General features: G+C 42.8%; 2 protein-coding genes across 2 annotated transcripts; one reads left to right on the top strand and one right to left on the bottom strand.

The window, feature by feature from the left end:
• Nucleotides 1–9,841: 9,841 nt before the first annotated feature.
• LOC123769829 (perlwapin) lies at nucleotides 9,842–16,132 on the top strand. The gene is made up of 5 exons (XM_045761156.2): nucleotides 9,842–10,118; nucleotides 11,975–12,024; nucleotides 13,068–13,220; nucleotides 14,419–14,580; nucleotides 15,316–16,132. The coding sequence occupies exons 1-5, from the start codon at nucleotides 10,083–10,085 to the stop codon at nucleotides 15,455–15,457; spliced, it is 543 nt and encodes a 180-aa protein (XP_045617112.1). The 5' UTR covers nucleotides 9,842–10,082; the 3' UTR covers nucleotides 15,458–16,132.
• Nucleotides 16,133–21,054: 4,922 nt separating this feature from the next.
• On the bottom strand, nucleotides 21,055–43,207 carry LOC123769830 (uncharacterized). The gene is made up of 4 exons (XM_045761157.2): nucleotides 43,073–43,207; nucleotides 30,438–30,642; nucleotides 29,461–29,603; nucleotides 21,055–27,157 (listed from the first exon to the last, which is right to left on the bottom strand). Exons 1-4 carry the CDS (start codon nucleotides 43,143–43,145, stop codon nucleotides 27,045–27,047), a joined length of 534 nt encoding a protein of 177 aa, XP_045617113.1. The 5' UTR covers nucleotides 43,146–43,207; the 3' UTR covers nucleotides 21,055–27,044.
• Between the last annotated feature and the right edge of the window lie 25,859 nt (nucleotides 43,208–69,066).

The raw sequence follows: 69,066 nt of genomic DNA, 5'->3' as shown, positions 1-69,066 counted from the left end.
AAAATGTTCCAGAAATGTTCGGCCGTAACAGCGAGTGAAGCATATGGAAATTATATTATAAAACCTCTTTATATAATTACAAAAAAAAGACGCTAAATTTCGGACGATTGACTACTGTTATAACTTTAGTTTTTTCTTAATCAATAAACTCTATAAGACAAATAAAACAAATAAAGCAGACTATATAATCTTATAATACCCCATATTTTATCCGTTGGGGACCAAAGAGTACAAAATGACACGCATTAGTTCACGGAACTTTGTTGTTGATTCGCTACCTGGAACAAAAAGTTCCAAGTAGCACGGGCTATGGTGAGCCCGTAGTGGACTTCATTTTAACGGGACAGGTTCCTGGAACATAGAAAAAGATGACACAGCAAAAGGCCTATAGGCCTACACTCACAGCCTAATGACACGTTGATGATATTTTCAGTATCAGTCCATGAAATGTAAATTCAGGTGAATTTTGAGTAAAACTTAATAATGATCAAGTTAACTGTTGGTGGGCGCACAAAGACTTCATTACCTACATTAGCGTATACTATTATCTTGCCAGCGGGCAGGTAAGTTGTATTGAGTAATTACATTAACATATCGCGAATACCTTCACTGAATTCCAATTACAAGGCGAAAAATATATTGTATTTAATTATTGGTTTGACTCGTATGCTGGATGACTGTGGTATGTGTATAGTGAAAGATATACACCCGGATATACGCGTGTGTATATAATTGTAAGGAGAGTTACATGGTCAAGAAGATAGCGTTGATATATATATATATATATATATATATATATATATATATATATATATATATATATATATATATATATATATATATATATATATATATATATATATCAACAGAATACAACCCACAACAGTTGACTAATTCTCAGGTACTTACTTATATAGCTATTAACTCAGCGTAATCAAGAATTCAATATCAAAATAGCGGAGCTTCCCATAGACATCATCATGTACATTTTCTAATAAAAATCAGAGTTCGTAGTCGAAAACGTGAAGCGAGCAATTTATAGGGGTGACTCACCGTCTTCAAGTTGCCCTCAGTTTATTTGAGTATATAAGTCACACTGAACGTTTCCTACGTTAGGAAACATGTTGGGAGAATGTAGAAAATATGTAGGACGCCATTACGTAAGTTAGAAGGGTAAAGTAAGCTAATCTAAGTGGTTCCAGTATGAATTTTAAGGCCTAAATTTTAGCATAAAGTACAAATTGCACAAGGGGCTACAGCTTCAAGCTTAACAAGCTCAAACGAGGGGGGCCTTTTACAAGCCGCCGGCTTCCTGCCCCCATCGAGGCCTGTCGAGAGACAGTGGCCGTTAGGTAAATGTGAATATATAATGAATTATCATTGTAAATTAAAAAAATGATGTATTTCTGTTCTTAATTCCAACTCAGAGGGTAGAATTACTACTAAACTTGTCAGCTGACGTAATTACTTCACTGAAGAAGCTTGCTTTATCTGGTCGATTAATCTTATCACTTCTTGATCGCCAGAGAACAATTACAGTTTAGTTTTGGATCGTTAGAATCGCCTGTTATTAGTGTTGCATATGTTGTGCTAATGTTGTTAGAGAGGGAGAGAGGGAGAGAGAGAGAGAGAGAGAGAGAGAGAGAGAGAGAGAGAGAGAGAGAGAGAGAGAGAGAGAGAGAGAGAGAGAGAGAGAGAGACAGACAGACAGAGGCAAAGAGATAGACAGACAGACAGACAGACAGACAGACAGACAGACAGACAGACAGACAGACAGACAGACAGACAGACAGACAGACAGACAGACAAACAGACAATTAATAATCCCTGAATTAACATCAATACCATCAGGCTATCAACAACAGTCATACTGAACACTTCCTGTAACTGGACAGTGGATGATTTGCATACCAATCACACTAGTTCAGTTGAACGGCTGCAATACGTCGCTCCGTTAACAATCTAATTACACACCACTCACTTCTGCTGAAAACAAAAGAATAAAAACAAATTAACATGGAGTTACAGGAACTCATTCCCACACATCACCACCGAGACTGGCTGTCACAGAGGCATAATGGCAAATGACTTTATTCAATACACAATAGACTTTAGATTTTATAGTTTATTTTCCACTACAGACGTGTCAGCTCATTTATACACTAGTGAGGAGCATACGTGTGGTCTAGTCTTGCAGACATGGTCAGGGTTAGAATGTATAGAACACTGTGAGTAATTGAGTACTTGAGTACATAGCACATAGTGGGTAATAGAGTACTAGAGTACACAGAACATAGTGGGTAATAGAGCACTAGAGTACACAGAACACAGTGGGTAATTGAGTACTAGAGTACATAGAACATAGTGGGTAATAGAGCACTAGAGTACACAGAACATAGTGAGTAATTGAGTACTAGAGTACACAGAACATAGTGGGTAATTGAGTACTAGAGTACACAGAACATAGTGGGTAATAGAGCACTAGAGTACACAGAACACAGTGGGTAATAGAGCACTAGAGTACACAGAACACAGTGGGTAATAGAGCACTAGAGTACACAGAACATAGTGGGTAATAGAGTACTAGAGTACACAGAACACAGTGGGTAATTGAGTACTAGAGTACATAGAACATAGTGGGTAATAGAGCACTAGAGTACACAGAACATAGTGAGTAATTGAGTACTAGAGTACACAGAACATAGTGGGTAATTGAGTACTAGAGTACACAGAACATAGTGGGTAATAGAGCACTAGAGTACACAGAACACAGTGGGTAATAGAACACTAGAGTACACAGAACATAGTGAGTAATTGAGTTCTAGAGTACACAGAACATAGTGGGTAATTGAGTACTAGAGTACACAGAACATAGTGGGTAATAGAGCACTAGAGTACACAGAACACAGTGGGTAATAGAACACTAGAGTACACAGAACACAGTGGGTAATAGAGCACTAGAGTACATAGAACATAGTGGGTAATAGAGTACTAGAGTACACAGAACATAGTGGGTAATAGAGTACTAGAGTACACAGAACACAGTGGGTAATAGAACACTAGAGTACACAGAACACAGTGGGTAATAGAGCACTAGAGTACACAGAACACAGTGGGTAATTGAGTACTAGAGTACATAGAACATAGTGGGTAATAGAGCACTAGAGTACACAGAACATAGTGAGTAATTGAGTACTAGAGTACACAGAACATAGTGGGTAATTGAGTACTAGAGTACACAGAACATAGTGGGTAATTGAGTACTAGAGTACACAGAACATAGTGGGTAATAGAGCACTAGAGTACACAGAACATAGTGGGTAATAGAGTACTAGAGTACACAGAACATAGTGGGTAATAGAGCACTAGAGTACACAGAACATAGTGGGTAATAGAGCACTAGAGTACACAGAACATAGTGAGTACTTGAGTACAAATTGAGTACTCAACTACAGATGATAATAACAGTGTTAGCCTGCAGACACACTATATCCTCTGTCCTATAGATAATAATAATAATAATAATAATAATAATAATAATATTTTATTCAGAAGAAGGTACAATGGGTTGGTGATATTACATAAGACTGGTATTTGTACATTCATGCAAAGCCACTAATACGTACAGCGTTTGGGGCAGGTCTAACACAACTGTGTTAGGTCTGGGTCCTACACAGACACCGCAACACAATTGGTACCGGGACTAACAGGGCTGAACTATAAGGACAGGTTAAGAGAAGTAGACCTCACAACCTTGGAAGAGAGAAGGATCAGAGGTGACATGATCACAACATAAAACATACTGAGGGGGAATTGACAAGGTGGACAAGGACAGCCTCTCTAAAGTAAGAGAAAATATAACGAAAGGACATGTGTGGAAGTTGGACACGTAAATGAGTCAAAGAAATGTAAGGGAATAAAGTTGTGGCTGGAGGTGGCTTCCACAACTTCCTCCTTCAGGACGTGTTGACCAGCCGTACAGGGTACAGGGTACAGGGTACATGGTACAGGGTACAGGGTACTGGGTACAGGGTACAGGGTACTGGGTACAGGGTACAGGGTACTGGGTACAGGGTACAGGGTACAGGGTACAGGGTACAAGGTACAGGGTACAGGGTACAGGGTACAGGGTACAGGGTACAAGGTACAGGGTACAGGGTACAGGGTACAGGGTGTTTCCTGACATTCCTTCCGCTCAAGAGAGCTTCCAGCCTCCACCTGTGTCCTCTTGTCCTACTGTCTCTCAGTTTGAAGAGGCTGTCCTTGGCCACCTTGTCTAGTCTCCTCAGTATCTTGTATGTTGCGATCATGTCCCCTCTATTTCTTCTCACCTCGAGAATTGAGAGGTTTAGCTCCCTTATCCTCATAGCTCAGCCCTCAGCACATCTACCTGAGCCCAAACACAAACACATAACCTTTCTCCACACCAGAGACGAGCAACCAGTCGTGTCTGCCAAAGTCCTGGTCGGGGATTGGCTGGGTTTAATATTTTAGACATTTGAGTCAAGTACTTTGACTTTATATTTCATTTGGTAGATAACCAACATGTTTCAAGATTTTGTGTTAACCGTTTAGTTACCTGAACGTTAGTAGTTAATTACGAGAGTGACACTATCGCGTTCCTAGCACGTCACTGAGGTTTTGAAGTCAATTTTTTGTCTGGTATTTGAGTCTCTAAGTATGCTAGAAAATGTCTAGGTATCTAGTAATTTCTGCTACGGTCTGAATTACAACTTTCATGTACGTAGGAACTTCTCCTTGCAGGGGAAAACATTAATAATGTTGTAGTGTGTATAACTGGTCTCTGTATACCTTGTAGAGTGTATAACTAGTCTCTGTATACCATGTAGTATTAACCCCAGATCTTCACTCCAGGTTCAGTATAACTCTTGCTTACTGGGGCTCGTCCATGATAATATAAACCTTTTTTTTTATTTTTTTTAAGTTTTTTTTTTAAATTGGCTTCAACTTTGTGCCGTCGCACGCAAAAACCTTCAGTAAGCATGACAACGTGGAGAGTGTGTCAAGACACGTCTATACCGACCGTCCCCACGCCCCTCAGGTGATGTTCATTCCATCCAGCGGCCGACCCCCTCCAAGACGCATGCCCCAATAATTAACATGTTGTTTATTCACAATACGAATTTTTTCAAGTGTAAATTATAAACATATTGCGAATATTTAGGCACGGGTTCTGTTGGCAAATGTTTATAGTAGCAATTAGCCCTCCGGCCAGGCTCGTTAAAGTTGCGGCCATCCCTTCATGACGCATTCATCCACTTTAGCAACTGTGTATTCAAAATAGGTTTGTTCTCATTTATGTATTAATATTATTATATATTAAAGTTCTATGTCTAGTTATGCATAGGTTAGGTTAGGTGTCTATAGGTTCTGTTGGCGATTATTTGTATTTGAAGTACAGAGGTGAAGCATTTACAGCGTTGCGATTCAAGCAATGGTCATCAGCAAAGCAGTGTTCGACAAATATTCGAACGTCATCAGTTGTGAGTCCTGTGTAAACCGTTTTTCATTCATAAACAGTGAGTTTGGTGGCTGGAGGAATGAGCATTTGGCCTGTGTTGATGAGGACGGTCTGTCTGTGTTGATGAGGACGGTCTGTGTTGATGAGGACGGTCTGTCTGTGTTGATGAGGACGGTCTGTGTTGATGAGGACGGTCTGTGTTGATGAGGACGGTCTGTGTTGATGAGGACGGTCTGCTTTGTGGTTAAGATTCAAGTGAAACTAGTGTTGTAAACACTTATATACTGGTTTGCTGGCAGCTTCTGCATCTGACGTGTAGAAGCATTACAAAACGTTCGCGCGTATATCTATTTATTCCACGAAAAGACGCTGATAGCAGCCTCCAGGTTATAAATATTTAACCTTTAAGTGTGTAAATGTTTAGTTAGCCACGAGCGAACATTATTACCTGTAACATGAGAGTCGGGGGATGACGTGTTGGAAGCCCGGGCTCACCTTACTGTGTATGAGGAACAAGAAGCTGCCTGGGTACAAGTGACAAGAAGCTGTGTCTGGGTACAAGTGACAGGATGAACAACCCAGCGGGTTTTCTTCCTATTGGGGAGTGTTGTACATTCTGCTATGGCGGTATGTTCACTCACAAGATGAGTGGCGCTGCCCAATAAACTCGCCCCTCGGGGCAAAATTTAAAATTTAAGAAGCTGCCTCGTATGGCCAATAGGCCTTCTGCTGTCTTTGTTATTTTTTGCGTTCAATTATTGTTAGGTGCGGGCATCTTGTAACCTTAATAATCTCTAGGCATACCTAGTTAAACTTTCTTGCATTCAGTCCGTCCTCTTGTTTCCCAGCGTCAAGTAAGTAATTATCAAAAGAAGGCGCCACACCGGGAAGCTTAGCTAAATAAATTGTGGGGTTCAGTCCCTGAGCCCATTATTTGCCTCTGTAACCCTTTCCACTACCGCCCACAAGATGGGTATGGGGTGCATAATAAATGAACTACACTAACTAACTAACACCGGGAAGGCTTTGTAGCACTATTCCCAACGTCAAGAAAACGGTCAAATTAAAGTGTCTTCTCCTAGAGGACCCAAAACAGAAAACGGGACAGTAGGTCACTTTCGCGAGCAAGTACGAAAATTTTTGACCTTTTGTAACGCATACGAGCGAAATGCGACGTTCTTTGTAAGAGTTGTTGTTGTTGTTGTATTAAGGACCGAACTAAACGGGTGGAGACCCGCAGAGATGTCCCGGGGAACAATGCTCGTAAACAAATTAGTTTAGCTTGTACTGTTCATGGCAGTAAAGTGCCTGGTGCCACAGGCGCCATGCTAGCTCAGGGGAGCATCTGCCAAGCAGTCGGCTCCAAAGCTATTGGCCCCAGGAGGCGTTACTGGGCAGGGAGTAGGATTGTTTACTTTACCTGACAGCCTCTTTCTCTAACACAAAGCCTCTAACCGGTTGGTGCATTAGGGTCAAGTTTATTGCCAATCCGAGGAGAGGGTCGGCAAAAATACAGTCTTCCTGAAGATGGAACAGTCCTTAACTTATACTGTTAAATATGGTAATATTTTTATGATTTAATTACTGACTTTACACTGCTACTCTAGTGCCAAGATCGAAGCTGTGTAATACTTGACTTTCTTGAGCCTCGCATATAATATTTTGCAGAAAATGGTTTAAAATTCTCTTTCGACCGTTGCCGGGGTGACTACTGTAAATAGAGTGATAACTGTCTCCTTGCTGAACAGGTTCTGGTTAGGTTCTGCTGTACAGGTTCAGTAGCGGTCACTGGGTTCGTCAGATCTATCAAGAGGTAAGTACCTACTTGGAGCAGCACCCTCCCCCCCCCCCTAGGAGGGCGGGGGGGGGGGGGAGCTGTTTGGACGACTCATATACTGACCCTGAGAGGCTATTCACCTTTGTAAATTGCAGCCTCAAGAATATTTGTAACAAAACTTGCAATATAACGCTGATCATTCTCGACGTGGTTAATGCAGAATTTCTCAACTGGTGCTCGAGCGGTGGTTCTCAGAGTGGAGGTCAACTTTGAGAGTTGTGTCACCGTGTCCTACATATCCAGTATGGTCGACCTCCCATATCCAGGCTGGTAGGGTGACGACCTCCCATATCCAGGCTGGTAGGGTGACGACCTCGCTTCTTGCACGGTCACCAGCCATGCAAGAACCTGGACCCTCCCATGGACGGTCCACAAGCGCTAACAACACTACAAACCAGACATGACAGGGCTCATCTCACCTTAACTTTGAAAATACTGAACAATTTGGAGGATGTTGATCCAGACAACGTCTTCAAAAGGTCAGACGTAACACAAACAAGAAGCAACGGTTTCAAGCACAACAAGACAAAATGTAGGACTGAAAACAAATGCTTTTTCACTCACAGGGTTATAAACCCATGGAACCGCCTACCCGCCGAAGCCGTAAATGCCAAAACTGTTAAATTTTAAAATCCATCTGGAAAAACTCATCAGGGCAAATAGGAAGACCTTTAATAAGCCGCCGGCTTCCTGTCCTCGTCGAGGCCACTAGTGTTGGTGGCCCTCAGGTAAATTCAGGTAAAGCAACTACTTGCTTAAGCTGTATATCATTCCTCAATCATGGCGGCTTTGTCTAAACAATTTGAGCTCCGAAGCACTACAGGGTTGTTAATAATAGTAACACAGCCCGTCCTCATCAACACAGCCCGTCCTCATCAACACAGCCCGTCCTCATCAACACAGCCCGTCCTCATCAACACAGCCCGTCCTCATCAACACAGCCCGTCCACGTTAAAGGTCAAATGATTGTTAACCCAGCCGCCAAATCTTCTATGTATGAGCAATGTTTTCCTCACGACTCACAACTGATGACGTTCGAACATTTATCAAACCGTGCTGCCCTGGCGGCCTCTGTTCGAATTACAACTCTTTACTGTAAATGCTTCACAAACGATCTTCAAATGGAAATAATTTCCAACAGACGCTAACTTTCTAACCTAACCTAACCTCCCCCCCCCCTTCCCCACTCTCCAGTCTCTCCCTATCTCCCATCCTCCCCCTGTCTCTCCTCTCTTCCTCTTCCTCTTTTCTCTCACCCATCCCGTCTATCTCAATCTATCTCAGAAAGGTGAAAAAATCCAGGGACTCGGCCAACCACGTTTCATTGATTAGGTTTGGGGAGGGGAGGGGGAAGTGGGTCAGTATTGGCCCTCGCCCTCTTTTAATAGTAGTGACCACCCCCCCCCACCCCCCGACCAACCTATGTTCGTCTCGTACACCAGATCATTCACCCTGCAAAGTTGGGTCACGATAGATGGGACACCTTGCCTCTAATCGTAGATAGACAACAGTCTCCGTGGTGTAGTGGTAAGACACTCGCCTGGCGTTCCGCGAGCGCTATGCCATGGGTTCGTATCCTGGCCGGGGAGGATTTACTGGGCGCAAATCCTTAACAGTTGCCTCTGTTTAACGCAACAGTAAAATGTGTACTTGGATGAAAAAACGATTCTTCGCGGCGGGGATCGTATTCCAGGGACCTGCCGGAAACGCTACGCGTACTAGTGGCTCTACAAGAATGTAACAACTCTTGTATATATCTCAAAAAAAAAAAAAAAAAATTAACGAGGAGAGGTACCCGGCCCCCCCTTGTCTTACTATTACCCCCCCCCCCCCGTCCCACCCTCTTCTTCACCAACCTCCTCCTCTCTCCCCTTTCTCTCATCAGCTGTATTAATAAGAAGCACTGAAACAACTGTATGGGTATCAGATTTTTGCAAATAAAAAGTCTAGGGGAATGGCACCAAATAATTCACACTTCTGACTATGAGAATCGCTTGAGGGTATTTGTAATTGCTAATATTTCTTAAAGTATTTAACTTAGGCTTATCCTGTCCAGCCTACGTGCGTCTCATAACAACCTACTTGTAATACACAATATATTGACATTGATGAATGTGTCTTGAGGGACAACCGCTGATTTAACAGGCCTAGCCTGAGGACAAGTTGCAATAATAACCTCGGGTTTTGAAATTCAAAAGCTCGTAAACCGGTTAATAAATATAAACACACACACACACACACACACACACACACACACACACACACACACACACACACACACACAAACACACACACACACACACCTCCAGGGTCTCAAGCACCCTCATCACTGACCACAAATTAGCTTTCATTAATGACCACTCGCCTTGAATTACCGCAGTTCTACCTTCACTACCTTTCCTCCCCCCATCCCCCCCTCACAACCTCCCCCCCCCTCACAGCTTCCTACACTAACCTACCTCAATAAGCCACCACGCCATAAAATGAGTGCACAGGTGTCTTGAGGACGCATCAGAGTGTTGTGGTTGATGACGGGTCACTGTGGCTGACAGAGTTAACCTCGGGGACCACAGCTGCCTCCGTCTCAGTGTGCTTACAGTCGCCGTGGTGGTCACACCTCGCTTCCTCAGCTCTTACAGAAGGAAGATTCGGCCCCATTGTCTTCCGGTCGTCCGGCGGCTTCCCTGAACCACTCCTCCAGCACCGTTACTTCCCGTCCCGTCCCGTCCCATCCCGTCCCGTCCCGTCCCTGGTGAAATCAAGATGACACCCCTAATATTTTCTGCTGCATTCTGCTGGGTAAGTAACTCTGGCTTTATCACTCCAAGACTCCGAGGACCTGGTCTGCCGAGAGAACTTAGCCCACAGCAGCCGGGTTCGATTCCCGCGGAGGTCGGAGTATGAATAAGGTTCTATAAATATACCGATACAGAAAAAGAAAGACAGAACAATGGGTAAGTTTACGCTCAGGAAAGACCTGGGTAAATACTGGGTTGGAAACAGTGTTGATGATTTGTGGAGCATATTAACGGGTGACATAATAGACGTGTGGGGTCACTGGGTTGTTTCAAGTGTAGGTTAGACGTCAATATGAATGTTTGGTTTGAATGGATATAAATAGGAGCTGTCTCGTGTGGACCAATAGGAGCTGCCTCGTATGGACCAATAGGAGCTGCCTCGTATGGACCAATAGGAGCTGCCTCGTATGGACCAATAGGAGCTGCCTCGTATGGGCCAATAAGAGCTGCCTCGTATGGACCAATAGGTCTTCCCAGGTCTAAAGATCTTGTTGATCACCACAACAGTTCTGTTGGTCAATACTCAGCCAATCCCATAAGCCTATCCGATCTATATTTGATGCCGTTTGATTGTGTCTAAGAAGGTTATCAGGGAGCCAGTCCTCGCAACTTGCCACTCCGTCAACAATCCAACCTCCTAACCTAACCAGAAGTGTATGAACCCAATCCACCCACCTAACCTATCGAGTCCAAGGCATAGAAAACGTAGATATTTCTGAGCCGTTACTTTTCATAGCAGGTTGTATTTGTAACGTTGGTTACCATTACTGCTAGGTGAACAGAGGCATCAGGTGTAAGGTCCCCCTAGGCCAACACCTGACCTTTCCACAGAAGACAACCCACAACAGTTACCTAACTCCCGAATACCTATTTACTGCTAGGTGAACAGTGGCATCAGATGAAATTAAAGGCCTCGTCTTGCCGCAGGAATCAAACCCGGGACCAATAGAGTGCGACCTGACCAATTTTATTTATAGAAATAACATCAACTTTGATAAAAATCCAGTTTTTAAAGTACTCGCCCAATGCGTTAAAAATGCGACGTATTAACACAAAACAAAGCGTCGTAATAATGACGTTTGCTACACCTTGGCCACGAGGTGTGAGGGTGATGTTGAGGAAGGTCACGGTGCCGTGTGACACACATGTCTCACTACTGTCCTTCATGGGTGACTATGTTGCCTCATGGGTTACTATGCTGCCTCATGGGTGACTATGCTGCCTCATGGCCGGGTTACTATGCTGCCTCATGCTTCAGTCCCACCGACTGTTTGGAGGGAAAGATGGGGGCGGGAAAGACATGTTAAGATAACCAATCCAGCTGTCAACGATAGGGTGAATATCCTCAGGGAGGAAATCCCCCTCAAGGGAGTGGAGTGGGAACCACTACATAATGTGTGCTATTATCTACTCTCTATCCAAGGTTAGGTTAGGTTTCACTACGTTTAGGTACGTTAATACGGTGCATTATTGACGATAATGTGAACCGTAGAATTCAAAAACTATTTCAGTGTGCCCGCTAATTCTGTTTACAGAAAACAAAATTCTTCAAAGAAAATGTTTTCAGCATACACATTTTTATATTTTAATGCACCGGTTTCTATTACATGAAAGTTATAACTTGAGAACAATGTTTACGGCAAAGGTTCATTTGGCAGTTTACATACAGACTATTACTGAACCGTGATATGCACTCAGACCTTCACAAATATCTGGATAGGTATCCAGATGGCTGGAGGGGGGGGGGGGAGGTGTGGTGTCTCATGGTAATGGATTAGGTCTGAGGGCAGGCTAGGTTATCCTGGTTATCCACCAGGATAACTATATCATGTCTTATCTTTCTGTTTTGTCTGACAGGTTGTGGCTGTGGCAGGAGCAGTCTCTCCTCCTTTCATCCCCGTCCCTCCGTGAGTACCTGGTTTATCTTGCTCGCACTCACACCACCACTGGTGCTCCACACCTGCACCACACACCTGACTGATCCCACCTTAGACCACTGGTACTCCACACCTGCACCACACGTATCACTCTCGACATATTATTGCCTCTTCCCTTTCCTGGATTATCTACTATTTCGTCAAGTTCATTCTGGAAGACCATCGTGACATTACTAACAATAGGATAATCACCGACCTTACCTAACCTTGTTAGTATGTTAAAAGATAAGCATCTTATTGCTTCGTAATTACAATTATTACTTAACCTATACCTATAATAGGTTAAGTAACAATTATAATTGCGAAGCAATAAGATGCTTATCTTAACATACTAACAAGGTTAGGTAAGGTCGGTGTTTTCTATGAAGCTTTTTAAGGGTATCTATTATGTTTAGTATGTCACCAATGCACTTATTTAATAAGTCAATATTGACTATACGAATTTGCGAGAACGAGTTGGATAATCACGAATATCAAATAATCAATGAGTATCTTGTTAGCAGAAGCACCAGGTCCAGGAGCTGGAGACCAGGTGAGCGAGAGGCAGAGACTGTGTTACACTGCTTGTGAGCTGTGAGGGACTCAACAGTCATGCCCAATGGGCACTCTGCTTCCAAGCGACAGGTTGGAAGCATCAAGCACGCCTCAGTCAGCTTAATTGTTAGTAGCCCCAATGTGAGGTGCTTACAACGCTTACAACTCTATGGTCCTATGTGAAGTTTTCCGGTCATGAACGTGATCCGCAGTCTAAGGGTTAATCACTCAACAGCTTGTATTAAATGTGTGGAAATGTTTACTATTTAGCGGATGTAGAGTTCTCGGGTTGACGCAAAGGGGCCGCATACACCTGTCACTTTGGCCACTTTTCTCCCAACCAGCCTCTGAGATATGCCAATGTCGAAGACTTGTGTTACCTTTGTTATGTATCCACTCTGATACAAGTCTCGGAGGAAGATGGGAATTTGTTGTAGTTCATTTTTGCACTGAATAATGTTTTCACATTTGCTCTCCAGGAACCAGGCCTTGTCACCATGTCCTCCCCAAGACTCTAATGGGTACTTCTGCGACGAGCAGTGTACTGGAGATGTCCAGTGCGGCCCCAACAGGTACTGTTGTCAGGTGGCCTGTGGCAACACCTGTATGGAGAGATACCAACAACAGCAATCGTGAGTTCTCCAGCTTTACTTAGTTACACACCCAACCCACACACCTGGAGAGGCAGGGAGTGGTGACGTGTTGGTCCGTCCTGGGCACTGACCAAGGCGTGAAGACGTTTTGGTCCGTCCTGGGCACTGACCAAGGTGTGAAGACGTTTTGGTCCGTCCTGGAACATTATCACGACTTGACAAGTGTCCAAGACGGACCGAAACGTGGTCACTTCGTATATTTTCAGATGTGTCAAGTGCGTGTCTAATTTTCAGCCCCGTTATTGTAAACTTTTCTTAATACCTTTTTTAGTTAAGAGATCGGTTGTGATTTGTGGAATTTCTTTAAATTTTTCACTCAATACAACTTTAAGCTTCGAAACTTTCCTTTGCAACATGGATCCAATATTGATCTTGCCATGAAAACCTCCGAGTTTGTATTACCAGCCATGATATCTTTCATTTTAAAACGAATGAACATCAATTTGTACCGGACTGGCACTCATGCACACAAGGACCTGGATATATAATGCTCTCACAGGACCCTTTAAGACATCTGTTTACCTCTTACCCCCCCCCCCATCATGGCGACTTAAGTCTGTATTTATAGACATTTTACGAGCTCTGAAATGCTACAAGGTGGTCCTCAATCCGATAGAATTATTGGTAAGAACGATCATGTTTAGTCTTAAGTGGATATATTTAGTTTAAAAAAAATTGTGGATAAATACTTGTTTGTAAACAAGGGTTGTCGATGCACGTGGAAATCACAATAGCATAATATAGCGATGAAGAAATTACTGAAGCAGAGCGGGTGCTTGAACCTCTTTTTCTTAGGGTTGTTGACATATGGAACAGATTACCGGGCAACTTAAGAGACATGGGATTGTTTCAACCGTAGGTTAGACATACGTGTGTTTGGGAGGATATAACTATAACCTGCCTCACAATGACCAATAGGAGCTGCCTCGTATGGGCCAATTAAGAGCTGCCCCGTACGGAAAAAAAACCTTCTGCAGTTGTTAATCCTTATGCTCTTGAGTGAAATTACAATTAATTGTATAAACAAATCTTGCACATAGTGTAAACAATCATCGCCATTCTAAACTATCTAACAGTTAGATTTTCTTGCTGTATTTTAGAACTTGGTAATAAAGGATATAGATATGTATCAAATCGTTCACCGAGGTCTCTAATTCAACACCAACCCTTTCCCCAGGCCCAAGTGCCCTCCCCCTGACCCGAGGATCAATTGCTTCGTTTTCCTGCACCAGTGTAACAACGACGACCAGTGCAGCAGGAACGGTCGTCCAGGCTTGTGCTGTCTGGAGCCCGCCTGTGGCAGACACTGTGTCGACGCTGATACCACCCCCATACAGCCGTAAGTGACTATATGCAACGTTTCGCTCCGTCCTACACGCTTGTCAAGTCGTGACTGACACACACAGTGATTGGTGAAGATTAAGCCACCCAAGAGGTGGCACGGGCATGAATAACCAGTAATCACCATATAGGTTATTGTTGTTTTAGATTCAGCTACTGGTAACCCAATTGCCATGTAGCACGGGCTATAGTGAATCTGTAAACACACTTATTGATGAAGATTAAGCCTCCCAAGAGGTGGTGGATTTTTTAATCCCACCGCTGCCACCAGTATTCGTTACCTTTTAGATGTATGGTGCTTGCTTGGTTGTAGAGAATACACAATAGTTCACTTCAGCAGTTTATTGGGAAAAGGCAACAAGGTATATATATGGCCAGCCGAGGTCCTACGTAACTCTGGTCTCGTGAGATACTGAACCTGCCTCGTGAGCGGCCAGTACCAGCTCTGTAGGGAATGACTTCAGAGGCCTACTCGACTGTGATTGGGTATATCCCAGCAGTCATACAATTTGAGTACTAACACCGACATGAATAGCCCGTAATGACACACAGGAAAAGGAAGTCGGTATATGGCCAGTGAGCAGGTTGGGTGTAGGTGGATAGGTAAAGCATATGATCCCTTGTAAATTCCGGACTAGATGAGGGCCTATAGGACGGACCGAAACGTAGTAAATTACATTTTTTTCATGAATGTTTTCTTATATATGTTTCTTATGGAGACTTCTATCCACAGGTATGGATGCCCGAACCCAAACTCGTTCGGGAGGTTCTGTTTTGTGTTTAGGAACCAGTGTGATTCCCACCGCCAGTGCCAGAAGTCAGGGAGAGGTCGACGTTGCTGTCTAGTGGCGGGCTGCGGCAGGGAATGTATGTAAGCTGGAGAGTTTGGCCGTGACGGGGGGAGGGGGGGACTTGAGTGTGCGCGGTAAAATGACTTTTTAATAAACATGGTCATAAACAATTTGAGTCTTACAGAGCAAGTGGTTAAGGGTTATTATTGCAACAAAAACAAGTATTAATATGACTTTGCTGCTTCTGACGTGAAGAGTAGGCTGTGAGACCGGAGAAATGTGTAACCTGCCTACGTCATCACTGCTTGTTGAGCCATCACCAGCCACCCTAACCTAACCCAGCCTAACCTAACCCAACCCAGCCTAACCTAACCCAACCCAGCCTAACCTAACCTAACTCAACCTACCCAGCCCCCCTAACCTAGCGAAAATGAAGGATATAGTAGTAGGCATCCATCAGTCTCAGGAGACTATGGAGTTGGCGCAGGCATTAAAACATTTGAGTAGCGTCATATCTTGTGCGCACAATATATGAAACAGTTATATCTCATTTAATTTTCAGCTTAATTATGAATCTTTACTACATAATAGCCAGAAAGCTTTCCATTGTTGCTATACTCTGTCACCTGAAGGTGGGAGATATATTTAGAAATAGAGTTAGGGCGATTTTCTTAATATAGTCATCTTATTAGTTCCTTGTAATAGGCAGTATTACTTTCTGACAAATATATTAATAAAAGATTGTATTTTCTGCAATTATTTTTGGAGTTTTAATATTGAGGTTGTGGTGAATGAAGAGTATGGGATTGTTACCACAGATATGATCGTGAGTGGTGTATGTACTCTACGGGCTCCCACACACAATTTCGAGGTGAACATTATGTTCCTCCAAGCTAAACCTCATCCCCCAAGCTAAACCTCACCGCCCCCCCCCCCAGTTATACCTGACTCTCCAAGCTACAACTAATCCTCCATGCTACATCTGACCCCAGTTCTACACCTGCCACTACACAAGCCACATCTGACCCACCAAGCTACACCTGATCCCCCCCTCCTCCAAGACAAATTAATAAATACTAAAGTTATCTGCATTCAAAATTACGGGCTCGCCATAGCCCGTGCTACATGAACATTTCGGTCTGAGTAGCTACATCTAAAACAACAACAACAACATTCATTCAAAAACAGATAAATGCAGTTTTCTGCATTTTAAGTAATACATAATAACACAAATGTATTGTCTTATCATATATAAATTAATATTATACAGGCTGGTTCTAAAAATCTATATACATAAGTACAAGGATCTCCTTGCACCTAAGTATGTAGAAGGAACTTGGACTGTTCCTTCACTCTGTCCTATCCCAGCTCCTTGTCCTTATATCCCAACTCCTTGTCCTTATATCCCAGCTCCTTGTCCTTATATCCTAGCTCCTTGTCCTTATATAGCAGCTTTTTGTCCTTATATCCCAGCTCCTTGTCCTTATATCCCAGCTCCTTGTCCGAATATCCCATCCAGGAGCCACATAGTCTTACTGTCCTACCATTTTCTACTGATAATTACCTTACACACACACACACACACACAGTAGGCTCAGGAATTGTACACCAGTTGATTGACGGTTGAGAGGAGGCACCAAAGAGCCAAAGGTCAACCCCCGCAAGCTCAACTAGGTGAGTACACACACAGAAGTACACACACAGGAGGTAATGTTCGATCCTACAGGCACAAATAGGCGAGTACACACGCACACACAAAACAATGTTAATCAGGTTGCCCTTCGCAACACAAATCAATAGTACGAAGGACAACACCCACTCCTCCAGGTGACCTCAAAGGCCGTCCCACAAAGCCCTGCGCTGTCCTCAAGCACCCGCTAGAAAGGCAAAGTAATTATCAGGAAACGAAAGGAGAGCCAAGCGTTGCCAGTAAGACTAAACGACACTTTAACTTGATATGAAGAGCTGGGAAGGAACGGAGCCAAACCGACTGGACCAACGGGAATCGAACACCGACCCGGCAAGAAACGAGTCAGAAGAAGGACTTGAGGGTAGGTACTCTGCTGGAGTGCTGCTAAGCCTTTTGCACCCTATAGCGGTCTTGGGTCCAGTTGAAGTAAAAAGCTTTAGCTGGCACCACAGCAAGAGTGTCTCTAGTCTTGGTAGAGTTATGAATGCTCGACAGCGCCAAGTTCCCAATAAAATAAGCCTGGAGCAGTATAATAAAGACCAGGCGGTAATATTTATTTCGTATGAGAGTAACATAGTCAATAACGGCGTTGGGACACTGCTTGTCGGAATTGAGAACTTCCGCTATCATACTAATTACCTCGGAGTGGTCCTGAGCATACGTGCCCAGAAGCTGGTATGAGGCCAGGGCATTGATGGGGCAGGGAATGAGCGTGTCGGTGCTGCAGCACGAGTATGGGACGTGTTGCATGTCGTTCAGCTCCTCCTACCAGTCCGCATATCCGTAACTGTGGCCGCAACAGGAAAATTTAAGCTGGATTTCATTTATAATCCGGTTTATATCTCTCCTTTAGAGGTAGAGGCTTTATTGCTTGAGCCACGCTTCTTTGATATATGGAAGCATATCCTCTGTGTTCCAGAACGTAAACATGATCCAGGTTGAGCTGACAGCTACGAGAACACAAAGGTCCACCAACATCATCGCCCGAATAGTTATGATTTACCCAAAACATTCGTGTCGGAAAAAGTAGTTTTTTATATTCCGGAAAAGGAAGAAAAGTACGATGTGGAAAATAGCAACAAAAACCAAGATGATCCGTAGGCCAAAGCGCGAATGGCCGAAGAGGAAAGTAAATATATGGGCCGTGAAGAACAGTTTCGTATCCATGGCAAAGCTGTCACACAGCAGCCACAAGACGTCGTCCTCAAAAGGTTTCTGAATAACGATCACCAAACTGACAACGGCCACCAACATGGTGCTGGCCTGAGCCACAGTACACAGCACAAACCGCCCGTACTCGCTAACCGAAGTAATGTGAAATATCATTATGTTTCCTTAAGCAAAAATAATAATAATACGAAATAGTAGATTTGTGTCTTTTTAGCGGGAAAGTTTGACTTTGTATCGTTGATATTAATATTAGTGAGAATGGAGTTATACTGTAGTATTTAGCTGTGTGTGGTGAGGATTGATGGTGTATGCGTGTGTGGTGAGGATTGATGGTGTATGTGGAGAGGATTGATGGTGTATGTGGAGAGGATTGATGGTGTATGTGGAGAGGATTGATGGTGTATGTGGAGAGGATTGATGGTGTATGTGGAGAGGATTGATGGTGTGTGGTGAGGATTGATGGTGTATGCGTGTGTGTGGAGAGAATTGATGGTGTATGTGTGTGGTAAGGAACCAGCCCGTGGCCCCCAGGGTATAAAATTAGGCTCACATACCATCTGTTCCACCATCACTCCTCATCCCGGCTACTGGAGACGTCACCTCGTCCTCAAAAAACACGGTTAACCTCCCATGGTTTAGATCCAGCAGCACAGACACAGGCGGCGGCGGTGCCACAGTAGTTGAGAGCTGTGCCACGAGGCACAGAAGCCACGAGAGGCTCGGGACACACAGACATCACCTCTGGAAAGGCAGAGCGAGTCAGCGGCCGCTCAGGGACCTAACAGGATAAGGCTCACACTAGCGGGCAACCCGCCCGCAGGCTACGTTCACTCCCTCCAGCGGTCCCAACCACTTAGGGGTGGACGGTAGAGCTTCATGCAGGTCGGCGTTCAATCCCCGACCGTCTAAGTGGTTGGGCACCACTCCACTTTCCCCCGTCTCATCCCGAATCCCGACCTCTTTCCAGTGCTATATAGTCGTAATGGCTTGGCGCTTTCTCCTGATAGTTCCTTCCTTCCTTCCTTCCCTCCAGCGGTCTATCCCCCCCCCCCCCCCAAGACGTGTTCATCAATATTAACGTGCTGTTCATTAACGTGATGTTCATTAACGTGATGTTCATTAACGTACTGTTCATTCAAGATAGCAGCATCAGCAGAACATTAGTCGAATATCAGGTAAGTTTGAATAAACAGGTTTAGAGATTATTTTCCTCTTCCTGATGTCCATAACAAGTGAATTAGGGGTTCAATTGATATAATTATAAAAAATGTAAAAGTATTTAATTGCAAGAAAATAGTGTTGTTGAACTTTCGTGTGACACTTCACAGAGGTCAAGTTTCATTTAGTACAATTTCTTTTAGTTCCATGTGCAACTGAGTCTCCGGAACTGGCATCCAATGTACTGTACTGAGATATATAATGCCATTCCCACTGCATATGTATGTAAACAGATTTTCTCCCAGTTATTTATATATATCAAATCAAAGTAAGAAAAGGGATGAATGTGAAACCTGGTTCTATACTTAAACCTGACAAATTAAACCACAAATTCAGAACAGCAGCAACCATCTCATTAACTATAGCCCCCTCATCAAAACAATGTTCTTGTATATATCTAAAAAAAAAAAAAAGGCTGAGTGCACAGACAAATCACATTAACGTGTTATATCAATGAGAAAATCAGTAGGATTCGAACCTGCATGTTGTAAAGTGGTCTAAGGCTGTGCTTGGGAGTACCCAGTGTGCAGGTTCGAATCTTCCTCATGGCTCCTACTGATTTTTTTCATTGATAACGAAATAACAAATCACGTTAATGTGATTTGTTTGTGCATTTGAGAAGAGGAAGGTAGAACTCGTGTACCCAGCCAGAGTGCACAGGGGAAGGGGGGGGGGGGCAATGTATGAAACCTTGACTTGGCTACACTGGAAGCCTCAAGAACTCTAGAGGATATAGTAGATTCCCAGGTTGCAATGCTTTTGAGCATGTCATGGTTAAGTGGTCTAAGACATGGCCTTACAGCCCACATAGCCATGTTAAAGACTATGACTTGAAATGTGCTTTGTTCACTTTCAACCTGTAGTGTAAACACTCCCAAAATCAGCATAACCTAAATACTGTACTTTACCTAACCTAACCTAGGTCTAATTACTGTATACATAAACCCACAATATATAATATATTGTGGGTTATATAATTTCATTTCAGAAATTAATGTTTGTTATTATACTTTATGAAAGATTCATTTTATTTTATTTTATTAATACATACAAGGGTTTACATTCTTGTAAACCCACTGGCACGCATTGCATTTTGGGCAGGTCCTTGAGATTAATTTTCCCTGGAATATGACCCGTTAAATTATTTAACAACCAGGTACCCATTCACTGTTGGGTGAACAGAGGCTACAGTTAAGAATTGGTGCCTAGTCAATCCTCCCAGGCCAAGATATGAACCCAGGGAAAGTCCCTTGCAAAGCACCAGGCGAGTGTTTTACCACTGTGCCACGGGGACTGCCATTCAGTTGGTTGTCTGGTAAATTAATAACTGCACTTAGTAAAAACTCAGTATTTGACCTGTTGCTTGGGCTGGAGGATGGGTTGATTAAACAAGTAAGATTTTTTAATAATGCCATTTATTTCATTACATACTCATTTACTTGTCTTTCAATTGAGAGATGAAACTGGAAAAACTAGTTTGATTTTAGTTAATAAAATCACCACCTTGGTCCTTGGTGGTGAAAAGGTTGGAACCACTGGTATGGAGAGATGAGGTTTAACATATCACAGGAATCTTAAACATGTGTCTTATTAAAACCAAATGTTACGCAAAAAATTTATTTTAAAGCAATGACTCTTCACATAAATGCAAATAAAATATATACAATTTAAAATATATTGACAAAACAGAATATAAAATTATAAATTTTTAAATATTTTATCATAAACATACAGCATTCATCCACTACATATTATAGTACTGTATATAAAATGTCACCATTCATAGCATACACATATTATACAACCTCTCCCCATTTGGTATTACATTTAAATGTCTTGTTGCATCACTAGAGAATTCGAGCCTAACCCTTACACTGTTTGCAATTACCTCTTGTGCACAAATCACCATATGTAGTTTTTCACATTTTATTTGATTTGTTAACTACTTTTTGTCAGGTGCACCACAATACAGTTTTATATAGCTGAGAAATTCCAAGGTTAATTAATTTTTCTGGGAGGGCTCCACTAGCCAGGAGCCACCAAGTTGACAACGAAACGAGGATTTTCATTACATTCAATGCTGGATTTACAAGACCTCTAATTAAATCTCCACTACAGTCTTATCACTTTCCAATAAATATTGATTTTAAATGTACCTTATACCCTAAATACAAAATTACTTATTATACCTATAGGAAGGATGTGTTACATATTAAGCAAAAATGAACCCCAAGATTTTAACATAAGATACAAATACTGTACTTGCCATTACTGTAATTAGGTTGCTTAAGTGGCATACTAAGCTGTTGTCAGAAGTCTACTGAGTCATGTATGCCAGCCTTCTCTACTCCAAGAGAAATGGCAAAATTTGTTAGATTTGTGGCCATTCTTAAAAATAAAAATGCAATGGAACACAATATATTTTCTAATGCCTACTAGAAGTGTATTAACATCAACAATGTCTTATTAATCAATACTCTAATATAAAAAGACCCAAACTCCATTACAGATACAGGTATTACTTAAATTGGCAGAAAGATGCTGTAGCATCAATACACCTCTAATTCATAGCAATAATTTATCTTGAGAGATCATGACTGAATTGTGCAGAGACCAATATAAATTAAACTGTATAGTAGGCACTATGAATCCAAAACAAAACACAATAAAAATCCTTTCTTCTTGAATTTTCAGTCCAACATTTGTTTTTACTGACTTAATCATATTTTCAATCCAATACAGATTAAAGAGCAATTATTAAAAATTGCAAAGTGCATTGCTTGCAAGGTAAGTACTGTATGCAATATTTTAAATGCAATATTACTGTGTACTATATATTCATCATAAAAACACCACATTCATTATGTACTATGACTAGAAAAATTGCATTACATGAAAATTAAATAAATAACCCAACCCACACACATGAAATGAAAAGAAAGTGAAGGCATTTAGGTCCTCTTGAATCCTTATTAGTTAAGTTGCAACTGATAATAGTCGAGGTCAGACCGAAGTGTCTTCACATTTTTTTCTCTACGTACATGTGGATTTGGTTATTTATTTTCAGCGATATTATTGTGAATTATTCTCTGCCGAATTAAATAAACATCTATTTACATTAATCACATCTACAATAAAAAAGCAATATATTATCTACTTTAGATCAAATACAAAGAATTAGATGCATATATATAGTTTGTAATATGTTTAATTCTATTTAAATTTGAAATTGCATATGGTTGCACTTACTGTACTTGATTTGGGAAGTTTTTCACACACTGCTGATAATCGAGAACTATAACAAGCATACAGTACACTCGTGTCATATTTAATTCTATGTAAATTTATCAAATGCTATTTATTGAGCATGTTCAGTACATAAGAATATAGGAATAAAGGAAACGGCAAAAGGCCTATTGGCCCATGCAAGGCAGCTCCTATTGGTCCATATAAAGCAGCTTTTTGGCTCACAAGGCAGCTCCTATTGGTCCATATGAGGCAGCTCTTATTGGCCCACAACACGGTAGCTCCTATTGGTCCATATGAGGCAGCTCTTATTGGCCCACAAACAGGTTGCTCCTCTTGGTCCATATGAAGCAGCTCTTATTGGCCTACAACAAGGTAGCTCCTATTGGTCCATATAATACAGCTCCTTTTGGCCCATGCGAGGCAGCTCCTATTTCTATCCTCCTAAACACATTCATATACAGTATATATCTAAATCTATGCTTGAAACAATCCATCAAACCCACATCTATTATGTTACCCGGTAATTTGTTCCATAGTAAAGATGGTGTCAAGATTTGTGCAAAGTAAATTCTTAATATTCTATTTGAAATGCTTTGGCATTGGTGGAAAAAAGGACTAGGTGCAGTGTCCATTGTATAATCACCTGAGTGTAGTTACAGGATGAGAGCTACACTGGTAGTGTCCCATCTTCCCCATAATCTTCGTGATGTAACCCTTTGTAACTACTGATGGTTTTGGCATCCACTGCCATATTTCATCACTTGTTCCAACCTTCTACAACTCTGTTTGCAACAGAGAACTTCCATATGTTTTTTTGGCACCTCTATTTCCTTAGCGTGAATCTTGAAGTTGCAAGTTATCTCATGATGTGTGTGTATATATTATTCGTTATACTGTATGTCTTCAATAATTCATATATGTTACCCAGCTTCTTGTATAGTACTGTATTAAGTATTACCCCAATAAACTTGAAACTAAATTCATTAAATGCTATTGGTAATTTGTGTCTTTATAGTGGTAATTAGCAAATACTGTACATGTAAATGGTATCATATAATTACTGTACTGTACAGTATCTTTTAAGTAACCATTGTAGCATGTTCTTATATATATTTAAGAATAAAATGTGTTATCATTATTATTATTTACATGTGTGCTTTAGTTATTCACTCTTCCATTTAAAATTATTTACCACATACTGTTGCAAAATTTACTGTTCATGAATCGTATGTGTGTACTCTTGCCTAAATAAGTATTTTTTTCATATTAATATTATAGTAAATCACTAATGACAAATTAATAAAAATCATTATTCTGGTCATTCATATTTAGTTGGAAATATGGATCCTGTGATAGGGTGGTCTACGTCCATGACTCTCAATCAAGGCCCCGGGTTCAATCCCCAGGCAGGACAGAAATGGTGGAGTAAATTTCCCTTCACTTGATGCGGCTGTTCACCTAGCAGTAAATAGGTACCCAGGAGTTAGACTTTCCTGAAACACTATGCATGTATAGTGTAAAACAAGAATTAAAAACACTGATGTTATGTACTCAAACCCAATGTACCTTCTTGAATAAATACAGTAAATAAATAAAAACTGGGCTGCATCCATGCGAAGGTCAGTAATTGAGCTAGGGAGAGCTAAGTATACACTTCCTGTCCCAGACTCAATGGGAAGTAAGTATTATGAAATCAACTAACATAAACAATAGTTTACAAAGGAGAAATAACTATAACTAAATTTTACACAATTCAAAAACATTTGAAAGTTAAGTTAAATATTGGAACAAATAAATAAAAAAGAGTTCCTTCACATTGAAAATCAACTGTTCAACCTGTCCTCTTACTGAACACTACATCTTTCATACTATGAACCACAATGTAAACATTTTGGTGATGTAGGGAAATTATAATGAGAACTCCAGTAGCTTAGGTGGGCTGCCTATAGCTTCTAATGCTTCTGATTAGATAAAAATGCTCCATTTTTTACGGAGTGATAATGGAGAGAATGGGCTAAACTTTGTGTTTGTACAGTAGTTTTTGTTCATTTGTAAATTAATCACTAGACTTAATGATTACCCATCAGTGACTATGGGAAGTGAGATCTAGCTCTTTATGCCTTGGCCGTTTATACATAATTAGTTAATTACTACTCTCAACATTGTCAGCATTAGAAAGAAAAATGAAAAAGGCAATACTAGGATTATCTTTTAGAAATATGCATTACATTTTTACAAATAATATGCAAAACAAAATTAATATGTAAATAATAATAATTTATTATAACATTGAGTACCAAATTGTTTTAATTATTGCAGTAGCAGGCTTCAAAGTTTTTTAATGGTTTCCATATCATTGCTTAATTAAATTAAGATATGTTTGGTTAATAGGCCTAATTAAGTAATTATTGAGAACTAAATTTTGAATTTTTTAAATTAATTTTACAGATACATAATATATTATTTAATAATGAATATAATTAGTGTTAGTCCTAGTGATGGAAATGGGTTTAGGGAACTATGTATACTCTGCTTTATACATACAATACACAAAGGATTAGATGCTAATGCAGAGGCATATTGTTTCCCATTGTCAGGGATAGGAAACCTGTTAAGGTTTATTAAGGTTCCTCTCTATACCAATGACTGACCGTCCGCAGGATACAACCCACAAGACACGTCAGGTGTAGAGGGGTATCAGGTGTAAAGAAACATGCCCAAACGTCTTGTCCTCCATGGGAATAGAACACAGGACCTCGCTCTAATTTGTGAGTCAGCTGCAGAGAGCACAACAGCTAAATTCAATCTTTCACACAGCGCTAAGTACCTAGGTATGTACCACAGTATCCAGTTTGTAGATTTATATGCAGTTAAGCATTAGTCCAACAAATCATTAGCATTTAAATATTTCACAGGTAAATTCAAATAGTCTGTAGAGTACTGTACTTGCCATCAAGCTTGAGCTTATGGAAAGTATAATTTCACCTCATCACAAAAAATAAAAGAAGCATTTTTATGGATTGGGGAAGGGTGGAGTTGGTTGGTGATAATAGGCAAGGGCTTAGGGTTCCATCAGACCTAAATCTGTCCAGAATAAATAATTAGTTTTAGTTTTACAAAGTTAAATGCAACAACTACTAATCAAAATAAATGTAAACAATAAATTCAATACTGTAATATTATCCCTTACACTGCTCCAACTGCTATATGTGATTTTCTCCTGTGCTCCATTGTTTGCAGCTACTTCACTTTGTTCCATTTGCTATATGTGAACTCTTTCTGTGCTCCAATTACTGTATGCAATATCTTCCTGTGCTCCAGTTGCTATATGTGAACTCTTCCTGTACTCCAATCTCTATATGCAATATCTTCCTGTGCTTCTTTCTCTATATGTGATTTCTTCCTGCATCACAATCATTATATGAGATTTTCCCCATTTTAATGGTTAACTGTTTTTAGTCATATACATTTTCATGTAGTACAGTACTTTTAAATAGCAGCACAGTTTAATAGTTAACAAAGTTTTGATTTTAATCAAATGCTAAAGGACTCCAGATAGCATAATATAGCCTATAAGATGGCACTGAGTCAAATACAGTATAGTAGCAAAATAAAATATATTGTACTAGCAAAATATGAGGGAAAATTCATGTGAATTCAGAGTAAGCAGTTAACACCAACTGACAAAAGCTGACTCGAAAAATAATGTTAATAAGCTGCATGTGCTATTTGTGACCAGCTTCTTAAGCTGTGGTTTGTAGCCGGTGGTCCGTGGGCCACTGGTGCGCTCCAGTGTATGTTGCAAAGTTGTCTAGTGTGTATATGTTCTAGCTTAAGTGTGTAACTGTTCCAAGGTGGATCTAGTGTGTGTGTTTGTATATATATGTTCCAAGGTGGCTTGAGTTTGTGTGTATGTATGTTCCAAGGTGGCTTGAGTTTGTGTGTATGTATGTTCCAAGGTGGCTCTAATGTGGGTATATATATTCCAAGGTGGCTCTAATGTGTGTATATATATTCCAAGGTGGCTCTAGTATGTGTATATATATATATATATTCCAAGGTGGCTCTAGTGGCTAGGTCAACCATGTAACATTACACACTAGAGACCACCAGTGGCCCAAGGACCACCAGTTAATAAGCACAGACATAAAGTAATGCAATTAAAGTCATATCTTGGAGCAATGTGTTTCATATTCATCATCATATTCATCATACCATCATTAGGCTGCAGTAGTAGCCAGATTGATGATGCTGCAGAGTCATTATATTGAAATAATGCTTACTAAACAGTATACAGTACTGAAAACCCAAAGCTATATATGAAAGTGACATTGCTGGAGGTCACTATATGTCATTCTTGAGAGTGACCTTCATAGTGTTTGGAGAGTATATGGACACCCCCTTTGTGATTTCTGGAGGCATGTCATTAAGACCAGCAGTTTCTTCATCTTTATTAGCTGTAAAAGAAAAAATGTTGTTAATGCACACAATATAATCACTCCTATCAAATATTAATAATAATACTGTACTGTAATAATAAATGAACAAGTTTCAGGATATTAATCCAGACAACTTCTTTAAAAAGGTCTTCAACTTCTTCAAATGTTATACTGTATATAAAAGATGCAACAGCTTCAATAATATCGATTCACAATGTTTGAGAGAAAACATTCATGAAAAACACAGTGGCCAATTAGTACAATAGGTACAGAAAATGCATATTATATAGTACTGAATGGTGTTAATGGTCTCATAAATCATACTTAAAACATAACTGCAGGCTAATATATTTGTAGAATAGGAGTATTATTAAGAATTTTAGAGGTGATAAAATACAGGACAGTTAATAATTGTCCAGGATGATCTCAGACTGAAGAGTTAGACAGGTAACAGAGTGTCATGAAAGTTCATTCTCATAGGGATTCTTTTTTTTTTAATTAAAAAGTTACTATTTTTTAAGTTTCACAATTTGCAGATACTCTTTCTGAAAAATATTAGTGTGTATATACAGTACCTGAATTTATTCAAGACCCACCATCTCTTGTGGCCTCAATAGCCTTAGGTGACTCAGACTGTCACTGAGGTAGGGTTGCAAATATTGGAGGAAGTGACCTCTGACTGTGGGTGTTGCAGTTTACGAAAAAAGGTTATTGTGGTTGATAGTGTCAAAAGCCTGATGTAGATCAAATAAACCTAGTGTACTCATTTTTGTAAAGAGCTGCATGTATCAAGTTAATCACACTAATTACCTGAATTTGCCTGAGGGCCACTAACACACAAGTGGCCTCGACGAGGACAGGAAGACAGCAACTTGTCAAAGAGCTCCCCCATTTGTCCCGATGATTCTTTCAAGCTTGATTTTAAAAACTTAATAGAGTTTTGGCCAGCTTTGACAGGTAGACAGTTCCATTAGTTTATAACCCATGAAATCGTCAGTGGTGCTGTACATTTCAGGGTCTAAACTATATCCACCTAGTTGTGCTTACGGGGGTTGAGCTCTGCTCTTTCGGCCCGCCTCTCAACTGTTAATAACAACTCCCTACTGTGTGAGACTACATTTTCAGTAATCCATGTCTTCATCTCAGTATATTATAATGTATGTGCCATTTGCTTGAGGGTTTCCTCCTTCCACTAAGGGTGAGTGGTACTGCAGAGAGATGTGTCAGTGGCGTATTAGTGTTAAGGATTAGGTAAGGTGTCACTTCTTGCAGTTACTTAATGTGAGCATTTATCCTCTATATACATCTGGGACGTCCACCTTCAGGGGCTCGTGCTTCCCAGACTCTGCTTCAGGAGGCTGGGGTCGTTCTCGCACTTGATGGCGTCGTTCTTCTACGGCCCTGACCACGGCGGTCTCCGGGTTTGGAGTCCCTGTGCCTTATTTCACCAACTTCGAGGTCACCTCCGGAGCTTACAGTTCCTGCGACGGCGCTGGAACCAATCGTATTGATATTTGCCTTTCCATTGGAGACTTTCGGTGCCGTGGAGAGGGGGGACCTGCTGCATGAGTGAAAGCTTCTTCTGCGTATCAACCTACCCTGGCTTTGCGACCTGGAGAGGCCACTCTAGACTGACAACCAGAGCGCAACTCCATAGTCTCCTGAGACTGATGGATGCCTACTACTACACTGCCATGATCACATTTCTTCAGAAGGAAGATCTTGATAGAATTAACGTCAGTAATACAGATAGAGAAAGGAATAAAAGTTCTAACTACACATTTTTAAAACTAAATTTTTTTAGGATCATGCACACGCAGTGATGATAATTATCATTTAGTATACTCGAATTTACCTGAGGGCCATTATCTCTTCAGTGGCCTTAACAGGGATTGGAAGCCCTGACGGCCACCATCTCTAGTGGCTTCAATGGGGACAGGACGCCTTGAGGTTTACCATCTCTAGTGACTCCGATGGGGACAGGAAGCCCTGAGGTCCACCATCTCTAGTGACTTAGACAGGGACAGGCAGTCATGAAAGCCACCGTTTCTAGTTACCTCGACGGCGACATGAAGCCCTGAGGGCCAAAACTTCTACCTTACCTTGAGGTTACCTTGAGGTGCTTCCGGGGCTTAGCGTCCCCGCGGCCCGGTCATCGACCAGGCCGATAAGTGGCCCCGATAAGGACAGGAAGCCGGCGGCTTGTCATAAGCAAATCCTCCCCCCCCCACATACATTATTCCTGAGTTTTTTTATGCTTTTTCCATGCTCTAAGCTAAATATTTCAAACCCTGGCATATTCAAGGTAGAAATTTACTCACCATAGGCAATAATGTCATCTTGGTGGTATCGTATTCGGCAAACTGAGAAAAGTGGACAGTGGGACCAGAAGCAGCAGATAATGATAACGATGGTTAATATGACACACACTGTTGTCACACTCAGAGCGATGATCATGGCTATCCTGTGGAACAAAAATCACGTAAGTTCTCATACAATTAGCAGTCCATATCTCTGAGGCTAAAATGAGAGGCAGAGTCGTTCAAAAAATCTTGGTAAATGCTTCGGTTTACAACAACAATGCAGCACTGAATGTAATGACAAACTTTTTTGGTGGGCTAATAGCAGCTTTTCATCTTTTAACCAATGATATACAATACTTGACTATACACTATAGGCAGGAAAAAGGTGACGCATGTGAATAAGCAATATCTTTGTAATGTTGGATAATGAACATAATAACAAAAGGAAACTGCAGCAGACCTAATGGCCAAGACATGTGAGATCACGGAAGCTATATCGCTAATGGGATTGCTGTCTATTAATCATCTTACTAAGATAGTTTTTTAATAGATCAATTAAAAATGGATCCAAATTGTATCAGCCATTACTAATATGTATGGCTATGTAATTTGCATTAAAGCAGATTAAAAAATATTTCTATTAACAATTGTTTACAATTTGGTATTACCTTCCCCAATAAACTGGGTGAGAATTTTGTGATAAATAAATAGAGCATTAGGTAATTGCCCACTTCTTACTGGATATTTATGCTGTGAAATTCGAAATTTCAAATCTTTGAATGTTTGACCTATATAAAATGTATTACAGTCTTAACAGGATATATTTTTTTATTACCTCACATGTCACTTTTTCCTGTCTATATATTCAAGTATTATATCTCATTAACTATACTTTTGATAGTTTCATTTTCCCTTCGTGGTTATATAGTTTACATTATTATTTACGAGTTAATTGCTATGTAATACACACACACATGAGGGTAGTGTTTACTTACTGATCATCAATGAGAAAAATGCCCTCTGGGGGTGTAACTGGGAGGCAGCAGGTGGGAGTGTCGTCAGTGTAGCAGCAGGCCGTGTGGTTGGCTGGATCATGGGGTCCAGGACACGTCCTGAACACCTCGCCCTGGATCATACTGACGCCTCCACCACCCTCACTCTCCCACACTGACGTCTCGTTCACCTGGCATACTGATGCTCCTGTAAGGCCACTCTTAGAATTAATTTTGCTGTATATATATATATATATATGACAATGTCAGACCACGGAGGAAAATGAAACAGGAATTTCCTTAAGTACTTTCGTATATTAAATACATCTTCAGAAGGAAGATGGGTGAGCTTTCCACCAGCTTTCCTTCTGAAGATGTATTTAATATACGAAAGTACTTAAGGAAATTCCTGTTTCATTTTCCTCCGTGGTCTGACATTGTCACATTCTTAATCACGTGTTTATTTTCGTGATACACACACACATATATATATATATATATATATATATATATATATATATATATATATATATATATATATATATATATATATATACCATGGAGACTGCACATACATGTTGATTGTATACATCCTGACCTGTCTTAGGCCCAAATAAGCAATCCTAGGCTTAATGTTATTTATTTCATATTTATGCTATATTTAGCCTAGAAAATGTCACGTTTGGCTGTTATCGTGCCTCGTGCCCTCTACAAAATTACTAGTACAATACGTGAACTTTTCTGGGTACAACAGTCCACTTTTGTACGGTCCACCAATAGCTACTATACGTACTCCACCAATAGTTGCTAATCGTACTATTATTCCTGAATGACAGGTTGTATAACCTGTCTGGTAACTAATTATTAAACAACATTACAAGTTATACAGTGTTGGCCAATAAGAGGCTGTAATACAACTTAGTTATACAAAGCATTACGTGTACTGCGTGTTATAGAACCAATTGTGTGACCTGGAAACATTGTTGTCAAAACATTTCATCCTACCACCATTTGAACTTTTCCATTACGGTACGAGAGACAATATGCTTTTGTTGATATTGTCAATATTGCGGTGCTTTAAATGTCATTGAAGCACCGGAGTTTTAACGCTGTGGACGATTTCGTCAATATTGCAGTGTTTTGAATATCATTAGAGCACCGCCGCCACTCCCCCCCCCACCACACCTCCTCCACCCTCTACTGTAACCACTCCCTCACTCCTCCAGAACACCCCCATTAACACCCTCCACCACCACCACCGCCACGGAGCAACAGCCCCGGCAGGCGTAAAAGCGCTGGACGAGACTAAACTCTCAACCGGAAATCGTCTCGGTCACACCAGTGTTTCCAAGCCATATAGGAGGGAGGGGGCAGTCTCTAGCGAGGGGGGGGCTGTGAGGGGGCAGACTTGAGCCATATGGGGAGGGAGGCAGGAGGATCAGACGCGAGCGAAGGGGCGGGGAGGAAACCTGAGTAAGGGTGGTGGGGTAAGGAACGAGAATAAAGGAGATTTTTTCCAGGGATATTCGTGCGCGGGCCCTAAGCCTCTGGTTGGCCCAGGGATATTCGTGCGCGGGCCCTAAGCCTCTGGCTGGCCCAGGGATATTCGTGCGCGGGCCCTAAGCCTCTGGTTGGCCCAGGGATATTCGTGCGCGGGCCCTAAGCCTCTGGCTGGCCCACTAAGTGTTACTTGTTTCTGTTTTACTTGGGGGGAGTATGAGTATTTATGACTCGTATGGTCGCTTCTGTAAGATTATACCCCATGTGTTTAACAACTTTTGTTCTATTGAATCTAAGTTGAAATCATATTGAGTTTGTAACTATGCACTGTGTTAGATAATACTCCAGCGGTTTGTCGGGCATTTCTCCACAGTGCTGACATTTCCTCTCATCTTCTGTAACCTGCCAATAAAGGAGCAGAATGCAGTGAAGGCTGGGGGTGGATGAAGGTGAAGGATGGAGGTGGATGAGGGTGGAGAGAAGAAGGGCGATGTAAGCATGTACGGAAGGGGTAGGTAATGCGGATATATGGGGAGATGAGTTCATGTAGAAATAATGTGGAATAAGTGATGAAAACTATAGGAAGCGAAGACCAATAAACTATAAGAAGCGAATTACTCAAATGAAGGTGGGAAGTCTTACTAGTAATTAAACCAGACCCAGTAGAGTCATTTAGATAAATCTGGACAATAAGCCTAGGTGTTGACCCCGGCTACATCACATCAAACGCAGGTAGTCACAAGCCATAGTTTCTTTATCCCCATCTCCCCGGAGAGAGGGAAGTCGAAGCCATGGTTTGAGACACGCCAGATGAACGAACATTGAAAATGAATTTAAATTTAAATACGTTTATTGAGGTAAAATACACACAAAGGGATGAGGTAGCTCAAGCTATTCTCACCCCGTTCAGTACAACGTGTTCCTACATATATAGACACACATTACAAACAATAAACATATTACCAAACAATCAGAGTGATAAACATATACATGGCATGATGACGTCCCGACCTCTGACGTCATGATGCATATCTTCACAAATTTGTTCAAATCATTTAAAAATAAAAATGTATATACAAAATCTACTTTGAAGTCAGTGACACACATTTTCAATCTGCATAAAAGTTCATTTGGAACAAAAATCCCAAATGAACCATTTGCAGGTGTAGAAAAGCATGTGGGATATGTAAACAACAATTGACCACAGAATCTGTTCCCATAACGACAACAACAACGAACACTCCGCAACGTTTACGTGTTAAATAACGTTCCAGTCAGAAACGTTCTAGTATAGTGTTAAATATGAGAGGTGTTGATCGTAGGCTATCGCTAATCCAGTTAAATATCGCACACTCCTATGAACCGTTGCTTCATATGGCTCCAATAAACCGGAGCTCGGTCATATCGGGTAGTTAGGCCCTTTTGGTTCTAAAGCTTTAATGAAATGAGGGTAACTGTGATATTATAGGCTGTTACCCCCCCCCTCTCTCTGTCTGTCTGTCTGTCTGTCTGTCTCTCTCTCTCTCTCTCTCTCTCTCTCTCTCTCTCTCTCTCTCTCTCTCGCTCTCTCTCTCTCTCTCTCTCTCTCTCTCTCTCTCTCTCTCTCTCTCTCTCTCTCTCTCTCTCGCTCTCGCTCTCTCTCTCTCTCTCTCTCTCTCTCTCTCTCTCTCTCTCTCTCTCTCTCTCTCTCGCTCTCGCTCTCTCTCTCTCTCTCTCTCTCTCTCTCTCTCTCTCAGACGTATCCTGACGTTTGAGACTGGGAAAATCAAAAAGTAGAGAGAGACAAGGAAATATGGATGATAAAGACATATATACATTCAATAGATCCGAGTCATCAAGCATTTGCGAAACCTATACATCTTTCCTTAATTATTGTAGCTTTTATATAAAACATTTTACTAGCTTGGAAACTAAACAACCCAAGGTTATTATTGTTATGAAAACTTCGAAGTGCTTCGGAGCTCATAAACTGTTTAGTGTATGTAAACACAGCCGCCATGATTGAGGAAAGACGTACAGGTTTCGTAAGAGGTTGTTTATGCTTGATGAATCATGTTTATAGGATCAATTATCTCTTAAGAGAGGTCTTTACGTTAGAAACTACGGTTATATTACATAAGGTGCGGACGTGCGCAGGTACATGGCGCGGACGTGCGCAGGTACATGGCGCGGACGTGCGCAGAAGTACGGCGCGGACGTGCGCAGAAGTACGGCGCGGACGTGCTCAAGAGACGTGCCGCTGTTGAGGAGCCGAGAACAGGAAACACAGTAGGTGAATGAACTTCTTATGTTGTTATTCAGGGGAGTTTGGGGGTGGGGGTCAGAGGTGAGGTCGGGTTAACTCTCTCACTCTCTCACACACACAGACATATTTGACTGTGATTCAACTACTCCCAGTCAGCAATCTTAACCACTCCCTACTGTATACCCCCCTCCCCCTTTAATATAAATTTCAGCTTCCAGAGATTCATCTCCCCCACTCTCCTCTTCCTCCTCAGGATGCTCATGATGGGGGCTGGACCCATCATAGTTCACTGGTGTGATTATGCACAATAATGGTGCAGTTGGTGAGTGGGTATATTATTCTGTCCTTACTCTACTCTGGTATTCACTCTCAATTTGTTCACTCTGAGTGCTCGCTCGGTCTAGGGTGCCCACCATTGGTCAGAGTGCCAGCTCGGTCTTGGGTGCCCACCACTGGTCAGAGTGCCCGCTCGGTCTAAGGTGGTTTTCGAATGATCAGATTTGTGCAATTTCTCTTTCTCTTCAAGTTGACTCTTGTCAGTTTAAATTTCTCCTTCGCTCCAAATAAACTTTCACTCTCATGACGACTTTCATTCTTATTGATTACGACTTTCACCATTGTTGACGTTCTTTCATTATTATTGATGTCAACTTTCATTATTGTTGACGTTCTTTCATTATTATTGACGTTCTTTCATTATTATTGACGTCAACTTTCATTATTGTTGACGTTCTTTCATTATTATTGACGTCAACTTTCACTATTATTGACGTCAACTTTCACTATTATTGACGTCAACTTTCATTATTATTGACGTCAACTTTCACTATTATTGACGTCAACTTTCACTATTATTGACGTCAACTTTCACTATTATTGACGTCAACTTTCACTATTATTGACGTCAACTTTCACTATTATTGACGTCAACTTTCAATGTTATCATCTCGACTTTTTCTTTTATTGACATCAACTTTCAATCTTTTTCCCTCATATTGTATAAATATTTACGAGCTGATCATTCTTTGTCTGGAACTATCTGTAAGGGGGGGCGGGGAGGGGGAGGGGGGGTGGAGACGTGGGGGTCCTAGCACTGCCCCCCACCACCTCCACCTCTCCCTCACCCCCTCACCCCACAACCCTCTCACCATCTCCCACTTTATTGTTGTAACTCACCGGAGAGAGAGAGAGAGAGAGAGAGAGAGAGAGAGAGAGAGAGAGAGAGAGAGAGAGAGAGAGAGAGAGAGAGAGAGAGAGAGAGAGAGAGAGAGAGAGAGAGGATGAGGGGGATAAAAAGAGAGGGAAAGAGTGTTAGTGTTAAGTGTTAAGCTTCATGCCTATCAACTTCTGGAGGGCTACTAAGACAACCACAGGACATTATTGGTCAACCAGTCAGTGTAATTTAGTTCTGAACATAAACTAGAGTTAAATTAAACTCTCAAAAGTGTATATACACCCAGAAGCGATATACACCTCTTGGCAACATATTAAGTTAAGAGGACAGGGTCTTCACCTAAGAGATAGTCCGTTTTCTGTTGGTCTGTGCGTGACTGGTCTAGGAATGACTCAAATAAATGTGGCTGGTCTTGAGCCAAATTTGGCACAGTTAAACCTATAAAATGGCTTGAGAATCCTAACGTCAGCACTCCAGGGAAATCTTTACCAGAGTAACGGCCCTTTCAACTTTGAAAATGGGAAAAGGGGCGTAAATGAGCTGGGGTAATGAGTGGAAATACGGCAGGAAAGGGATTTTATTGCGCATAAACCTCATTTTATAGCCAACTTAAGCTGCTAAGAGTTAGGTACATTACCGAGCACTAGTATAATTGTACAATAGTTACAAAAACATTATATAAAGTTGTCAATGAATGGGGAAGACAGCAACACGTGGACACCAAGGTTAGATACACATAAAGTCACACACAAAGCATATTATTGAAAATTTATTATATACACCTATATATATTGTATACACCGCTTGAGTGACTCAGGCGGCACTCATAACCCATGACCGTAGATGTGAGCCGGGCGGGTTAGCTTCTTGTTCTTGTTTGAGATTCAGCTACTGAGAACCAAAAGTTGTTAACAGCACGGGCTATGGCGAGCCCCGTCGTGCTCACCTGGCACGGGAGACGTACGTCGGAGGCAGCTTGCACGAGCACGGCCTCATGACAGCTAGATGAAGACACTGTTCTGAGAAGCTCACCCGAGCAGTGAGTATAAACACCTTACCTTCGCCACATTGCACAAAAGCTTGTTAATTCAGCAACATCATCTGTGCATATAAATAACTCACCTTACACAGGACTCAGCACATTACACCTGCACTTCCTTCGCGTACCTAGGTCATAAAAGTAAAAGTATAAAAGTATTTGTGTACGTCTGGTACCATACTACTTGTGTAAAGGTAGAAATGTAGATGTTTATCTCTCAGAATGTTTGGTAATATGTTTATTGTTTGTGATGTGTTTATATGTATGTATTAACACGATGTACTGAACGGGGTGAGAATAGCTTGAGCTACCTCGTCCCTTTGTGTGTATTTTACCTCAATAAACTTATTTCAATTTCAATTTCCTTCACGTCGTGTCCCCACACCCAACCTCACCCAGCTGAGCACAACACTTGGTGCAGGTGGGAGGCCCTAGTCAGGTGCTGCCCAGGTATACGGATTGACTCATTGATGAAAATGAAGCCACCCAAGAGGTGGCACGGGCATGAATACCGTAAGAGGTATAGGGATACCCCAGGTGTTCAGAGGGCCGGTGGGTAGGGTAGTGGGTTTTACGGGTTATTCATATTCGCCGTTTGGGTGGTTTGATCTACATAAATCATGTAGTGGGTTTATGTAGGTGGGTACCACAGTGGTGTAGGTGGTTGGTGAGCCATGTGAGGTGGGTGATGCTGGTGGGTGGGCCCAGGGGGGGGTTGTGTGGTGGGGGGTCGGTTATATGGCAAGATTGCCAGAGTAAGTCCGGGTCGATCAGATCCTATCTTCATTTGTTTGATTATATTTCTGATTCTTTGTTTCAAACGCCCAGATATTTTTATTTTCCGTCACTCCGCAGATTAAAAACTAAGCTTTTATACAATAATTGCAGCTATATACAATTGGTGAGCTTTCACACAATAGTAGGGATTGTGTGTAGTAACTGGCGACTCGGTGAGCACAAAAGGTAACCCTCATAGTTGAAATTATTTGACGTCAGAGGTTGGTGGCGTCAACACTGAGTGATCGTTCTGGATCGAGTAGGATCCAAAACCTTTATACCGGGATTAAGAATATGACGTCATAGTGACGTCACACCTCATACACACTATATATGAAATACATTTAATCTCACATTTTCCTTAGGTTTGGCTTGGTTTATTTAAAAAGTAGCAATGACGGAGATGCCCCCCTGCCCCCCCCCTTCCTCAGGTCTTTGATTCTACTCACTGAATCCAATAGGAACCTCTGAATCCGGATTTGCTGTGCAGAACTACAGGACCTTAACTGAAATCCTCCCATAACGGCGTTGGCGAGGCGAGGCTTGAAAACATTTTAACGGCTAAGACATTCACCAAATGTATTTTTGTACTTCAAAAGTACAGCAATATTGCTAGTTCAACAGCCCTTTGTTCAATTTATTTATTTCGTGGGAATTAGGGCTGTTAGAGTTTAGAGCTATCAACCTCTGGAGGAGGGTTATTAAGGCCACCACAAGAGCCCCACTGACCAACCACCAACATAATTAAGTCCAGGACTAAAGTAAGGTCATAGGTGTATATAGAGCAAGAAGGGCGTACACCTCTCGGTGTATATAACCCTTATGGTGTAGTGTTAACCCCTGCCCACTTGACCTCTAAAGTGCCTTCACCAGACACTTGGAGTCTTGTATCAGCCCAGGAAAGGGAAGTGTTGCTTGATGCTTGACGCATTACTTGATGCTCTTGCCTCACGACATCAACAACACTCTTCACTCCAGTCTTTCATTTGCCACCGTGTTAAAACCGTTAAAACCGTTAAAACCGTTAAAAACGTTAAAAACTGTTACAAACCGTTAACGGTTTTCTCTAATAAACCTACGAATGCAAACAGTTCTAAAGAAAACGTTAATATTACATTGATTTAATGTTTACTAATATGTTGCAAATTTAGCGAACTGGTCGATCAAATATTAAAGAGGACAGGTTGCAAAAAAATTAATCATGAATATAGTGTGAGTGATGATTAATGGAATTGTTTTTAATATGACAAGACTGTACTGTTTCTGAAGCAGTTGTCACAGTTCCAGTTAATTTTAAAATGTTTCGTTACAATTGCGTTAAATGCGATGAGTGATGTGTATAAGTTGAATGTTGATTTAGCATTTTGTTTTATATACAGGTTAGTATCTCCGAGACCAGGGTGACGGGGGTGGGGTGCGTCACAGAGCAGGGTGACGGGGTGGGGAGCGTCACACACCAGGGTGACGGGGTGGGAAGCGTCACAGACCAGGGTGACGGGGTGGGGAGCGTCACAGAGCAGGGTGACGGGGTGGGGTGCGTCACAGAGCAGGGTGACGGGGTGGGGAGCGTCACACACCAGGGTGACGGGGTGGGAAGCGTCACAGACCAGGGTGACGGGGTGGGGAGCGTCACAGAGCAGGGTGACGGGGTGGGGAGCGTCACAGACCAGGGTGACGGGGGTGGGGAGCGTCACACACCAGGGTGACGGGGGTGGGGTGCGTCACAGAGCAGGGTGACGGGGTGGGGAGCGTCACACACCAGGGTGACGGGGTGGGAAGCGTCACAGACCAGGGTGACGGGGTGGGGAGCGTCACAGAGCAGGGTGACGGGGTGGGGAGCGTCACAGACCAGGGTGACGGGGGTGGGGAGCGTCACACACCAGGGTGACGGGGTGGGGAGCGTCACAGACCAGGGTGACGGGGGTGGGGAGCGTCACAGACCAGGGTGACGGGGGTGGGGAGCGTCACACACCAGGGTGACGGGGTGGGGAGCGTCACACACCAGGGTGACGGGGTGGGAAGCGTCACAGACCAGGGTGACGGGGGTGGGGAGCGTCACACACCAGGGTGACGGGGTGGGAAGCGTCACAGACCAGGGTGACGGGGTGGGGAGCGTCACAGAGCAGGGTGACGGGGTGGGGAGCGTCACAGACCAGGGTGACGGGGCGGGGAGCGTCACAGATCAGCGTGACGGGGGTGGGGAGCGTCACACACCAGGGTGACGGGGTGGGGAGCGTCACAGACCAGGGTGACGGGGGTGGGGAGCGTCACACACCAGGGTGACGGGGTGGGGAGCGTCACACACCAGGGTGACGGGGGTGGGGAGCGTCACACACCAGGGTGACGGGGTGGGGAGCGTCACACACCAGGGTGACGGGGGTGGGGAGCGTCACACACCAGGGTGACGGGGTGGGGAGCGTCACACACCAGGGTGACGGGGGTGGGGAGCGTCACACACCAGGGTGACGGAGTGGGGAGCGTCACACACCAGGGTGACGGGTGTGGGGGAGCGTCACACACCAGGGTGACGGAGTGGGGAGCGTCACACACCAGGGTGACGGGTGTGGGGGAGCGTCACACACCAGGGTGACGGAGTGGGGAGCGTCACACACCAGGGGGGGGGGGGTCGAGGGGGAAGTGAGCAACCTGATACAGTATAAAACAGGATTGTCCGCGGTAGGTCGCTCTGACACGGCCCGTCCACACCTGGCCCCCATCCTGTCCACACCTGGCCCCCATCCTGTCCACACCTGGTTCCCATCTTACCCACACCTGGCCCCCATCTTGCCCACACCTGGCTCCCATCTTGCCCACACCTGGCTAGAGGAGATTAAGGAAGACAGAGAGAGGTGGAGATAGAGGTGGGGAGGGTGTTGGGGGAGAGAAATCTTTCATGTGTTTCTATGTCAAGGTGGTCTGCCCCCGCCCTCCCCCCCTGTGTACTGCCTGTCTGTGTAGTGCCCACCTATATGCCCTCTGTGTGTGTGTGTGTGTGTGTGTGTGTGTGTGTGTGTGTGTGTGTGTGTGTGTGTGTGTGTGTGTGTGTGTGTGTGTGTGTGTGTGTGTGTGTGTAAGCTGGTCAGAATTGCATTTCACCTTTGTAAACGCACATTAATGACACTATGTAAACAGACACCTCGAACCCTGTTTACGTAGGACAGACGTAAATCTGTTTCCTACATACATAAATCTATATATTTATGTATGTACGTTAGATTAACATTCTAAAAGCACTACAATCACCTTCTGTAGTTGATTGTTCAATAAATCACTGAACTATATGATTTATCTCTAACCCTGTTCATGGAGGACAGAAGGCACTATATATATGTTGTTTAGCATTGTAAATGTGTGGCCACGTCTGTGGTAGACCAACAACTCCCCCTCCCTAAACACCAGTAAGGTGTAAAGTCTCTATGTTGTTTAAGATTCAGCTTCTAGGAACAAAAAGTTGCAAGTAGCACGGGCTATGGTGAGCCCGTAGCAGACTTACCTGGCACAGGAGCGGGGCTGTAACTTGGTATAGTGTGTACCGGCCTGAATATTATATACCGTCAGAGTGGCGCCACTCACCTCCTCCATATCATATATAAAACAGAACGTTATATCTCTTATTTTCATTCGGTTAAGTTAGGTTCAGCCAGGTTAGGTTAGGATAAGTTAGGATAGGTTAGGTTCGGCCAGGTTAAGTGAAGTTAGGATAGGATAGGGTAAATTAGGTTCAGACAGGTTAGGTTAGTACAAGTTAGGATAGGTTAGGTTAAGATAAGTTAGGATAGGTTAGGTTAAGTTAGATTCAGCCAGGTTAGGTTAGGATAAGGTAGGATAGGTTAGGTTCGGTCAGGTTAGGTTAAGTTAGGATTGGTTAGGTTCGGCCAGGTTAGGTTAAGTAAGGATAGGTTAGGTTAAGTTAGGTTCAGCCAGGTTAGGTTAGGATAAGTTAGGCTTGTTCATAGAGCAGTGATGACGTAGAGGGGTTCCTAGTTTTCTCAGGTCTTAGATCCTACTCACAGAACCTAGATATGGCAGGAAACATCTCGCCGGAAGTGTCCGCGACGATTCGTCTCAAGATAAATTACATGGTTCCGCGAGCAGGATAACGAGCCAAATGGAAACGTTCTACAACTTGGGCTTCCGTTTTAAAGAGTAAAAGAGTTTTCCGGATGACGCTTGTCAGCCAGATGGCTGCCAGACGCATCACCCTTGACAGCTGATCCTGTCTAAGACGTGAAGTGTACCGGATGTGATAGTTTTGTTACCCCGAAGATCAACTCTATTAACCAGTCATTCATCCTGTGAGTGAACATACTGATCCAATACCACTCACAGGATGGGTATGGAGTCCAGTACCACTCACAGGATGAGTATGGAGTCCAGTACCACTCACAGGATGGGTATGGAGTCCAGTACCACTCACAGGATGGGTATGGGGTCCACTACCACCCACACGATGGGTATAGTTCCAAGTTTTTAATAGCGTACTGGGACCAAGAGCTGGAGCACAACATCTACAAAATAGCGTTTCCATCATAAGTGTTTTGTTTCCATTAATATTTATTAGATTTGTAAACAGGACTCTTGCAGCCTCATACATCCACCACACGTAAAAATGAATGGAACAATATTCATTTGATTTCTCATACATAAGTCAGTTTTATACAGCCTTATGTATACCTCGTTTTTTTAACAATTCATTTCAATATGTATACGTATGTCCTTATACACGAAGAACAACCATTCGTGCAAATACAGAAGTCACAAAGACATATTTTGTAGAAATATATCAATTGATTTGTATAACTAATATAATTATTATGTTTATCCAAATATAATGATGAAATATGCATTTATTAATTATACTATTATCAATTATTAATTCATACATATTATATACTAGCATGATTTAAACTCCACGTAGTCAGCTCCCATCACACAAAGGTTAGCTAAAATCGCGTAGTATATATATATATATATATATATATATATATATATATATATATATATATATATATATATATATATATATATATATATGCAACAATGATCACAAAAACACTGATCCAAGTATGCAGAATAACCACATATGAAAAATAGAAAATGCTTAACGCGTTTTCGGCTAATTCGCCTTCATCAGAGCAAAGTAGAATGATTCTACTTTGCTCTGATGAAGGCGAATTAGCCGAAAACGCGTTAAGCATTTTCTATTTTTCATATGTGGTTATTCTGCATATATATATATATATATATATATATATATATATATATATATATATATATATATATATATATATATATATATATATATATATATATATATATATATTACTCCTTGACAATGTTCAGGACTAAAGTAACCTTGGTGGTTGATCAGTTAGCTATTGTGGTGGCCTTAATAACCCTTCAGAGGTTGATAGGCCTTAAGCCTATCAACCTCTGGAAGGGTGATAGGCTTAAAGGCCTATATCAACCAAGCTTGCTGGGCGGCCAGAAAAATATTGTCGTGTCCTCATAGTCCTCAAGAGGATGGTATTTAGCGCAGCACCAGAACAAAGTAGAGAGGTCCTGGCCGAGGTGCTGGCATCAAGTAGGCCTGCACTGTGGCTGGGAATCCCCCTAGCGACCTCTTCCTGGGCGTTCCCTAATCAATAGTTTGGCGTGTCGACCATCACAACCACATGTTTCTCTACTCTTTATTCTCTACGTCTTTCTAGTTTCATGTTTCTTTGTTGACTATTGTGGGTTTAAAGGGGAAGGGGGTTATTGTCTCTCGCGGCCACCATTTTTAAAGGGCCAAACCTGTTTACCTTTTTTTTTCATCTTTCGCAAACATTAGATCTAGCTGGAAATTGCTTCATGTTAGTGCCATTTTTTCAGGATCGGGGGATACTTTTTGATGTACTTACCGGACAGTGCTGTGAAGAAAAGCAGAAGCCATATGTATTCCCTCTTAATTTCGAAAATATTTAACACATTCATTGTATACACGTGTTATAAAGCCGGAGCAGGATTTTCGAACACTCCCACTCAGTCCTGATTCACAACTGACAGCTTCAACCCGCGGCCCAGTGCGTCACGCTACGCGCGGTATAGACGATGAAACTAATAGAAAACGAGAGGCAATGAAAACAAATGCGCATCAGTTGTTCTCGCCAAGTGTCTGTTATTATGCCCCAAATATAGCACGATTGTCTTTATTAGGATTCTGATCTCTCTAGCAGTTAAAGCCTGAGCGTCTATTCAGACACCTGTGAAGGTGTTTGTTTTGATAGGTCATCGCTGGAACAAATGTAAAAAGTTGTAATAAGTGGTGATATAAAGTTAATTCAATATAACACGCTGATAGCTTGCATTATACCGGCTTGGGAATGGTTTTGTTTTAAATTGTTAGTATATTTGTTAACACACATACACATACACACGACCTACGAATTACGTGAAAAAATCTAAAAAATCTAAGCTTTAAAGATTTCTGAAAATGAAAGAGATCTAGATATAGATCTAGGGGTGATTCTACATAGAAAACTGTAATCTGAGGACTACATTAAGAACACTGTGCGAGAAGCCTATGCTACGCCTTCCAGTTTCAAATTTGTTTTTAAATTCATGGATGGTCAAATACTAAAAAAAATTGTTCACGACTTTTGTCGTGGGACTAAAGTTGGAATATGCAGCGGTTGTAGGGCGCCCATATCTCAAGAAGCACATCATTAAACTGGAAAAGGTGCAAAGACATACAACTAAGTAGCTTGTGGAACTGATAGACATGAGCTACGAGGCGTGGTTAGAGGCATTAAATATGTCAAATATAGAAGAATAAGAGACATAATTACTACGTACAAAACAGTAACGGGAATCTGTTTTTGTATGAATCGACAAAATTGACAAAAAATTATTGAGGCCTAGAATTTCAAGAACAAGAAATCATAGATATGAGCTAAGTAAACAGTGCTGCCGAAATAAATTTGAAAATTAATATTCGCAGAGAGGTAGACGATTGGAACAAGTTGAGGTGGTGGAGGAGGCCAAAACCATCAGTAGTTTCAAAGGATCATATGACAAGGAGTGTTGGGAAGACGGGACACCACGAGTGTAGCTCTCATCCTCTAACTGCAATTAGGTAACTATACACTGGAAAATTCTTCCACCGAGTTCTCCGAAGTACTAATTTCGCCAATAGATGTCGGTAATTTGTAATATTTACAAATTGGAAACCGAAGGAACACGGGGTTTCAGACCCTAGTAGCAAGAACAAATATATAATTTTTAATTCTATATAATTCAATACCATATAAATTGCTGGATTTATCACAATGAAAGTTTGGTGTGTTAAATATAAAGTTTTCCTTGAACAAGACCATTTTTATTGATAAATCAATTTAAATTCTTATGGCAACACCAGAGGTGAGGAAGGCTCGCCACCGGGGACGTCTTCCACTCGTTTATCATCCCTGCCACAGCTCACCCCAGTACCACAGTGGCCACGACGACTCCTGCCAGTAAACCCGTCATGATGTGCTCCTTGTTGAGACTCGCTACGGCTCCTTGTTTACAAGTAACCCAGGTAGGTACGCGTGCGTCGGCCACGTTCTACAGTCTGTCTTGTAGACGGGAGTGGCAGGTGCTTGCCGTGAATGGTACTGGACATTCAAGGCGTCATTACCACGCCCACAGTGTCGAGCACCTTCGGTTACAGTAGAAATTGAGGATCATCCTCCTGGAGCGGTGTGGGACGCCGCCGCCCCGGACCACAGGCCACCACACCGTCCGCTACACAAAATATGGAGTATCAGTTCTTCCGCCACTTGAACACGTCTTCAGGCGTAATGAAGACACCCACTCCTGGCTACAAAGCATTTGGTGAGGTTAGTCATGTTTTATATGTGTAGATAATTGGCCAATTACCATTACGATCGGTGTTAGTATGTTTTCCCAGGTGACCCGCTGGAGTCCCAACATTCACCGCTAGGTGAAATTGATTCACAAATATTCTTTAATGTTTGTATTCCGGTAAATTGGACACAAGTTGTGCAAAATGCCGCCACAACAAACTTGCGGCCTACTGTACGAGCTGCCCGCGCTCGGCTACTTTAATATATTAACAAAACATTAAATATTAATTATATGGGGATAATGCAGGACTGGAGGGCAGCGACCGACCAAGCTAGAGGGTTCAGCCGACGGGCCTCCACCGTCTAGCTTGGTGGCGGTGCTCACCAGCCAACCCGTGATCCGTCCTATTGGCACCGACTGAACTTTTTAAATCTGTATTCCTAGAGTGCAGGCGGGAGAGATACAGTGTAATTTAAACTTCTAAAATATTAGAGGGATTGGTTCCAAACCTGCACACGGAAGTAACAGCATGAGACCAGAAGGCATGGCAGGATGTGCAGAATACCCCCGTTGTAAAGCAGAGGTGCACTAGGTACTCTGAGAGAACTATCAACATTAAAGACCCCAAAACTTCTTTTTCCACACGCTTCCTCTACACATAAGGGACAACTGGCCGGCCTCTCAGGGTGCTCAGGAAACAACTTAGTAAACACCTCCAAAGGATTCATGATCAACCAGGCTGTGATTCACAGACTGCATGCAGCAGTGTCTTGACAGCCTGGTTTACCTGACTACCTACTATGAGTGGTGGAAGTCTGACCAGAGTCAGAGTTTTTTTCAGGATACAATACAATTTTATTTAGGTAAGGTACATACATACAATAAATATTTACAAGGATTGTTTAACTTATAGGTATAGCTAGTACATACAATGCCTAAAGCCACTATTACGCAAAGCGTTTCGGGCATGCTAGGATCGGTGGAGACGTTAATCCTCGGAGCCACCTTAAGGTATCCTCAAGGTAGGCAACTGTTGTGGGTTGCATCTTGGGGAAGTCCTCTAGTTGGCCTAGGGGGGACCTCCGTAAGCATAACACGCTTCCTTATTATGATAAACTAAACCTAAACGGCCATTGATGGAAACATTTTTTGCAGTTGACCCTTCAGTTTTCTGTTTATAGATTTGCATTTCCATTTTCTTCTATAAATGTTGGCTATTAATGGTAGACTGTTCTGAATTTACCCCCTGTGACATTTAGTTGAATTTACCTGAGTGCTATCATATTAAGTGGCCTCGATGGGGACAGGAAGCTAGCGGTTTGTTAAAGGTTCCCTCTCGATTGTTCCCGGGGATATTTTTCTAACTGGACACTGAAGTAATGTTCGTCTTGGCATTTGTTGTGGAAGGACCTGTGTCAAGCCGCTGACTTACTGTCCCCGTCGTGGCCCCTAGATAGATAGTGGACCTCGGGTAAATTCGGGTAAAATTAGGGTAAGTTTACGGTTTCATCGATTATGTGGTCCATGGGCTTATAACTCTATGGGTGGAAAAAGATATTTTCTCTCCTACATTGGCCGGTGAGTGGACAGCACGCTGGATACGTAGTCCTGTGGTCCAGGGTTCGATTCCCGGTGCCGATGGAAACAAATGGGCAAAGTTTCCTTCACCCTGATGGCTCTGTTACCTAGCAGTAAATAGGTACCTGGGAGTTAGATTGCTGTTACGGACTGCTTCCAGGGTGTGTATGTGGAAAAAAGTAGTTGATAACGGTTGATTGAACAAATCCACAAGGGCCGTGACGAGGAGTTGATGCATCACGTTAGTGTGATCTCTGTGTGTAACGGTTGATTGATTGACAGTTGAGAGGCGGGCCGAAAGACCCCCGCAAGTTCAACTAGGTGAATACATTGTTATAATATGATAACAATTCACTGTGTCGGGAGACAGACGGCCAGTTTGTACACACAGTACATGTTAGGCTTATGTTGTGGTCCCCCCCCTCCCCAGGATCGAATTACTGACCCTCCCCAGGATACAACTCCACAACAAACTAACTATTTACCTAACAAGTTAATTTGGGTACCTATTTACTGATATGTCAACATGCGCATTAGGTGATAGGAAACGTGCCCAACCACGTTCAAGTAAGTTTATTGAGACAAGAAAAAAAATACATCTCAAAGGGATAGAGTAGCTTAGGCTACTTCTACCCCCACACTACAAACGTGCCCAACCACGTTGTGCAAACGTCATAAGGAAGCAGTGGTGTTGGGGAATGAAGTTTGTTATTCTAATAGCTGATTTATGTAAAGTAATTAATTGGAGGTGATTGAGTTGGAGTAATTAAGTGAGAGAAATTTAGTCCGCGTAAATCAGGGTGATAAATTCTCGGGCACAGATACCATTGTGGCTCGTTATAGCTGACCTTTTAAAGAAGTGGTTTAGATCAGTATTCTTTAACCTGTTCAGTATTTTAAAGGTCTCAAGGATATCAACATTGACATGTCTAGCTTGCAGTGTTGTTAGTCCTGCGGCCTTCAACCGTTCCTGGTTACTAAGTTCTGGGATGATATTTGTTGTCCTGTGTTGAACTTTGGAGAATGAATATATATCCTTTTGAATACGAGGTCTCCAAGTTTGGCTATAGTAGTCCAGGTGGGAGCGCGTCAGACACTTGTACAGTTGAATATCCACTTTCGTTTCTTGAAGTTATGTTTTTTCCTGCAGTTTCCACTTGTTGTGCAACTTTCAATGACTGGAGGATTCTAACTATAGGTCCTAGTCGATACGAGTCTGCTTCGTGGTATGATAGTTTTGACGTGCAGTGTTATGCCTTACATACATAGTCTTCCATTTTTCAATCTTGAAAAGCACTTATCAGTCGCATGACCATTTGTTGAGTTCGTGTCGATCTATTTGTAAAACCCTAATTTACTTTTTGCTTCCTACGGTGCGTAAGTCTTAGTGTAATCTGCAAATTTGATGATGTAGTTTGTAATATTCTGATCTGTCATTAATGTATATGATAAAAAGGGTTGACCCCAAAATAGAATCTTGAGGTAGCCTACTCAGCACATTCCTCCAGTCACATTAATTTCTATTTAGGACGACCCTTCGTTTTGCTTTAGCCATTGTTTTATCTCTTTAGTATTTTACCCTTTATTCTATGTGCCTGTAATGTCCTTGTTAGTTTGTGATGTGCCTTGTTAAAGGCTTTACAGAAGACCGTGTATACTGTGTCTACTGGAAGTACTTTGTCTCGGTAGTTGTTTACTGTTTACAGAAAACGTCAGAGTCTTGAAGACAAGATTCATTTTTTTTACAAAACCGTCTTGCGTTGATTTGACTACGTTGTTCACAGTGATACAGTGAATTGTTCTCTTCGTGAGCCTGTAGACTTATAAGGTTAGTGACTGGTCGGTACTTTTCCTCACTCATAACTTGGTTGGTCTCGTATTCTACAGGATTTACGGAGTCTTTTGACTTACTTCTTATATAAGCATAAACATATTAATGTTTTGAGCAAATCTTTGGTTTCTTTGGCTGAATTTATTTTATTTGTTTTTATTTAATTTTTCATTTATATTAAAGAAGGTACACTGGGTTTGACCAGCCCACACACTAGAAGGTGAAGGGACGACGACGTTTCGGTCCGTCCTGGACCATTCTCAAGTCCATTGTGAAGAGGAAGTGGATGCAGGCAATTTAGCCACGTTATTGTGACTCATCGCCTACACTGGGTTTGTTAGTGGTTGTAAAAACATCAATGTTATGTACTGTTATCACGCATAGCGTTTCAGGCAGGACGAAATTTAATGCATTTAAGTTAAATTATATTTAACTTCTGGGTAGTTAACATTCGCAAGACGTATGTTATACACATTTGTTTCGTGTATGTCATAATGTATGGGATTCCCGGTGGATTGGTACTACTACCAGAGGTTTTTACCTGGTTGTTACACCATTTAAAACTCTGCCATCCATTTTTTTAGTTTAGTTCATTTATTATGCACCCCATACCCATCTTGTGGGCGGTAGTGGAAAGGGTTACAGAGGCACATAATGGGCTCAGGGACTGAACCCCACAATTCATTTAGCTAAGCAAGTTACAATCTTGATGAGCTAGTTACAAAATTCAATGCCATCCAATTTAGTTATCTTTTTTGTTTTAATTTCTCCATACTGACATTAATGATTGGGCACGCTGCCTGTGTGCGCCGAGCACTGCGCAGGTAACCCAGAGTTGTGTAGCTGTTGTGATGGCTATCTTGGTGAAGGTTAATAGTTCCATCTTGTAAGGACGTGTATATACTCGATATACACGTAGGCTTCCTGTCCCCCGACAACGGGAAGGATTATTAAAAGTCTTCATCTATTACTTACCTCCACAAGTAGTTTGTAGTTTTGCACAAAATGTGTGCTTGAACAACTCATTCTACCTTGCATGTCAATCAATAAGAGTAAATGAACATATAAAACTTGTTATTTAATTTTAATTGATTTACCCCTAAAAACTTTTAAAGTTTTCTTTGTACAGTTGATCATGACGGGAAACGTAAACACTATTTGTCTTAAATAATAATTCAAATAACAATAATTAAAAAATATATATCGATTATTATTATATTAATATATTTTTTTCGCTAAATATTAGATACCTAATTACAATATTTAATCGTAGATGTATGCATGTTTATATAGAGAAACCTTTTAAATAAAATGACACGCGTTTGGTGAGGGAATTATCTTGAACTTTGACAGAATTGACTATTATTTATTACAAGAAGCTTTGCTTCACTAAAGCGTGTTATGACTGTATTCTATATTGCTATTAACAAGCTTAAGTGGCCCATAGGTGTGCTGTACCTGTATCCCAGTAACAATGGGAAGTACTCGATACTATTTCTGCCCGAAACGCTGCGCGTACTAGTGGCTTTACAAGAGTGTAAATACTGTACTATCCAATGTATTCTCACAAACCTAATGTACCTTCTTGTATATATATAAATAAATAAATAAAATAAATAAATACTCTCCTCAAAAGCTAATGAGCCACATAGTTAACGGAATTCGAGCACTCCGTTAAGAACGCGACGTACACGCAGTAAAGCGCCGTAATACTGACTTTTTCGATACGTCCGCCTCGATAAGTTATTTAGGTGGGTTAGTTTGGTTGAAACGCTTCTCTGGTGCCAGGGAAGAATTGTGTTTTTACCTCAATAAACTTATTTCAATTGTATTTTCTACGGATTGGTAGATTATGAGAGCGGCCTCTGATAATTGTGTGCAAAGTCAAAGATCAGTTTGTAAGACCTTTGACCCGGATTCCGGTTCCAGGCAGTAGGTGACGTTTCCTGTCATCTGATGCACCTGTTCACTTAGCAGTAAGTACTTAAGAAACTGACATATGGCTACTTTATAAGGAAATGGAGGATGAGGCTATTATATAATGCAATGGAGGATGAAACTATTTTATAATGCAATGGAGGATGAGGCTATTTTATAATGCAATGGAGGATGAGGCTATTTTATAATGCAATTGATGTAATTACCTAAGTGTAGTTACAGGATAAGAGCTACACTCGTGGTGTCCCGTCTTCCCAGCACTGTAATATAACGCTTTGAAACTACTGACAGTCTTGGCCTCCACCACCTTCTTACCTAACTTGTTCCAACCGTCTACTGTGGCTGTTTTATAATGCAATGGAGGACGAGGCTGTTTTATAATGCAATGGAGGATGTGGCTGTTTTATAATGCAATGGAGGACGAGGCTGTTTTATAATGCAATGGAGGATGTGGCTGTTTTATAATGCAATGGAGGACGAGGCTGTTTTATAATGCAATGGAGGATGTGGCTGTTTTATAATGCAATGGAGGACGAGGCTGTTTTATAATGCATAGACTTAAATAACCAAAAATGTGTGCTATAAAACTAGTGATTTGTCCCGTACCAAATTGCTGTTATTCAGAGCAAATAACATATTATCGAGTCTAAAATTACCTCTTACCCGAGTTCCCAGGAGTCCGCAGACATTTGCGCCATCACTAACGAAGCCTGTACATCTGTCCTCAACAATGGCGGCTGTGTTTACGTATATTAAACAATTTATGAGCCTGGGAACTTCACAACCCGAGATTATTATTGTTATAAACAACCTCGTGGTGCTTCGGTGCTCATAAACTGTTTAATATATGTAAACAAAGCCGCCATGGTAGAGGGGAAGATGTACAGGTTTCGTGAGTAATAGCGCATGTTCCTGTGGGCAGCAGAGAAGTATTACATTGTGGTGGTCATCTTGGGAAACATTTATTGGCTGTAAGTTTGTTCACCTTGAGATAAGGCCGTAGGCTTACCCGTTCCATCATGATCCCATCCAACATGAGTCTCTCCCATCCCCTCTCCTTCTCCCGCCCCCTTCCACTCTCTCCCCCTCCACTCTCCTCCGTTCCCGCGCCCTCTCCCTCCCCTCGTCCCTCCCTCTCACCACCTCCCCCTTTCCCACCCTGCCCCACCCCCCACTCCGAGACCTTGACAGTTGTTCAAACAGCATATAATCAGGTGTTGCGAAAGGTCAGTGGTGTTGCCGGCCGTTGTGGCGAGGAGACGTCCTGTGAGGGGGAATAATTCGTTATCCTGAACAAGTGCGGTGGGCCAGCGAGTGTGGGTAACCAGCAGCCTGTCCTCTCATATAATACTCCTTGTTTGGACGTAAACATCTCCACCGGACAACACGAGGCAAACTATGAATTAGAGCGGCGCACAACCATGTTTTCTACGCATGGTCGGTTAGGTTAACTTGTACTATGTTTATGTCCGCAGTGGTGACTTAAGAGAATGGGCTGTGTAGGGGAAGGTCTCTCTCGTTGGGGAGGTCGGTGGTGGAATTGACCAATCACGTGGTTGAGACTCGTGTGAAGGTGACAGTTATTTCTTGTGGTAGATTAATGCAACCCGTCCTCCAAATAGAACCGTCACATTTTAATATACTCTAAGGACAAAAATTGTCGTGCTAAAAAATGGAAGCGGCTCGCAAAATTGACATTGTCTCGTTTTCTGCTTTGGGTCCTCTGGTGGGTTTGGATAAGGGCACTTTAGTACAACAGTTTTTTGACCTTGGGAACGTTGGGAATCTTAGGAGGACGTGCTGAGCAATGAACCATCGTATCGCTGGAGAACGTCATTTGTGGTTTATTAACTATTGTTTTACACAGTGACACGGCGAGAGAGACATCATAATTTACACCTGGACAACATTAAGATGGACTGGCTCCAAATGTGTACATGGTAATAACATCACACGTGACGAGGAGGCATGGCACACGAGTGGCAAAATAGCCCCACTGAAACACAGATGCAAAGGTGAACCGAGAGAGAACTATCAACATCAAAAGCCCAAGACTTCAACATTCTCCTTCTACTCATAATTGGCATAACCGTTCGTCTTCTCAAGGTGTTCAAGAGACAACTCGACAAACATCTCCAAAGGTTACATGATCAACCAGGCTGTAATTCATACATCAGGCTGCAAGCAGCCGCGTCCAACAGTCTGGTTGACCAGACCATCGACCAGGGAGCCTGGTCAGAGACTGGGCCGTGGGGACGCTGATCCTTGATATCACCACACGGTAACAGGGTTAGGTAACGCGAAAGTCCTTGGAAAGGAAGGGATGGAAAGCCTATTGTTAGGCTCTCCCTGAAATACTAATAACCGAGCCATGCGAATGAAAATGCAATTGTGTTGCCAACTTGCATCAACCAACAGCTATGTTCGTGCATTTCTGACCAGGCCTGTGGCCGTGCATTTCTGACCAGGCAGGTGATCGTGCATTTCTGACCAGGCATGTGGTCGTGCATTTCTGACCAGGCATGTGGTCGTGCATTTCTGACCAGGCATGTGGTCGTGCTGTAATGTATCGAAAATTGAAAACAAAACAAAAGAATGAGGAACGTCATGAGGTGAGGGAGGTAGAGAGGTCGGGGGAAAGGGAATGTTTAGAATGAGAGGAACTGAGAACAAGGAGGAAAGTAGAAGAGTAGAGAGTAAGAGTGGTAGAATAGTAGAAAGACAGAAGGTTGCTCCCACCAGCCATTCAAGTATATAAGACAAGGACTGGAACTTGTCTGCACAATAATATTATCTGATGTTATCGTATACCCGCTCCACGGATATAAGTCATATAACCAAGGCTCTTTAAGTCATAATCTTTTAAGCCAGTAAACATCAGAGTGCTCTCCACTCTAGCTTTCTAAATCCAAAATTAGAGATCAGAATTAAAGACAATTCACAAAAATAAGTTAATTATATATTTACTATTATGGGTGCCATAATTCCCCCGTGTCACTTGATCTTCAATATGTCAACATTAATACACAAATTTGAGTCACAGCACAAGAGACTGAGAGCACTAAGGCCGACTGACCCTGGAAATCACACAACACCTAAGTTGGAAAACACAAAATACGTCACTTTACGAGTTCACTCACGAAAGTCTCTGAGACTAAGTTTGATAGAGTGGGTGGAAAGCAACGGCTGATAGTCTCCACCCTGGGACAGGCCTTGATGTTATCCCAAGATAACCTCATGGCCTTGAGGTTATCTTGGGATAACCTAGTCTGGCTGCGGGAACCTCTCGACAAGTGATCTATCTACCGCTATCCTGCTCGGTGTCTCAAATGTACAGTTCCACGGGTATATATGGGGGGGGGGGGGGGAGCTGAGCTCCACCTTCCAGGGGATAGCCTCTGGCTACCTACCACACCTAGACAGCGGCTTGTTAAACATCAGAGGTCCACGGTTGCTCAACACCCTCCCAGCGAGCATAAGACATATTGCCGGAACAACAGTGGACATCTTCAAGAGGAAACTAGATTTATTCCTCCAATGAGTGCCGGACCAACCGGGCTGTGGTGGGTATGTGGGCCTGCGGGCCGCTCCAAGCAACAGCCTAGTGGACCAAACTCTCACAAGTCAAGCCTGGCCTCGGGGCGGGCTTGGGGAGTAGAAAAACTCCCAGAACCCCATCAAGCAGGTATCAAGCAGGTACTTCAGACGACGTGACCCGAAGGCAACCTGTTACAATTTACACCTGAAAGGCGTGACTACAATAATCGGGCGAGTGTCTGCCGCCTCCAGTATCATGTGTGACTGACTCGTTTTATGTCAAATAATGTACAGAAATACATTTATGGTGTTAGTGTTTTTCTGACCAGGTCTGTGGTCGTGTATTTCTGACCAGGTCTGTGGTCGTGTATTTCTGATTAGGTCTGTGGTCGTGTATTTCTGACCAGGTCTGTGGTCGTGTTTTTCTGACCAGGTCTGTGGTCGTGTATTTCTGACCAGGTCTGTGGTCGTGTTTTTCTGACCAGGTCTGTGGTCGTGTATTTCTGACCAGGTCTGTGGTCGTGTTTTTCTGACCAGGTCTGTGGTCGTGTATTTCTGACCAGGTCTGTGGTGTATTTCTGACCAGGTCTGTGGTCGTGTTTTTCTGACCAGGTCTGTGGTCGTGTATTGCTGACCAGATCTGTGGTGTATTTCTGACCAGGTCTGTGGTCGTGTTTTTCTGACCAGGTCTGTGGTCGTGTATTTCTGACCAGGTCTGTGGTGTATTTCTGACCAGGTCTGTGGTCGTGTTTTTCTGACCAGGTCTGTGGTCGTGTTTTTCTGACCAGGTCTGTGGTGTATTTCTGACCAGGTCTGTGGTCGTGTTTTTCTGACCAGGTCTGTGGTCGTGTTTTTCTGACCAGGTCTGTGGTGTATTTCTGACCAGGTCTGTGGTCGTGTTTTTCTGACTAGGTCTGTGGTGTATTTCTGACCAGGTCTGTGGTCGTGTTTTTCTGACCAGGTCTGTGGTCGTGTTTTTCTGACCAGGCCTGTGGTCGTGTATTTCTGACCAGGTCTGTGGTCGTGTATTTCTGACCAGGTCTGTGGTCGTGTATTTCTGACCAGGTCTGTGGTCGTGTATTTCTGATCAGGTCTGTGGTCGTGTATTTCTGACCAGGTCTGTGGTCGTGTATTTCTGACCAGGTCTGTGGTCGTGTATTTCTGACCAGGTCTGTGGTCGTGTTTTTCTGAATAGGTCTGTGGTCGTGTATTGCTGACCAGGTCTGTGGTCGTGTTTTTCTGACCAGGTCTGTGGTCGTGTATTTCTGACCAGGTCTGTGGTCATGATAACCAGAAGTGCCACCTTTATGAGTGTGAATTGACTGGCATGATAGTAATATTTCAATAGTGGCACAAGACATCATATTGTGTCCAGGAATCTTGTGAAGATGTGAACGGTATTAAAGTATTGTCTTTAAACAGTCCCTAAGATGTCAGCCTGCTGCTCCAATATGCCATCCAATTTTTTCACAATGTTTAAATGGTTTTATTCACTCGTTCCGTAGTCGACACCCAACCAAACACGCCGTCGGGTTAAAGGCCAGACACCCCGTCGGGTTGAAGGACAACACCCCGTCGGGTTCAGGGTCAACACCCCGTCGGGTTGAAGGACAACACGCCGTCGGGTTAAAGGCCAGACACCCCGTCGGGTTCAGGGCCAACACCCCGTCGGGTTGAAGGTCAACACCTCGTCGGGATCAGGGTCAACACCCCGTCGGGACCAGGGCCAGACACCCACAGCAGCCAGCCAGACACACCGTCGGGCTCGGGGCCAACACGCCGTCGGGATCAGGGTCAACACCCCGGCGGGACCAGGGCCAGACACCCACAGCAGCCAGCCAGACACACCGTCGGGTTCAGGGCCAACACCCCGTCGGGTTCAGGGCCAACACGCCGTCGGGATCAGGGTCAACACCCCGGCGGGACCAGGGCCAGACACCCACAGCAGCCAGCCAGCCAGACACACCGTCGGGCTCGGGGCCGTCCGCCGCAGTAATAACCTTCGCCAGGAGGCGGGTCAACAATCCGTGCATGAAAACCTGTATTTCCAGAACAAGACAATGTAATACACATACGTGGAATTCAGTAGAAGAAAAACATCTCATCAAACCTATCCTCCACAAGAAAAATACTCAATATATAATAATGTAATTTTTTATTATGTGAATCAATATTTGAAAGACAAACGTTATTATATCGTGTGAGAGACTCATCCTGTCAGTTGGTAGACTATTCTTCAAGTCAAATGTTGGCTTATTCAAAGTCTACAGTACGTAGTGTTTGACTTATTGTTTGGACTAGTTTATGGATGGAACCCGGAGTATCGTTGATTTCTGGAGGACTTCCAGTACCCAGGAGTCTGTAACAGGGCCTCCTGGAGGTCTTCCAGTACCCAGGAGTCTGTAGCAGGGCCTCCTGGAGGTCTTCCAGTACCCAGGAGTCTGTAGCAGGGCCTCCTGGAGGTCTTCCAGTACCCAGGAGTCTGTAACAGGGCCTCCTGGAGGTCTTCCAGTACCCAGGAGTCTGTAACAGGGCCTCCTGGAGGTCTTCCAGTACCCAGGAGTCTGTAACAGGGCCTCCTGGAGGTCTTCCAGTACCCAGGAGTCTGCAGCAGGGCCTCCTGGAGGTCTTCCAGTACCCAGGAGTCTGTAACAGGGCCTCCTGGAGGTCTTCCAGTACCCAGGAGTCTGTAACAGGGCCTCCTGGAGGTCTTCCAGTACCCAGGAGTCTGTAACAGGGCCTCCTGGAGGTCTTCCAGTACCCAGGAGTCTGTAGCAGGGCCTCCTGGAGGTCTTCCAGTACCCAGGAGTCTGCAGCAGGGCCTCCTGGAGGTCTTCCAGTACCCAGGAGTCTGTAACAGGGCCTCCTGGAGGTCTTCCAGTACCCAGGAGTCTGTAACAGGGCCTCCTGGAGGTCTTCCAGTACCCAGGAGTCTGTAACAGGGCCTCCTGGAGGTCTTCCAGTTCCCAAAAGTTCGTAGCAGGAAATCCAGTACGTGTTCCAGTAAGGCATAATTTTACATTTTTGGTGTGATCAGTCGTGGTGATGTGTGTATGCAATGGTTTACCTTTCTACCACGTCTTGGAGGGCTCTTGGTAGGAAGCCCAACATGGAACAAGGACCTTGCTCTGCAGGTTCTAGTTCCATGTTGATTGTGGAAATGAAACCTCAGGCTTGGGGTTACTCTCACCACCGGTAACACTAACGTCTGCTGTAGCTCCAGGAAGACCAGGAGCACCACCACCACCACCAGCAGCACCACCAGCGGGAAATGAGCTAGACTGTGTGTAATGTAGGGCCCTTCTAACCACTCGGACTCTCTAGAACTAGAGGAGGAGGAGGAGGTTGGCCTCCGGTATCAGGTTAGGTTAGTTTGGTTGTATCTATACCGCCGCTTATTTTCTGGTTCACCTTGGCTAGGCCGACGGGCGGAGGGCCCGCCCTAACTAGATGGTCTCTCAAGGATTTATCTCTTTACCGTGCGACCATAGGTGGAGCATTAGGAACTTGTGGCGAGGAGGGGTGTTGCTCGTAGGGCTCTCTTAACCAGGACCACACTACCGACAACTTCTCCTCGAGTTGCCTCGCTTGACCTGGCCAAAACATGGTGGGAAGACTCCATCTCTTGTCCTCCGTCCTCGGCCTCGGTGGTTCAAGGAGCTGGGTCCTAGTCTTTCCTCGCCGTGTTGCCTGGCGGTGTGCAGAATATCTTCTGCCCCCCCCCCCCCTTATCCCTGTACATGTCCCCTAAGGTGCTTTAGCTGGTGATCTAAGGGTTTCTTCTGTGTACACATCCTCGTAGACACTGGTAACCACAATTATATGTTATCTATCCTCTAGAAACGATAGAACATGTATTAACTATAGGTGGAACGTACACAGTTGACTGTTGTACTAGCAAAAGTTCACTTTATGAACACGAAAAGACTGAAGTTAAACATTCGTGGGCCTTATGTAGCACATATACATATTAAACTAAGCCTAAAATGGTGCATATTGGGTCCAGGATTGCTTTTTTAGGCCTTAGACAATGTAGGTTGCATAAATATTGTTCTGCTTTTTTTAGTATATCATTTTTCCATATTTCAAGTATAAAAGTGAAGTTCTGTCAGATCCAACAATTTTTTTTCGTACGTTTGACCAAATACTTCCTTCAAGTACAATTATTCCTGGAGGTTGGTTTGTATAACGTTTGTAATATATCAACACAAAAAAGAACTCGAAACAGCGGATATCAAGTGAATAAGTTTAGATTCAGGAAAGACGTGGGTAAATACCGGTAAGACGTGGGTAAATACCGGTAAGGAAACGCTTCTGGCCAGAAACCTTTACAACCAAATTATCACTACATTTCTTTCTGAGAAATTGTTCGATAAATACAAAAATATGTAGAATTTGTCTTTTTTAAGTTTTGTGGTAAAAAAATAATGTAATGATCACGGACGGAAGCCGCAGGTGTAATAAGGTGCACTTAACCTGACCTTTGGAAGCCGGGGGCGGGGGGGTGGGGTGAGAGACCCGAGTACCACCACTTGTGTGCGTGTATATATATATATAATATATATATATAATATATATATATATATATAATATATATGTATATGTATGTATATGTATGTATATGTGAATGTGATACATGAAAAGTCACAATAGCGTGGCTGAATAGTTAGCAACCCACATGACGCCTGAAAATATAAGACCGACGACGCCTCGGTCCGTCCTCGACCATTATCATGTGTGATTATTATTATTTTCTACCACAGACGTGGCCACACATTTACAATGCTAACCAGCATGTATACATTTTATTCTGTCCTCCATGGAGAGGGTGAGAGATCTGTTAAATATATACTTAAGTGATTTATTGAACAATCTGTTGTCGATTGTAGTGCTATTAAAATGTTAAGCTAACCTGCAAATATTAATATACAGATTTACGTCTGTCCTACATAAGCAATGTAGCAATGTTCGAGGTGTCTTTTTACTTAGTGTCATTAATGTGCGTTTACAAAGGTGAAATGCAATTCTGACCAGCTTCCACACACACACACACACACACACACACACACACACACACACACACACACACACACACACACACACACACACTGTTAATGATATATATATATATATATATATATATATATATATATATGTATATATATAATAATGTCATTACATACAACATCATTGTGACTATTATTAATTTTCTCTTGTGTATTTTCCATTCTATGCAAATATCTTCTACCATTAAGGGGGTGAGGATACACTAGATCACTTAATCTTTGTATTTTTCGACGTTTCGTCAGCAATGTGACATCTTCAGTACACTAACACAGTTATACTGAACTTGGTCCATGCTACTTGGAACAAAAAGTTCCAAGTAGCACGGACTATGGTGAACCCGTAAAATTTACAAGATGAAGATTAAGCCACCCAAGAGGTGGCACGGGAACGAATAGCTCGTAAGTAGTACAATTTTTGTTCATTAAATGTATACAGTGTGATGAGGTCGTATTTAATTGTCAGGCCTTTGCTGCTTGGACACCTTTGTGGACCAGGTGAGCGGCAGTGTTGACGGCTGCAGGGTGGCCACTGCAAGATTCAGGGACTCTTAAAGCTGTTCTAAGGTCGTTGGTTGCTTCACATTCCAGGAGATAGTGAAGTAGTGGCTTTTCTGTGGCAGTTTGGCAAACGATACATTTCCTCTGTCGGGGTTCACCAATCTCCCAGTTGCATCTGTAACCTAGACGTTGTCTATATAACCCAACCGCTATTTCCCTGTGGATTCCTTTTGGGATATTTAATCTTTCTAACTTTTGAGTGTTTTGTGCAATCACATAGCAAACCTGTTATATGGCAAACAGCTCAGTTTGGGTTGACGATACTGGTCCTCCCAGTCTCCAATATGCCTGTACGCTGGCCGTGCAACGAGTGTATTCGTCGTGTGTCCAATGGTGCATATATTTCTGAGTGCACAGTCTCCAGAGTTGCATTTGTATTGATACACTACATTGTTACACCTCAGTTTGTCAGAGGAGGCAGCGATGTTATGTCTCATAATGAGGGAAAATGTATGAGGGTTATATAATAAATGACAGGACGCATCCTGGCGTCTTCCCTGCAAGGTTTGCAATTGCTGTCAATTATGTCTCGTATCACGTTCTCATCCTTCTTGTATGCCTGAGGGAATGTATTTTTATAATGCATTACAATGTCTTCCCCTTGGGGTCCGCTTGTCCACCCCTGGGCCCTGATTATCCTCGGGCTGATGGCCGCCGAGCTTCTTACGATTTCATCGAATTGTATATTGTTGTAAACGTTGTTTACAACAGTTTGGCGGATCCGTCCAGGTTGGTGGTGCAAGAGCTGTCAAGAAGAGCGTGTGCGTGTTGCACGACCCACATGTGCATTGATGACGCTTCTCTTATACCTGTCAGTGCGTCATCAATGTATACACGTATGTACACGTCGCATTTCTAACCTATTGCTCAATTCCTATTTACATGCCCCAGAAACGTACAAACCCAAGCAACCCACCTAACCTATCGAGGCAGATGTAGAGGAAATACATCAGTATTACAGTGCTTTAATTTGAACAAATACGTCACATTTGAAACGGTCTGGTCGATTCGGTAAGAAAAAAAAGGTGAGGGATGAGTGGACAGGGCCGTAGGACCCAACGACCTGCAGGCGGCGGCGTCCGGCGCGCATCTGACAATCTATAAAGGGGATAGATCCTAGCCCCAGCCCGCCGCCATGCGCCTCGCTGCCGATACTACTCGCGCAATCGTCATATTTTCCTCTTTTACCTACCGTCTGCAACATTGCATCGTATGTCACGCAACCAGAATATTGATTACAGGTCTTTCTGTTGATGGGTTACTGTTTGTGTTTGAATAGTGTTGAGGAAATTGCAACATAAGAGGAAGATTGGCGTCATCCTTCCATCACCCCCAAAATGAAGCGTCTTGCCCAAGGTCATGTGTGAGTGTGTCCTGGGGCTGGCCAGGTGCATGCAATTGCATGTTGCATTACGGTGAGTCTCCTCCCACTTCCCCAAGGCACATCGTCCCACACACACCTGTGTGTGTGTGTGGGGCCCTGACCAAAGAGCCAGAGCCCAACCCCCTCAAGTACAACTAGGTGAGTACAGACACATTGGAAATGGCTAGATTTTAGTGAATGAGAGTTGCCACCCTCGAAATAGTTACGTTTGAGTGTCTTAGGCTCCTCTGGCACTCTGGCACTCAGCTCCTTGCCCCCTCACACTTTTTCCCTACGCCCCCCCTCCCTCCCCTTTGACACCAGCTCCCACTAACTCCCCCCCCCCCCCCCCCCGCCCTCCCATCACTTCTGTTCCAGCAAAATACTTTTTTTTTTTCTTTTGCAGCTACAAAAGTGGCGATGGTGGGTGATGATGAGCTTGTTGTTGTTGTTGTTGTTGTTGTTGTTGTGTGGTGGTGGTTGTGAGATTATGGGATTGTTGTTGTGATGTGTACTCATCTAGTTGAACTCACCTAGGTGTGCTTGCGGGGGTTGAGCTCTGGCTCTTTGGTCCCGCCTCTCAACTGTCAATCAACTGGTGTACAGATTCCTGAGCCTACTGGGCTCTATCATATCTACATTTGAAACTGTGTATGGAGTCAGCCTCCACCACATCACTGCCTAATGCGTTCCATTTATTAACTACTCTGACACTGAAAAAGTTCTTTCTAACGTCTCTGTGGCTCATGTGGGTACTCAGTCTCCACCTGTGTCCTCGTGTACCACCTGAGTTTACGTGGTTGTTGTGGGCTTATGTGGTTGTGGTTGTTTAGTTATAATACAGTTATTTAACTATTTTAGATTTTGTAATTTGTAGTAAAATTTTGTGAAGGGCGTAGGGGGGGGGGGGACGGATGTTGCCATACAAGGAAAACCAAATCAATGTTTTTTTAGGGATTTAATGAATATTATTATTGTATAAATTTTGGTGTGGTTAGTAAATACGATTTTCAATATTATAATCATTATTATTTGTTTATTATTCAGTTATATATGCGTGGTATGGTATATATGCGTTATTGGGTATGCGTGTGGGAGGTGACGTTGGTATGGTGCCACTTGGCACTGTTTTCATTGACTCTGATCCCAACCCGTCCATGATGGACACTGACCCAGTAGCAATTACTAAAGAAAATTTGGTAAAGTTAGCCCAAGAGTCTGGCCTCCAACTTCGGACAGACATTTTCTGATATATAATATAGAACGTTCAAATCCAAGTTCAGCAATGTAAATACTATTTAAATCGCTGTTACTGTACCGTTTTAAGTAATGCTGGGTACTCGCTTCCCCTCTCAGGGCAGGAGAGATATATGAATTAGAGGGAATACAGAGAACATATACGGCACGCATAGACACGATAAAACAGCTAAATTATTGGGACCGTCTCAAAGCTCTCAAAATGTACTCTATGAAAGAAGACGAGAAAGGTATTAAATAATATATACATGGAAGATACTGGAGGGCCAGGTCTCAAATTTGCACAGTAGAATAACAACATACTGGAGTGAAAGATACGGAAGGAAATGCAGAACAATTGAGTAGAGGTGCCATAAGCACAGTCAGAGAGCACTGTGTGACATCAGAGGTCCACGGCTGTTCAACACCCAGCAAGCATTATAAATATTGCTGGAACGAAAGGTGGATGTATTCAAGAGGTACTTGGACAGCAAGAAATGCTGGACCAACCAGGCTGTAGTGGATATGTGGGCCGCTCCAAGCAACAGCCTGTTGGACCAAATTATCTCAAGTCGAGGCCGGGCTCGGAGAGTATTAGTAGTCCCGAAAAACTCTCCAGGTATACTCCCGATATGCTCCATGTATGCTTCAGGTATACAGAGGGAGGGAATTACCAAGGGAAAGCGCCAAGCCATTACGGCTATATAGCACTCGGAAGGGATAAGGATTTAGGATGGAACGGGGGGGGGGGATGGGGGGAGGGAATGGTGTCCAACCACTTGGACGATCGGGGATTGAACGCCGACCTGCATGAAGCGAGACCGTCGCTCTACCTTCCAGCCCAAGTGGCTGGGCCAGGTATACAGAGTATCTTGTTTAATTTAAAATTTACGATATATTAGAGCTGGAATTTAATTTAGATATTTTTAGGTTTGTATTTTGTACCATAATGGTTTTATATTTTGTATTATTCAGTAAATGGTATTAAACAAATACAGAATGTTAAACATAAGATGACTAAATTTATACAATAATAAATTCAACTTTTTTGTATGGCTTCCTTGGTAATGTCAGAGATTAATGACTGGTAAGCCTACTGATAGGCCTATGATATTAATGAGTATGGCCGTGTAGTGAAGTATCTTCTGATGGTCTGAACGAACTCCTGGACATTAGAATGTTCAAATTATTTAGTATATTCTCGTATTAGGCAAGTTTTGTATTATTTTGTAATGTGAAGCTTTTGTGGACCATTTTGTTAAGCGTTAACTAAATAAAGTCAATAAATATTAATTATATTTAATGAATTAAAGCGCTGAATAAAAGCTTACCCAATCTTTTTTTCTTTACACCGTTGGGTATAGGAACAGACCATTATTATTATTATTATCTTTATTGACAAAATTAATTATAATTTTGCCTAACCTGAGGATTTCAATTAAGTCCTATTAAAGTGAGGATCATGCTGGTATTCACTGTCACGCAGGACAGAGGGTCATACACAAGACAATAGGTCTAAACTGGCACATAAGTATATCATGGTTACAAATCAATGTTTTATTGAACGAATATTTGAAAACAACTTTCCATTGTGTACTGCCACACGTAACAGATGATTGGCGACTCCTGCTTGCAGGCTGAGAGCTTGCCCTTGCCACACCTCGCCCACGCTAGTACCCCAGGAACACCAGCCTTTTCTACTACGGGCTCACCATAACCCGTGTTACTTGGAACTTTTTGTTCCAGGTAGCGAATCTTTAACAACAACAACAATCAGCCTCTAGTCCTTTACCCACCTCCCATCTTCACCCCTTGTTTAGCTTTTTCGGGAAATTAAACTTGGATGGTATTATTAGATCTATTAATTGCTGGATGTATTATTCTTATTTACTTGGCTGTAGGTAAGGGTTCACTGGGCGTGGGAGGGTGTCACTGGGCGTGGGAGGGTGTCACTAGGCGTGGGAGAGTGTCACTAGGCGTGGGAGGGTGTCACTGGGCGTGGGAGAGTGTCACTGGGCGTGGGAGAGTGTCACTAGGCGTGGGAGGGTGTCACTGGGCGTGGGAGAGTGTCACTGGGCGTGGGAGAGTGTCACTGGGCGTGGGAGGGTGTCACTAGGCGTGGGAGGGTGTCACTAGGCGTGGGAGGGTGTCACTGGGCGTGGGAGAGTGTCAGTGGGCGTGGGAGGGTGTCAGTGGGCGTGGGAGGGTGTCAGTGGGCGTGGGAGAGTGTCAGTGGGCGTGGGAGGGGAGTACTGAGCGTGGGAGGGGAGTACTGAGCGTGGGAGGACATGGGACAAGGGGTCAGGAGGCATGGGAGTGCGTGTCAACAAGCCCAGCTTGCACACCATCAGGCTATAACTACTTATTTAGAATAACATTGATAAAGAGATCAACATCATATTGACGTTTGTAAATATTGATACATTTTCAAGGTGAACAAGTAGGCTATTATGTGCTACCGACTGTAAACAATGATAAAGTTTAGTGGCTCATAATGGGGGTGCGAATTATATGTTTCCTATACAAATGCAACCGTCAATTATGAATGCATTTATATGTATCATAAAACAAAAAAGACAAATTTGAGTCCTGATGGTTTTTACCTTTTTTAAGAGCCTATTATAATGGAATTGGATGAGGATAAATACCTTATATTGGCTTGAAATTCCCTTTGGTGTTTTGGTTGGGAAACATTCACTCACGTTTTAAAATGTATTGATATTTATCCATGCATTTTGGAACGCGGACGAAAATATCATGGGGGAACCCATGATGAATGATTCTTAGACTCCAGAATTATATTTGTTCAATTACAGTATTATACATGTTCAGCTACAGTACTATACATGATCAACTATTGCACTATACATCATCAACTACTGTTTAAATTCATTTTGTCGGGAACAGGAAAACAGTGTGTAATATATATATATATATATATATATATATATATATATATATATATATATATATATATATATATATATATATATATATATATATTTATATTTATATATATATATATATATATGTCGTACCTAGTAGCCAGAACTCACTTCTCAGCCTACTATTCAAGGCCCAATTTGCCTAATAAGCCAAGTTTTCCTGAATTAATATATTTACTATAATTTTTTTCTTATGAAATGATAAAGCAACCCTTTTCTCTATGTATGAGGTCAATTTTTTTTTATTGGAGTTAAAATTAACGTAGATATATGACCGAACCTAACCAACCCTACCTAACCTAACCTAACCTATATTTATAGGTAAGGTTAGGTTAGGTAGCCAAAATAAGCTAGGTTAGGTTAGGTTAGGTAGGTTAGGTAGACGAAAAAACATTAATTCATGAAAACTTGGCTTATTAGGCAAATCAGGCCTTGAATAGTAGGCTGAGAAGTGCGTTCTGGCTATTAGGTACGACATATATATATATATATATTTATATATATATATATATATATATATATATATATATATATATATATATATATATATATATATATATAATATAATATTGCTATCTTTAAGCTTATAGCTCCCGGGTATCTATTTACTGTTAGATGAACAGGTGCATTAGGTGACAGGATTCTTGCCCAAGCATTTCTGTCTCACCCGGGAATGGAACCAAAGGTCCCCGATTGTGGATCGGGGATGAATGAAGTCAGCTGCAACTACTACGCTATATATGTTTACATCGTTTTGACAACATTGGTGCTAAATAAACGTACACGTTCTTGACAAAGACATAATAAAAGTCAAAGAGGATTTATCAAATCTATGTATATAAACTACCTAGAATTTTAAATGTTAACCGGCCTATAGTCAAATCATACACAAGACGGTTTTACAAAGAACATTTTCTGTTTTGTCAAAACTGTATATATCATTAGGTTAAGGTTGTATACTTGGAGAGTTGTTGTTATAGATTCAGCTACTCGGAACAAGTTCCAACTAGCACGGGCTATGGTGAGCCCGTAGTGGACTTACCTGGCACAGGGAGTTTTGAGAGTTGTTCTACTCCCCGCTCCCTGGCCTGGGGCCAGGCTCAACTTCTGATAACTTGCTCCAACAGGCAGTTGCCTGGAGCGGCCCGATGGCCCACATAAGCTTAGGTTAGGTTAGGTTGTATTACCTTGGGGTAGGGTAGGTTAGGGTGTATTAGCTACGGCTGTGTTAGGTTAAGAAATTCGTTGGCAAACCTAGGCTATTTAGGATGCGACTTGTATCGTGTTAATCAATAAAGCGTGGTGTCAAAGTTAGAAGCATACGTGGGTCTCATGACAACCTGACGTCCATTGCACGCGGAGAAAGTGATCAACTTTGCCAAAGTTAGCTATTCATTTGTCGTTTTTTTTATTAAGGGTAGAAGAGATCTTACTGAAGTTTGTTTGTTATTTAGTGCATTGATTTGAATCTTGTAAGACGCTGAATCGTAAGACATTGACTCGGATCGTAAGATAATCTTAAAAGAATTGAGATAGTTATATAGTGTTTGGAACAAAATAGATTTCACTATAAATAAGTACACATAATTTACTTCCTTCAGGATCATGTACATGGTTTGTAATCCACTCTTATAACTTGCTTTATGCAATGCTGATAAGCAAGTTAAGATAAAGTAGAGAAAAGGATAAAAGATGGAAGGAACGCGAATTATAACTGCCGCGAAGAGTTTGGAGGCCAAGCTAATGTTGTCACGAGCCAGAGTGAAGGTTAGTTGTGGCAGGATCGCCGTGTGATGCGTAGCTCGCTGTCTACGCTCTTCTCACCCTTATTTCCGCGTGTTTGCAACTTCATTTCGTTGAAACTCGTTGACGCAGAGGTATAACGGCGCCGACGGATGTGTAGCGATGTTTAGGTGAAGTGCTTTAAGATGCTCGGTTGAGGCGGGCGTCTGGCTGTGATTTGATTGTGAGTGGATTGTTTTGATGATTGTGGGTGCTGTGGAGTGATGAATGCAGGAGGTGGACCGGAAGACGCAGGCGGTACGCACTCCAGTCCTGCTATTACAGCCACCGACGAGGCTGCCGCAGTCGCCGACGGGGCTCGGGCAGGCACCGACGGGGCTGCTACCAGCAAGAGTGCCAGCAGCAGCGGCGGCAGCGGTGCCACCCCTCACACCCCTCACACCTCACGGGCCTCCAGCAGCATGGGCAGCGAGCACAAGTATCCAAGGTGAGCCAAATTCCATTCAACAGTTACCTGGAACTTCGAGCTCCACACACACACACACACACACTTGAAGTGATTAATCTCGTTCACCGCACGACCATTGCTAAACAGGTGTTAGGGAGCTGTGGGCGTGATGTTTACAGGTGTTTGGGAGCTGTGGGCGTGATGTTTACAGGTGTTTGGGAGCTGTGGGCGTGATGTTTACAGGTGTTAGGGAGCTGTGGCCGTGATGTTTACAGGTGTTAGGGAGCTGTGGGCGTGATGCTAACCAGGTGTTTGGGAGCTGTGGGCGTGATGTTTACAGGTGTTTGGGAGCTGTGGGCGTGATGTTTACAGGTGTTTGGGAGCTGTGGGCGTGATGTTTACAGGTGTTTGGGAGCTGTGGGCGTGATGCTAACCAGGTGTTTGGGAGCTGTGGGCGTGATGCTAACCAGGTGTTAGGGTGCTGTGGGCGTGATGTTAACAGGTGTTAAGGAGCTGTGGGCGTGATGCTAACCAGGTGTTAGGGTGCTGTGGGCGTGATGTTAACAGGTGTTAAGGAGCTGTGGGCATGATGCTAACACTTTCGCAGGTAATGGCTAAACAGTATGACAAAGCGCGAATTTTTAGGAAAAGAAAACTGCTGTAAATTTGTGAAAAAAATTTGATATTTCGTTCAGGTTACAAATTATTCATTGATAATTGACTTACAAGAGTGTACTCTGCCTCTGGAGCTGTTCTGGGGTCCTAGAGTGTTCCTCTTGAGTATCTGGCGAGGAGGTGTACACCGCTTCTGTGTGTGTGTTCAGAGGTGTACACCGCTTCTGTGTGTGTGTGTTCAGAGGTGTACACCGCTTCTGTGTATGTTCAGAGGTGTACACCGCTTCTGTGTGTGTATGTTCAGAGGTGTACACCGCTTCTGTGTGTGTATGTTCAGAGGTGTACACCGCTTCTCGGTGTGTGTGTTCAGAGATGTACACCGCTTCTTGGTGTAAATACACAGAGGTGTACACCGCTTCTATGTGTGTATGTTCAGAGGTGTACACCGCTTCTCGGTGTGTGTGTTCAGAGGTGTACACCGCTTCTCGGTGTGTGTGTTCAGAGGTGTACACCGCTTCTCGGTGTGTGTGTTCTGAGGTGTACACCGCTTCTCGGTGTGTGTGTTCTGAGGTGTACACCGCTTCTCGGTGTGTGTGTTCTGAGGTGTACACCGCTTCTGTGTGTGTGTATGTTCAGAGATGTACACCGCTTCTCGGTGTGTGTGTTCTGAGGTGTACACCGCTTCTCTGTGTAAATGCAGAGAGGTATACACCGCTTCTTGGTGTAAATACAGAGGTGTACACCGCTTCTTGTTGTAAATGCACAGAGGTGTACACCGCTTCTCGGTGTACATATATCGAGTTTGCTTTGGTAAATATTTTAAAATTTGGCCCAAGGGCGAGTTTATTGGTCAGCGCCACTCATCCTGTGAGTAAACACACCGCCATAGTGACAGTATTGGTCAGCGCCACTCATCTTGTGAATGAACACACCGCCATAGTGACAGTATTGGTCAGCGCCACTCATCCTGTGAGTGAACACACCGCCATAGTGACAGTATTGGTCAGCGCCACTCATCCTGTGAATGAACACACCGCCATAGTGACAGTATTGGTCAGCGCCACTCATCCTGTGAGTGAACACACCGCCATAGTGACAGTATTGGTCAGCGCCACTCATCCTGTGAGTGAACACACCGCCATAGTGACAGTATTGGTCAGCGCCACTCATCCTGTGAGTGGACACACCGCCATAGTGACAGTATTGGGC

Source organism: Procambarus clarkii, chromosome 45 (genome assembly GCF_040958095.1).
Source record: "Procambarus clarkii isolate CNS0578487 chromosome 45, FALCON_Pclarkii_2.0, whole genome shotgun sequence".
Taxonomy (NCBI): Eukaryota; Metazoa; Arthropoda; class Malacostraca; order Decapoda; family Cambaridae; genus Procambarus; species Procambarus clarkii.
This window is presented reverse-complemented; position numbering and strand designations above follow the sequence as displayed.

Excerpts from the sequence above, each read along its gene's own strand:
- LOC123769829 (XM_045761156.2), top strand. The coding sequence starts at position 10,083 with ATGACACCCCTAATATTTTCTGCTGCATTCTGCTGG. Across the intron at positions 12,025-13,067 it reads CCTTTCATCCCCGTCCCTCC|GAACCAGGCCTTGTCACCAT; the intron begins GTGAGTACCTGG and ends TTTGCTCTCCAG. Across the intron at positions 14,581-15,315 it reads GATACCACCCCCATACAGCC|GTATGGATGCCCGAACCCAA; the intron begins GTAAGTGACTAT and ends TTCTATCCACAG.
- LOC123769830 (XM_045761157.2), bottom strand. The coding sequence starts at position 43,145 with ATGAATGTGTTAAATATTTTCGAAATTAAGAGGGAATACATATGGCTT. Across the intron at positions 30,643-43,072 it reads TTTCTTCACAGCACTGTCCG|GAGCATCAGTATGCCAGGTG; the intron begins GTAAGTACATCA and ends GTGGCCTTACAG. Across the intron at positions 29,604-30,437 it reads ATTTTTCTCATTGATGATCA|GATAGCCATGATCATCGCTC; the intron begins GTAAGTAAACAC and ends TTTGTTCCACAG.